Source organism: Schistocerca americana, chromosome X (genome assembly GCF_021461395.2).
Source record: "Schistocerca americana isolate TAMUIC-IGC-003095 chromosome X, iqSchAmer2.1, whole genome shotgun sequence".
NCBI lineage: Eukaryota > Metazoa > Arthropoda > Insecta > Orthoptera > Acrididae > Schistocerca > Schistocerca americana.
In genome coordinates this window covers 190,973,654-191,045,742 of record NC_060130.1, presented here as the reverse complement: position 1 = coordinate 191,045,742, position 72,089 = coordinate 190,973,654, and positions in this window count along the sequence as shown.

The following is a 72,089-nucleotide window of genomic DNA, read 5'->3' as shown; positions in this document are numbered from 1 at the left end:
ATAAATGACATAGTAGATAGTGTCGGAAGTTCCTTGTGGCTTTTTGCGGGTGATGCTGTAGTATACAGAGAAGTTGCAGCATTAGAAAAATGCAGTGAAATGCAGGAAGATCTGCAGTGGATAGGCACTTGGTGCAGGGAGTGGCAACTGACCCTTAGCATAGACAAATGTAATGTATTGTGAATACATAGAAAGAAGGATCCTTTATTGTATGATTATGTGATAGCAGAACAAACGCTGGTAGCAGTTACTTCTGTAAAATAACTGGGAGTAGGCGTATGGAACAATTTGAAGTGGAATGATCATATAAAATTAATTGATGATAAGGCGGGTGTCAAGTTGAGATTCATTGGGAGAGGCCTTAGAAAATGTAGTCCATCAACAAAGAAGGTGGCTTGCAAAACACTTGTTCGACCTATACTTGAGTATTGCTCATCAGTGTGGGATCCATACCAGGTCGGGTTGACAGAGGAGATAGAGAAGATCCAAAGAAGAGCGGCGTGTTTTGTCACAGTGTTATTTGGTAAGCGTGATAGTGTTACGGAGATGTTTAGCAAACTCAAGTGGCAGACACTGCAAGAGAGGCACATTGTATTGTGATGTAGCTTGCTGTCCAGGTTTTGAGAGGGTGTGTTTTTGAATGAGGTATCGAATATATTGCATCCCCCTACTTATACCTCCCGAGGAGATCACAAATTTAAAATTGCCGAGATCTAAGCGCCCACAGAGGCTTTCTGGCATTCGTTCTTCCCGCGAACCATACGCGACTGGAACAGGAAAGGGAGGTAATGACAGTGGCACGTAAAGTGCCCTCCGCCACACACTGTTGGGTGGCTTGCGCAGTATAAATGTAGATGTAGATCTCTGTCCATGTCAAACTAACTAATCACCAACAATACCTACTTTTTGAGCACTGTCACCCTTTACACATCAAAAAATTGTTTCCATTTAGCATGGCCACTTGTGGACAGCATATCTGCTGTGACGATGATTTGTGACATATCCATAACCTGTTGATGCACTTGGCTCCATGTATCTCAAAGTCTCAAATTTCAGGGTTTTGAAATAATATGCTGAATACCAATTCTATAAAGCATAGTGCAAAATTATGTAGACCACACAATAGTTATATTTCAAAGTGAATTCTCCTACTTTATTTGCACTATAGCATTGTTGATTGTCAGTTCAAGTTTTACATATTACAGTTTAAACAGGTGAGGAGACATGCACCTCCTCCTTCGTAAATGTATCCAGATGAGAATTAATTCAACCACTAATCAGAGTCACAATGTTTATTGAATTTCATGGTGGTATAACATGCAGTGACAGAAATATCTAGTTAACAGTGCACATTATATAACTTGCTACACAATCACCAACATGAATTATACTGTCCAGTAAATAATAGTGATTGAACATTAACACTTTGAGTTTACATATGTGACATATGTGTCATGCAGATGATGTCAAATCACAAATTTTCACATGAGATATTAGGCCTTTGATACTTAGTCTGGGACTTTCACACGGAATGATATAGCATGTTTCTGAGTGCTAGCGTGTCACAGAACTTTCTGATGCATTGACGTTGTTCGTTTGGTAGTGCACCCATGAGTCTAACTCAACTCGACATAGAGATGTTACCTGGTTGCTGACCATTCACAGACTTTCACTTTAATCGACACTAGTTGGACACAACCCAGTGATTTTGGGGGAGGGGTGGCTATTTAAAGAAAGGCACAAGAACTTTATGTGATTTATGAAATTACTTAATTTTTTAAAATTTGGCTAGGTTAGATTTTACTATTTTGTGTGGACTCAAGGACTTTACTATTATCTAGCTTATGAAAAATGTTTCAGGTTAATAAACCATAAAATCATGTGGAACATCATTATGTTTTTGTAGTCTGAAATCCCATATCTACAAGTAGGGCATCTCTCCTGAAATCCATATTCTGTGATCCTCAGTTATCCAAAATCTTAACTAATGACTGAATTAATTAGTGAGAGTTGTTATGTGATTCAGAAAAAAAATATAGCAAAAAAATAATTATACCATCACAGGCCAAAATCCCACTGACATTAAAGCAAAATAGATTATTGAAATTATGAGTGTCCAAACTTTTAATGTCACTTATCCCATATGTTAATTAATTTCAGATAATTTAAAATATGGTCACGAAAAATTGGGAATGTCTGTTTTTGAATGAGTGATAATAATACTTACTATCCTGCCCATTAGCTCAATATGTTTTCCCATTAAGTGTTGTTGCAGGAAATTTAATTAACCACAACTTTTAATTTCTGAGTATTCTAGTAAAACTACATCATTTTAATCAGGAAGATAAATACAGACAATTGAACCACAAATTTAAATAAAATTTCACATAAATAACAAAGTTACACATTCCTGTATATCTTACATATTATGTGTGTGATAGCATTAGATACAGAATGAAAAAGTGAAAGAATTTTAGTTATTCATATGAGCAGAAAACACAACAGTTGCAATATTTTACAACTTCCTATATCTGTTCACCCTCCAACTGAATTAAACAGACACTTATGACAATTAGCTTACTGGATAATTCAGTGGTCTATAAGAGTCTTACATGTATCAAAATACATAAGAAAGAAACAGTGTTATCATAATACTTTAAACTAATTTCCAAATCAGGTATCCTAACTAAATGTTACCTAACAGCCTTCCCTGGCCATCTTATGACATAAAATTTTAAAAAATTTCGAAACATACAAGTGTGTAACTACAATATTTCAAAACACATTTATGTCAGAGAACTTCATGGGTCATAACTTATTCTTCATATTTCCCAAATTTTTCACCATGTTAACACAGTTCATTACTCATCATTGGCACCACCTTCACAAAAACCACACTCATGGTTTGCTGTAGGTTCTTTCTGGGATTTCTCCTTCAAATTTTCACTCACATCCGAAGTATTGTATTGTATAGTATTGTATTGTATTGATCCAAAGTGGTGTTCGGCATTTACAAACATGAAAAGACATACAAATTTTCTAAATTGGTGCACTAATAATTCCTATCTGTATATCTCCAATAAGAATGATGACTCATTAATTGGACATTTACATGTTATAAAATAACACAGCTATCAGTATAATGTCACACAGAGAATTTACAACAAAGATATCCTCTGACTATGACTTAACTTTCTTGAAATGAAGATTGAGTTAGTGAAATTCATTGCATTTTTAATTCCTGTTAGAAAATGATATCAAATAGGTGGTGAACAGTATAGTATCATAGAAATGAACTTTGTAGCAATTTATATTCAACAAGTCATTAAATAAATTAGTACTTCACTTAGCTTCATTAAATAATTTTCAGTACTATTATCATTTTTTTTTTTTTTCATGAAAGCATCACTCTGTTTCTGAATACAGTGCTGTAATGTCCAGCAGGTTCTCAACAAGTTATGTCATATTACTTAGGCATGCCATCACAACAAAAGAATATTATTCTCTTGTGTATCATTTCACTTTCCAGTTTATCAATGCTCATTATACCACTTACTCATTCTGTTTAAGACATGTTGACTGAAGAGGTACTTTTGCAAAAGAAGCTGTTACAAAGGCAGGGTCCCTAATCATTACTGTTTCATATATACTTCAAAGCACTTAATTCAGTTTGCCACTTCATATTCACTTTCTATTTCATAAATTCATTATAATATACTTCTCAATTACATAATACATTGCTACTTCATATACTTCATTCTGTTTGGCTTTATACACAAAAAATGACTCTACTGCATAATTCTCAACAGCAACCACCCATATTAATGACAAGACATTACTCTCTACCACATAGCAGAGAAAAATGTATTCAAATAATCACTTTATTTTCCTCATGTTTGAAGAGCAAGTCTATGACACACTTTGTTCTCACTAAAATTTTGTGTATGCAACAGTTATTATTACTGCAATATTCTTTATTTTGGCCTGAAAGACTTATAATATGGCACACATGCACTGAAAAGATGAACTTTCATACAGACAACTGAACTTAATTAAATTTTACTTTGGGGCAATGACTTTCTGAATTTCATATACTTAGGAAAAGTTGGGTTAATTGATTCTCAAAGCTAATTCAACCATCACATTTATAAACAATTCAAGAGGGAAAATTGTTTTTTCATACCACAAATATATTCCCTTAGGTGGGCTGTACTGTGTGAGCTAATATGGATGTTGTCTGTTAGCTACATTTGCAGATATAGATTAAAAAAACTGAAATCCACGGGTAAGAGTAATTTATTTTTGCATTTAACAATATCTCCTACAGTTTTACTTTTTTGAGTTAGATTAATTGTTTATTGCTTTATGATACTCCATGAAATATGAACTGTGCATGGAGTCATTTTCCCTTCATGCTGAAGATTGTTGATAAAGTGAAGGTGGGGTTAACTGTACCAGTAAAATTTGTCATTAAGTGGATTGGTGCAGTTAACCCCAGACAGTTGCAAAACATCTAATAAATTACATAAATGTAAGGTTTGCACGTTCAAGTAAAAACCATTTTTCATGCAGTTTCATTTGCTTGCTGTCAGAAATTGCCTGGAAATTCAACTTTATGTTGACCTCTAAAGGCTCTGATCTCATGAGTAATTTCAAAGAAACACATTCTAGTGCCCAAGAAAAATATCATATATAACACAGCCCTTGTTGGTGTTGCATTTCCTGACATTTGGAAAGGCTTTCATGTTAGTAGTATCAAACGAATCAGTTCTCTCGTATTTTATGCCTACAATTTTTTATCGTCTTACATATTGGGCAGACCTTTCCCAATCTGACAACAAATAACAAATGATTCACTGGGAGAACATGCAAGCATATCTGCAGATGACGATGTTCAGAATCTTGGGCACCAGCCAGAAGATAAGCAAACAGAAATTACACATACATTATAAGTTTGGCCATGTACTAAAGCTGGTACAAGTAAAAAAACGAGACACAGAAGGAAAGGAAAATAAACTGTCCTTAACAGTACAGCAGTTAAACAATGGACAGAGGCAGCAGCAAAAGACAGAAGAGCAAAGCTATTGCCAAATAGGCATAAATTAAATTAAGTATGCCAAATACTGGCAGAAAGGAGCAGTAGCTCTGAAGATTCTGATCACGTCCAATACACTGATTCATCTGATGCTAACTTGTACACAAGTGTTGAAAATATTGAAACAGTGCAGAAAGGTGACTTTATTGTAGTTAAGGTACAAGGTAAAACTGTCACAAGTAGTCACAATTATTTGCTAGAGTGATTAAAATGTATGGTGATGACTGAAGTAAAAATATATAAGACAGTTGTTTATACTACAAAATTTGCAGCTACAGAAGAAGAAGATACTTTTTTTGCATTAAATGAAATAATTGCCAAACCACTCAATGCACTATGTCTCACTATGCAGGTAATTTGGTGTGACATCTCTAAGGCACTGACTTCTTAATAACAATGTCGGGTATTCACAAGAGCTACAGAAAAAGTTCGCTATTTACATTGTTCAGAGTGGTATTGAGAGTGACAGGTTCAAGTGTTCACACATTGCACAAGTTCGCCGAGCGACTCAGTCGCGGAAGCAGCAGAGCACTCGAACCGACCTCAACGTTTGAGACAACGGAGGTCTGGAGAACATGCATGAGTATGGTACTATCATGACTCCAAAGCGGGTCCGGGAGCTGATACGGCCAAGCCGGGCAGTAAGGAGCGCGATATCTGCAGCTTGACGGTGATGTGAATCGGTAAACTGGCACGGATGTCAATCCGGCCTCAACGCCCAATGTGGCAGAGGCACAGGGACACAAACACGCATCCAGGAGCTGCGACAGACGCGGGAGGCATTGTCTGGGGTTACCAGCTGAAAATGTGGTAAGCTGGAGACTAGGTCTCTACAGCAGATGGCGGCAGGTGCACGCCAGATTCTGACAGGTTTGGCAGCTCGGGCGCTTTTTTTCTGCTGTGGGTAGTGTGGCACATTGGTGATGCAGCACTGCTGTTTGAATCGGAGACGGTGGCTGGTGCGCGGGACGTAGTCCACTGGCGGCTGTGGTGGGAGCGACCGGTGCACCAGTGGTGGGCGCGGTCCGAGTGGCCGTGCCAGCTGCCTGGGCGGGGTGGTGTTAGGCACACGTGGTGGCGTGATGACAGAAGGCTGCCGCTGTGCATCACTGGCGGCTATGGGTGTGGGCTCCGTCTGGCTACTGGCAGAGGGAGTGTCGTCTGTGATCAGGTCTTCTGCTGGGTCGAAGAAAAGCGTGGCTGCTGGAGTGGGCAAGACGTAGGCTGGCTTGACGTGGTCAATTGACACTGTAGATGGCTTCCCGTTGCACTTGATGACGAGCATTTAGTCACCTCGGCGATCACTTGGTGCAGTCTGCAGTAGGGCGGCCAGAGAGATGATTGTACTGCATTGATACGCAACATGACATGCGTGCAGCACTGTAGGTCAGTGTGCACGAATAGCTTCCCGATGCCTTGCTGCATCGGTGCGTCCGTTCGGAGGCTGGCCGTGTGAGTGCACAGACGTTCTGCCAGAGTGGGTGCCACGGTGTCGTGTGGGAGTGGTACTTCTTCAATGAAATTGCCCAGGATCATCAGACGTTGACCGTAAACGAGGTCGGCAGGTGACGCACTGATCTCCTCCTTCGGCGTTACTCGCAGGCCGAGCAGCACCAGTGGGAGTGCCTCTGGTCATGAGGTGTCGTGGCAAGTTAGGGTGGCTTACAAAGTCCTGTGGAACCATTCGACCATGCCATTCAACGCCGGGTGATAGCTTGTTGTCCTGTGTAGCCGGATGCCACACATTCTGGTGACGTGCGTGAACAATGCGCAGTCAAACTGGCGGCCGCGGACAGTTATCACATGACTGGGACATCTAAAGCGTGCCACCCAGCTGTCCACGAATGTGGTGGCGATGGTCTTGGTGGTGATGTCCACGACAGGCATTGCTTCCGGCCAGCAAGTGAAGCGGTCCACCACGTTTAAGAGATACCGCTTGCCTCGAGAGACAGGAAGCGGGCCGATGAGGTCCACGTGAACATGCGCAATTCGGCGTGTCGCATCAGGGAAGGTGCTCACGCGTGCGTGCGTGTGCCTCCCGACTTTGCCGCACTGACATGCCGTGCAGGTGCGCGCCCATTCACGGCAGTCCTTCCAAAGCCCGGGCTAGATGAAACGCATGGCCACAAACATCGCAGTGGTGTTGGTGCTGGGGTGTGAACGTCTGTGGGCACAGTCGAAGGCACTGCTCCGGAAGGAACGGTCGGTGCATACCAGTTGAGATGTAACACCAAATCTTCCGTGCAGAGCCGGGGACAGGCACCAGCTCCAGTTGTAGGCCGCTGGAAGTGTCGTGCCAGAAGCGGTGCAGATCTTCATCACTCTCCTGTACTTGGGCGATGTCCTCAAAGTTCAAAGAGGGTGAGATAGCGGCACACGCTCGAGACAAATAATCGGCGACAATATTTTCTATCCCCTAAATGTGTCGAATGTATGTTGTAAATTGCGACACGAACTCTAATTGCTTGAGTTGGCGCGGTGAACACTTAGTGTGGTTGTTATGGAACTCGTGCATAATCAGTTTATTGCCGGTGAAAATGACAAATTGTCGTGCTCCTAAGGACAGTTGGAAGTATTTCACCGCCGCATACACCGCAAGCAACTCTCGGTCATAAGCGCTCCAAGCGTGTTGCGATTTGTATAGCTTCTTAGAGAAAAAACCGAGAGGCTGTCAGCTCCCGCCGACGCACTGCTCTAACGCCGCACCAGTGGCGGCCTGGCTGGAGTCCAAGACTACAGCTAAGTACGCGTCATCTACTGGGTGAGCGATCAGTGTCGCTTCTGTGAGATTCCGTTTTGAGTCCGTGTAGCTCTGCTCCATTTCGTCTGTCCAATTCACAGGGCTCTTTCCCTTTGAGGTAGGACCGTGTAACGCCTTAGTCAACGGCTCTTGCTCGGCGGCAGCGTTGTGCAGGTGTCAGCGATAAAAGTTCAACTTGCCATGGTAACGACGTAGTTTTTTGTGTGTCTGCGGTCGCGGCATGATCAGTATCGCTTGCACTTTCTCCAGTAGTGGCGTCGATCCGGTGGGGGTAATTAAATGGCCGAGGAACTCGATTTCCGTCACACCGAATTCGCATTTTGCTGCATTAATAATGAGGTCGGCTTCACTCAGGCACTGAAAGACAGTCATTAGGTGTCGGCAGTGGAGCTCGGTCGTCTTGGAATACACCAAGATGTCGTCGAGGTACGCGAAACAAAATGGCAAGCCTCACAAGACGCCATCCAGGAACCGCTGCCAAGTCTGGACAGTATTCCGAAGCCCAAAAGTCACAAATAGGCTTTCGGAAAGCCCAAAGGGCGTTACAATAGCTGTTTTTTCAATGTCTTCGAACGCCATCGGAATTTGGGTGTATGCCTTTGCGCACTCTATCTTGCTAAACACCACGCAGCCCGCCAAAGCATAACTGAAGTCTTGAAGGTGTGGGACTAGGTATCAGTCCGACACCGTTCGCAAATTAAGGGCGCAGTAGTCCCCACATGCACGCCACGAATTGCCTTTTTTGGGTACCAAATGTAACACCAATGGCCATGGGCTGCTCGATGGTCGAATGAGGCCTTGCTGCAGCATGGCTCGAACTCTGCCTTTGCTGCTGCAAGTCTATCAGGCGCGAGTCGACGTGGGCGCCACAATGTGGGTGGTCCGGGCGTGGTTATTATGTGGTGCACCATCGAATGTTTAATGTCTCTCGGTGCGTTGGCTGGGCGGGTGAGGTCGGGGAATGTTTCAAGGATGTCACCGTAAGGACTGGGGCACTTCACAGGTTTAACACTGTAGAATGTGGCCTGCCGGAGCTGTCCCACTGTCTTTAAATTTGTTGTCACGTCGATGAGCTGGCCATTTGTGATATCGGCTAGCAGCCTGTAGTGGCCGAGAAATTCCTCACCCAGAATCGGCTCATTGACACCGGCCACAGTAAAAGTCCATGATAATGTGTAGCATAGACCTAGATCTAAATTGCGGCTGTATGTGCTGTAACTTTTAATTGCTGAATTGTTTGCCGCTGTGAGGGAGAGTGCCTCGACCCGCCTGCAGTCTCGTATCATAGAACAGGGGAATATCGAAAGGTCCGAACCGGTGTCGACAAGGTACCTCACGCCTGCACCCTGTTCCACAACAAATAGACGCTTCGATATCACACTGCAGCCGGGTGTGCCTAGGTCCGATCGTAGCTGGCATTTGGGTTCGAGCAAGGAGCCTGGCACGTGATTGCTTCATTGCCGAAACGGGCATGGTACCAGCAGAAGCCGATTTGTGCGTGATCTGACATCTACAGGGTACAGTTGGAGCGGCTGTTGCTGCATTGCCAGCTGTGCCGCCTGTAGCCCGGTCTGCTGCTGCTGCGATGCGTGCTGCCCTCTTGCCGCGAGCGCGCCAACCAGTCGACTTGCGTGGAGAGAGTTGCCACCTGTGCGGCCAAGTTTTGCACTAACTTGTGCAGGTCAGCATCCAATGTGGGTGTGGGAGGCGCATGCCACCACTGAGGTGGCGGGGGCAGTGTCGTAAGCTTCCACACTGTTGTCAGCGCATCGTGCACGTGGTCGTCCAAGTTAGCGACAGTGTCCAGCTGCATCTCCATCTGTGCTGTTATCACTGCCTGCACCTCAGCTGGGTGGCTGCGCACCCAGATAGTGCATAACAGTGAATCTGGCACCATGTTGGACTGCGTGAGACTCCGTAAGTGACGCAGGAACTGCGAGGGCCTCTAGTCGCCGCGTTCGTCTTGCCGCAGCAGTTGGTGCACTCGTTGTTCTTCAGATGATGAGATCCGCCGGATCAGCTCTTCCTTGAGCCATCTGTAGGATGACTGCGTCAGCGGGGCATCTTGCACTTCGGCCGCGTAATTCTGGTCGAGCTGGCTCACTACGTGTCCAAATTTTGCCAGGTTGCAGGTTATGTGGTTGCTCATAAAGACTGCCTCCACTTGGCTGAACCACATTAGAGGATCGCGCGGCCTAAAGGGAGGCAGCCTGATCAACATCCGACCAGTGCATGTTGGCATTCCAGTGATCATAGGAGGCATCACTGAGGCAGGGATTTGCGCGCCAAAATTGTCCAGGGCTGTCTGTGGCTGTGCAGCATCCGCACGTGCAGTCCATGCTTGTAGCTCACTCTCCAGCCCCTTGTTGCATGCGAATGGGTCTTCAACAGCCTTTTGCAACTCTTCCAATGTCGCTATCTTAGCTCAGAGTCAAATCCTCACTAAAGAGTAAAGCACACAAAATAACACGACAAAGGAAATCACACAAAAAAGAAAAACATTAGACAGCTCACGAACGAAACATATGCGCACAAAAACAATACAAAAAAAGAGTTTGTACACAAAAAAAGTTTATCACTAAGGAGCACATTACTCATACCGACAAACGTTCGTCACCATGTGTTTTTAGCCTTGGATCACGTCGGGGTCACCAGTTAAGCGGGGACGTGTGGTATCACTGTCATGATGTGCAGTGAACCAGCTTTATTGCCGTGCCAACGCACTGTGTTCAAGGGAGAGGCTTGGTGACAGAAACAACTAGGGCAGTTTTTGGTCGTGACACATTTATTCTTCACTAGTTTTACAATAAGTAACAAATACCATTCATCAGTAACGTCCATCCATACAGGTGTGTTGAGCTAGCTGTACAGCTTGATCACCAATCCTTGAGGGTGTACACTCTAGTGATGAGCCTTGGCGCGACAGTGTGGACTGACTGAGACAAAACCCGTGTCACCAAAAGTTTAGCTCCTGGCACGACTGGAGGCGCCGTGATGTCTGTGAAAGGGGGAAAGGCACTGCCAATGGAAGAGTGTACACCACTAAACGGGCGACTCCATTTAGGACTGCGCACATGCATTTGCGGTGGAGTCGCTTTCACTCGATGCATGTGGTCCGCGGCATGAGAAGTCAGAGACATGTGTTGCGTCGCGTTGATCAGCTCGCACTGTCTGTCTGCTTTGTCCTGTATGATCTGGAATGGGATGCATTGATGCCAAAACTTGGTATAACAGTATAGCTGCACTCGTGAATGCCGATCGTCGCTTACTTGTGTCGTCTGTGCAATAGTTCAGCAGTTTTGAATGGTGTGGCCGCCACAAACCTATCCTCAATTCATGCCAGTGGCTCGGGGAAGTGGAGTAGCCTGCTGGCCTCGCCTGTGGGATGCAACCAGAGATGGCAAATTGCAGCATTGTTTCCTCAACCATTATCTTTGGCTCTGTGATGATCTTGGATGCAGATTTCTAGGGCTACATTATTGAGTGGAAAGTCGTAGGACCCCTGTTGGCAGGTCATGGGTGTATTACACAAAGGAAGGAGCTACTCATGTAGCAGGGGTATTCGTGGAGTGCTCAAGGTTTTTTTTAAAGGCTATGTGATACTTTGTATTCATCTCATAACATACATTTACAGATTATCCGATCATGCTGTACAGAATACACGCCAAATTTAGCCTTATGATATACATAATTACATAACAGTATTTTTGCCATTACTGGTTGATACTGGACACAGGACTATTATTAAATTGTTTTTCTTATGATGTGACGGTACATTACCTTTATATATGTGTACAATATTATACACAATTCTATAATATTAAACAGTCACACTGTAAAAATGATGGCCATAGTAATTATATAAAATTGTTTTTCTTATTATGTAACAGTACATTATCTTTATATATGTATCCAATATTATACCCAATGCTATAATATTAAACAGTCACACTATTCAAATGAAAATTTCATTGTTGATAAATTCCTCAATTGAATAGTAGCATTTTTCCAAGAGGATGTTATATAGTTTTCTCTTCAATGAACCTATCTCCATGCTCAGTACATCTCTACCCTTGAGTTTATTGTAAATTTTCATTTCCATGGACTGAGGTGTCCGTTGGTAGAGTTTTAAGTGATGTGGAAGCATGAAATTTTCTTTGTGTCTAGTGTTGTACGAATGTTTAAAATGGTTTTCTTCTGTCAGCTCAGGTTTACTATTTAAAAAGATGATAATTTAAAATCTGTACAATGCAGGGATAGGTAATATTTTTAGGTTCTTGAATAATTGGTGGCAGGATGTTCTTGGAGAGGCAGCACAGATTTTTCTAATAATTATTTTTTGAAGTAGCAGGATTCATGACATGTAGCTTGAATCCCCCTCCCCCCAGATTAAACCATATCTAATTACAGGTTCAAAGTAACTGCGGTTCACTGCTTTTCTGCAGCTTATGTCTGGTATACCACTGCAAAGGCAAGGCTGTTTAATTTTGGAGTTAAATAATCTATATGTGCTTGCCAGCTTAGATTTTTGTCCAAGTTTATTTCCAAGAATTTAATGGACAGAGCTTCAACCATAACTTGATTTTTGTGTACAATACTGAAGTCACTGACTTTTTATTGTTTGGTTCTAAATTGTGTAAAGAAGGTCTTGATTAGCATTTGCTACCTCTTTGTCAGAAAACGCCTGAGCCACTGCAGAGCATTTTGCCTGATGCCATATCTGTCTAGTTTATGAAGCAGCATGGAGTGCTTCACAGAATTGAATGCCTTTGTAAGGTCACAGTAGACATGTGACATGTTACCATAATAAACTTTATGTCCTCCTTAGCTGAAGAGCATTTCATTACCAGCTTGTGGACTGCAATATACAACTACAGAATGGACCGTGTGTTTGACGCTGTGTATGACTGTTTAAGTGTTTTAAACTCCAACAAACATAATTTACAATATGCTCCTCTGTCCTCTCCACCATCTACATCTACATCTACATCTACATCCATACTCCGCAAGCCACCTGACGCTGTGTGGCAGAGGGTACATTGAGTACCTCTATTGGTTTCCCTTCTATTCCAGTCTCGTACTGTTCGTGGAAAGAAAGATTGTTGGTGTGCCTCTGTGTGGGCTCTAATCTCTCTGATTTTATCCTCATGGTCTCTTTGTGATATATACGTAGGAGGGAGTAATATACTGCTTGACTTCTCGGTGAAGGTATGTTCTCGAAACTTCAACAAAAGCCCATACTGAGCTACTGAGCATCTCTGTTGCAGAGAGTTTATCTATCATCTCCATAACGCTTTAGCAATTACTAAATGATCCTGCAACGCAGTGCGATGCTCTCTGTTGGATCTTATCTATCTCTTCTATCAACCCTATCTGGTATGGATCCCACACCAGTGAACAGTATTCCAACTGTGGACAAACAAGTGTACTGCAACCTACTACCTTTGTTTTCGGACTGCATTTCCTTAGGATTCTTCCAATGAATCTCAGTCTGGCATCTGATTTACCAACAATTAATTTTATTTGGTCATTCCATTTTAAATCACTCCTAATGCCTACTCCCAGATAATTTATGGAATTAACTGCTTCCAGTTGCTGACCTGTTATATTGTAGCTAAATGATAAAGCATCTTTCTTTCTGTGTATTTGCAGCACATTACACTTGTCTACATTGAGATTCAATTGCCATTCCCTGCAATTCGTTGCTGCATTTCAGTACAATTTTCAGTTGTTACAACCTCTCGATATACTACAGCATCATCCGCAAAAAGCCTCGGTGTACTACCGATGTTATCCACAAGGTCATTTACATATATTGTGAATAGTAATGGTCCTACGACACTCCCCTGTGGCACACCTGAAATCACTCTTACTTCAGAAGACTTCTTTCCATTGAAAATAACATGCTGCATTCTGTTACCTAGGAACTCTTCAATCCAATCACACAATTGCTCTGATAGTCCATATTCTCTTACTTTGTTCATCAAACGCCTGTAGGGAACTGTATCAAACGCCTTGCGGAAGTCAAGAAACACGGCATCTGCCTGGGAACCCGTGTCTATGGCCCTCTGAGTCTCGTGGACAAATAGCGCGAGCTGGGTTTCACATGATCGTGTTTTTCAAAACCCATGCTGATTCCTACAGAGTAGATTTCTAGTCTCCAGAAAAGCCATTATACTCAAACATAATACGTGTTCCAGAATTCTACAACTGATCGACGTTAGAGATAAATGTCTATAGTTCTGCACATCTCTTCGACGTTCCTTCTTGAAAACGGGGATGACCTCTGCCCCTTTCCAATCTTTTGGAATGCTACGCTCTTCTAGAGACCTACGGTACACCGCTGCAAGAAGGGGGGCAAGTTCCTTTGTGTACTCTGTGTAAAATCTAACTGGTATTCTATCAGGTCCAGTGGCCTTTCCTCTTTTGAGTGATTTTAATTGCTTTTCTATCCCTCTGTCATCTATTTTGATATCTACCATTTTGTCATCTGTGCGACAATCTAGAGAAGGAACTACAGTGCAGTCTTCCTCTGTGAAACAGCTATGGAAAATGACAGTTAGTATTTCGGCCTTTAGTCTGTCATCTTCTGTTTCAGTACCATTTTGGTCACAGAGTGTCTCGACATTTTGTTTTTATCCACCTACCGCTTTGACATAAGACCAAAATTTCTTAGGATTTTCTGCCAAGTCAGTATGTAGAACTTTACTTTCGAATTCGTTGAACGCCACACGCATAGCCCTCCTCACACACATTTCGCTTCATGTAATTTTTGTTTGTCTGCAAGGCTTTGGCTATGTTTATGTTTGCTGTGAAGTTCCCTTTGCTTCCGTAGCAGTTTTCTAACTCGGTTGTTGTACCACAGTGGCTCTTTTCCATCTCTTATGATCTTGCTTGGCACATACTCATCTAAAGCATATTGTACGATGGTTTTGAACGTTGTCCACTAATCCTCAGCACTATCTGTACTTGAGATAAAACTTTTGTGTTGAGCCGTCCAGTACTCTGAAATCTGCTTTTTGTCACTTTTGCTAAACAAAAAAATCTACCTACCTTTTTTAATATTTCTATTTACGGCTGATATCACTTATGCTGTAACAGCTTTATGATCGCATGATCGCTGATTCCCTGTTCTGCGTTAACTGTTTCAAATAGTTCGGGTCTGTTTGTCACCAGAAGGTCTAATATGTTATCGCCACAAGTCGGTTCTCTGTTTAACTGCCCAAGGTAGTTTTCAGATAATGCACTTAAAAAAATTTCACTTGATTCTTTGATCCTGCCACCCATTATAAACGTTTGAGTCTCCCAGTCTATATCTGGTAAATTAAAATCTCCACCCAAAACAATAGCATGGTTGGGAAATCTACTAGAGATATTTTCCAGATTTTCCTTCAGGTGTTCTGCCACAACAGCTGCTGAGCCAGTGGACCTATAGAGACATCCAATTACCCTGTTTGAGCCTGCTTTAACCGTGACCATCACCCAAATTATTTCACATTCCAGATCTCCGTCAATTTCCTTCAATACTATTGCACTTTTTATCGCTATAAACACGCCTCCCCCTTCACTGTCCAGCCTGTCTCTGCAGTGTACAATCCAATCTGAGTTTAGAATTTCATTACTGTTTACATCTGGTTTCAGCCAACTTTCCGTTCCTCGTACCATGTGGGCATTGTGACTGTTTATTAATGAGAGCAGTTGTGGGACCTTTCTATAGATGCTCCTGCAGTTTGCTATTACCACACTAATATTGTCATTCGCTGTTGCGTTTTGCCTACTGCTACCTTGTCGCGTCCTAGGAGCCGTCTTGTTGGGCCAAGGGAGGGAATTCTCTAACCCAAAAAAACCCACATGCACACTCCACACGTACTCCACTAACTTGTAGCCGCTTCCTGGGTGTAGTGCATGCATGACCTATTCATGGGGACCCTACAATTCTCTATCCGATTGCAGAGCTCGAGAAATTTGCACCCCAGATCTCTGCAGAATCGTCTGAGCCTCTGGTTTAAGCCTCCCACTTGGCTCCAAACCAGAGGCCCGTGATCGGTTCTGGGAATGACATTCAAAATAGTTAGCTCCGTTTCCACCCTGCGATCTAGGCAGCCACCTTCACCAACTCCGCCAACCGTCTGTATGAACTGAGGATGACCTCTGAACCCAGACGGCAGGAGTCATTGGTACCAACATGAGCAACAATTTGCAGTCGGGTGCACCCAGTGCTCCCTATCGCCGCCGGCAGGGCCTCCTCCACATCTCGGATGAGACCCCATGGCAAGCAGAGTGAACACTGGCCTTCTTCCCTGACCTTTCCGCTATTTCCCTAAGGGGATCCATCACCTGCCTATTATTGGAGCTCCCAATCAGTAATAAACCCCTCCCCCCATGTGCCTGCTCGGACCTTGCTGAAGGAGCGGCCACAAGTCCACTCACAGGTTGAGCGGGTGATGCCACATGGACAGCCTGCACATTGACCCCCCGCCTCATGCGACGCGAACATCGTTGAACCCGCCACTCCCCTTGGGAAGAGGGTGGCCCAACTGTGCCCGGTACCCGCGAAGATGTCTCGACAGCAGGGACTGTGGGTGAAGCATGTAACACCTGGGGTGTACCATGGGATGCATCAGACTCCCCACTGCCCCTACACTCCGAGGCTGCAGCCTGAAGACGGCTGACTGTGGCCATCAGTATGTTCAGCTGTTCGCAAACAGTGGCCAGCTCCTCCTGCATCCGTACACAGCAGTCACACATCCTGTCCATCCCAAGGAATCAACAATTTACTGTAGAGCGTTAAGTAATCAGTTTTGTACTAGACTGCTAATTCAGTAAAGGCGGCTAATAGCTGACTAAACTGTGGTTACTAGACACTTCTTGTTGGAAACAATGAGACTAAGCACTAACTGTCTCTGGACTGTATTCGAAACAAACACAAAATCTATGGAACACTATTACTAGTGCTCGAAAATTAAAGTTTCCTAAAAGCAAAAACACACGGAAAAAGAAGTGACAAGTAAGAAAAACACAGTTAATACTTCAATTTACGTTGCTTGCTGCACAGGAGATGTGTAGCAGACGGCAGTTACCACTGACAATCATGTGGTGTCAGCTAACAGATACCTTTCAGAACATTTCCAGAATGCTTTTTAACAACATTCTGCAGTATGTCTACTGATATAATAGAGATATGTGCAAGTTCACTGCACTACTAGAAAAGAAAACCCTCTGCATCTAAATTGACATCGATCTGTGCTAAAAGATGATAAAAAGTAGGTGGATTAATCAGCTGAGAGGGGCTGTAATGAGTTATGATTTAATGGTAGACTGATGATGCATTCTAGAGACAGCGAGAAGTTGTGGCAGGTCATGTATTGCACCTTCAACCATTTTTTTCTGATGTTTTCTCATAGTGTATCAGTTGTGTGGTATAACTTTCATTCAACTCATATATAATTGTATGTTCTACATGTGATTTAGAGAGCTATGTACCTGCGATCATTAACAGGAAACCCCTCCATACCACAGCCAGCGGAGCACTTCCAACGCATGTGCGATGAGCCATGTCTACCAAACCGATGGAAAACCTATTTCAGCATCCTCCTCTAAACAAATGAAGATGTATGCAAAGTACTCCATTCCCCTGCCACATCTTGAACATAAATTGAGGCAGGGGTTTGTGAGGTACTGTAATCCCTGCGTATACATTTGCTTCACAGTTATTGTGTTTGGAAGAGATTGTGTTCTGTTCTCATAGATAGTGCAGCATTGGTGTAGTCTGACATGTCAAACACCACTGCTATGCGTTTGTCTTTTTCCTCATAAGATGTGGTAGTTTCATGAATTTTCCATTGCTGACAGTCATTTTATATGACTGATGCGAGCGTAGAATAATTTTTGAACCATATTTGGACATGAACAGTGTGTGCTGTACACCTCCAGAAAGCTATATAGTGCATGTTTCACAAAGAATCTATTTTTTCCTCTTGGTGTAGAAGGTAGTAGTTTTATCATCATAAAGCTTCTCACCATAGTAAGTAGGATAGAAATCTTAGAGGGTGAATATATGTCAGGTGTTGGACATATATTTACTCCATTGGAGTATTAATAGCATCGCATTCCATGTAACTAATATACTGGAAACCACACTGCTTTTACATTATAGCATGTTTAAGTGTTGAATCGTGTAGTCTTATGAGTGTATGTTCATGTTCTGCGACAATTTATCTTTTTCCAATACTACAGAATTGCTAGCACAAGTGATTTATGTACAATTTTTTAAACTCCTTCCTCCTGGAGTTCCATCATGCATAAACCATACGTTTCTTCTTCTTAATCATCTGTTATATCACCGCAACAGTCTCAAATGTATCAGGCTCGTATTCGCTTCACACAAGTAAAGAGCGCTAACGTCCTCAGCATGGATGCATCTAGAGAGTTCGTGTGTAATTGGATGAGTGATGTAAGATTGGTATCAAACAGTCTTCACAGAACAGCAGCTACAGTAGTGGAATGTGCATACTGGTCTGTATCGCTAGTATCAGTTGGTTGTGCAAGTTTGGAAGTCGTGTTATGCTCTTTCTGAAAGCACAATATCGAAATATATTGATTACATGGAACTCAGTTCATCCCGTTCTTTAACAAGGTATCGAATGTAGTGGGTATAGTGCGCTCATACTTCAGGTCAGTTCCAAATTAAGTCGGCGACAATGTGCGCAGGGAAGGTTGGTTAAAGGCCAAGGGACAGTTACAAGATGCATAGAGAGAGCATCTAGAGTTTTTTCTCATGATCATTAGTCGACAGGTTCAATCAAGTGGCAGCTCATTTCGATATAGAGGGCAGAGTGCTGCTATGAATATGATTCTTTTGTTGGGATGGTAGTTATCAAAGGTGATCTTTCATTCTCAGACTTTATTCTATGAATGCAAGGGACATAGGCAATTGCAATAAAATCTTACAGAATGTATGCAGTGTTTTGGCTAAGGAAAGTAGCTTTTGCACATTCTCTCTGCTAATGACTATTTCCCACATTAAAGAACAGTATTTGTCTCATGTCATGTAGGAAGTGTAACAGGGTTTGCGATATGTCCACATGTATATAGCACTCGCAAAGTAATGGAGGGTATGGTTTAGCAGTGATACAGAAAATGAGACTCATGCTGCAGTGTCATTGGCTGATAGCATAACAAGATTGACACAATGAAACTCTTTGTTGTATTGACAGGTCGTCGAGAGTGGTGGTCTGGAAGTCGAGTAATTGGGAAAATTGCCTTATGGGAAACCTGGCAAAATTACGAAAATTAATGGAAAATACGTAAAACTGAGGTAAATGCGACAGAAATGTGAAGGAATAAGGGTACTTACATGATCGCCTGGGTGTACAAAAATCATTCCATTCCTCCACCAGTGTAATTGACAACTGATTCTGCATACTATCCATGCTCTATGGGTTTAAGTCCTACAGAAAACCCCCACGTTCCACATGTGGTTATGCATTGTAAGCCATAAAAATGAAAGACTCAGTGTCCAAAGATTCAGAGATCATGATGACGACTACCGAGGCCACCAAAACAGTAACCCCACATGTGAGTGCAATAAGCACCACCAGTATGCGGAATCAATGCTTGTGGACTCTTAAAAAATGGAACACTGAGACATCTGCTACCACATCACTGTGGAACATGAGTTTAAATGCAGACGTCATCACCTTTAGATATCTGTTTGGAAATGCTCTACATTACTGCAAAATTTACCAGTTTCCATATGTTGCAGTCTCATCCACATTTTCGTCAATAAGAAACACCACCTCTGTCTTTTATTTCAACCATCCTGTGTGTTTTGGCAGCAGTTTAGTTTATGCCATGGTATGTCCAAGTTTCTGTGAGAGCTCAGGGATTGAAAAGTGTTAATGTCAGTTTAGCACCTGACACAGACCTCAAAGTCAAGGTCGAAAACCAAAATGTATGGTGGTGTTCAAAGCTGTAGCCACACACTGTTTCAATGCATTAAAAAAAATCAATGTATCAAACTGCTTATGAAACATCAACACAGGAACCCTCTATTGTGACTGATGGTCTGTAGGATATGGTGCTTCCTCCAGCACAGACGAAAAAACTTTGCACTGCTCTGTGCAAGCAACTTTAACCACTGGCCACCTGCTTCAGTGTGCCAATACCTACATATTTAATAGGATCTCCAGATATGTCAGCATGCAGAAAGTATTTGTTTTCGACATATTGGAAATGAGAGGCATGTTGAAACCTTACCACCGTTCTCTACCAGGTGGCGTTGGTGAAGTTTTAATAGTTCATTGGATATTATAAAAGCAAATTGTGTGTGTGTGTGTGTGTGTGTGTGAGAGAGAGAGAGAGAGAGAGAGAGAGAGAGAGAGAAAGAGAGAGAGAGAGAGAGAGTGAAGAATAAGAAAAAGAAGAAGAAGAGAGATTGGTTGGTTGGTTGTTTGGGGAAGGAGACCAGGCAGCGTGGTCAATGGTCTTATCGGATTAGGGAAGGATGGGGAAGGTAGTCGGCCGCGCCCTTTCAGAGGAACCATCCCGGCATTTGCCTGGAGTGATTTGGGGAAATCACGGAAAACCTAAATCAGGATGGTCGGACACGGGAGAAGAAGAGAGACTTTGCCATTAACAAAGGATCTGACGATCTGACACTATTACACTGTTGTATATCTAGCGTAGTAATCATAGGAATATGATAAAGATTAGGACATGTACAACGGGATATTTATAGACAGTCATTCGATATCGATGAATTGTAGGTGTAGTGCTTCCGAATTTCTTTGTACCGTCCATGTATACCCTGCATAGTTGAGAACTTCCTTCTGCATGTTAGTGTTCTATTTTTCTCGTTGCGATATCTCTCTGCCCAATCAGTGATGGGTGGAGGAATAGACAGTCTTCCAACTAATAGAATGGTGCTGTCAGGACGTAATGGGATTTCAAGAGAATGAACTGGGATGTGGGACTTGCCAGGGGACATCTCTTTCTCGTCGGAATCAGGTGGATACAAATGCTATACCGTGGAACCTCACTTAACGAGCACTGCTCATAATGTGCAATTCGCATAACGAGCAAAACAAATGGTAAAAAATGACTCAACTAACGAGTAATGTTATACATAATGAGTGACAATGGCTAGTGTGATGTCACCAGCCATTTGTGCATAGCAGGAGAAACGTTCAACAACATAAACACCTTTCATTGTCTGCAGCTACCATCTTAGTGCAGATTATGATCATACATTTTTCTAAATTTGTGTTCACATGGTGTTTTTCTGTGTGCAAACGTTAATAACTTTCATACAAATGTCCCTTAGATAAAGCCATTAGGAGACGACAATAAGAGAGAGAAAGTGGCCTTAGAAATGAAACATAAAATCATTGAAAAACGCAAATGTGGTGTGAGCATTGCTGATTTAGCATCCATGTATACTATGTGATCAAAAGTATTTGGACAGCTGGCTGAAAATCACTTACAAGTTTGCAATGCCCTCCATCGGTAATGCTGGTTTGCACCATGACTGATGGGGATACTTTCACGAATACCAAACCTTTATTCTTTGCAGAACACATTGAAGACAATTTTGGTGAAGTGGACTCCCTGAGAAAGATGCGGTGGGGTTCGTTGTTGATCAAAACTGCTTCAGCTGCCCGGTCTGTGGCCCTTCATGCCTGTACCCATCTTGGCACAATTCCTGTGTCCATTACCCCCAAACAGTCTCTAAACATGGTTCAAGGTGTGATTTTTCACAGGGGCCTCATCCTTCAAACTGATGAGGAGCATCGGGACAATCTTGGATGGTGGGGTGTTCACTTTGTTCGGCGGGTTCAGAAGGGTCTGAAGTACAATCGCATTGATCCTGACGTCTTTATCCTGGATTTTGAAGGGGGATTCCCTCCCTCAGAAAGTAAAGATTATGTTTTATCGATGTGATGTGATGCCGCATATCCCACCTCCTATGAGGTGTTTTAAGTCTTCCCTCTGTTCACGGGCCCCTCTCTGTGGTGACTGTGCACGTCCACTCCATGAGAGGAGTTCCTGTGTTCCCCCTCCTGTGTGTGTTAATTGTCATGCCAATCACTCTCCACGTTCACCAGATTGCCCAGTTTATAAGAAGGAAAAGAAGACACAGGAGTATAAGTCCCTTGATCGTTTAACCTACACTGAGGCTCGTAAGAGGTATGCATGTCTTCCCCTGTGTCCATGACATCTAGTTATGCTTTAGTTACATTTTCACCCCTTCCTCCCCCTTCCTTACCCCAGTCCCGGACGGCTCTTCTCCCCCCTCCCCTGCGGCTCCCACACCTTCTTCCCCAAGCGCTGCTCCCCCTCCCAAGCCACTTCTTCAGCGTCTGCCAGTCAAGGGCGCCCCTCCCGGGGTGCCCCTTCCCGGCACCTTCCAAGCCAAGGGTCTACTGCCACGCGACGACCGTGAGAACCGTGGTCTGTTGGGCCCCAGGTCACCCGATCTCTTTATGTTCCCAATCTTGTTGCAGCTGACTCCAATATGCCGCACAGCCCTCCTCGATCTCAAACAGAAAAGAAGAAGAAACATAAGTCCTGGGACAAGGAGCCTCTTGTGTCACCAGAGGTCCCATCCCCAGCTTCACAACCAGATTCTGACCTGCTGTTCATGGATGTCACCCCCTTCTTGTCGGTGATGGGTGGTGACCCGGCGGTATGACTGGCTTTAGCCTGTTCAACCCCCATTTGAATCATCATTCTGTGGTTATCCAGTGGAATTCTGATGGTTATTACCGTCACCTTACAGAGTTGAAATCAGTTATTTCGTCTTACTGTGCAGCTTGTGTAGTCCTACAGGAATCTCATTTTACTGATAATCATTCACCGACCCTCTGTGGGTTCAGTGTTTTCTGTCGATATCAGGTCTGACACCTGCGGGCTTCTGGTGGCGTTTGTACATTGATCCGTACAGATGTTGCTAGCACGTGACTTCCTCTTCAAACTACATTGGAAGCGGTTTCTGTTAGGTTCCACATGGACTCTGAGGTCACGGTTCACAATCTTTATCTCCCTCCTGACAGCACTCTTACACCTGCTGCCGTAACTACCCTTCTTCAGCAACTTCCTCCTCCCTTCCTCCTTCCCAGGGATTTTAATGCTCATCATTCCTTGTGGGACAGTGCTTTTCCATCTAGACGAGGTCTTCTCACAGACCAGTTTATTACAGAACTCGACTTCTGCCTTCTTAATGATGGCTCCCCTACTCATTTCTTGCTGGTCATGGTAACTTTTCTGCCATTGATCTTTCTCTTTCTTCTCCCACCCTCCTCCCTTCATTACACTGGTCGCCACACGACGACCTTTGTGATAGTGACCATTCCCCGTTGATTCTCTTGCTCCCTTCCCGCTCCCCAATGGACAGATTACCTCGTTGGTCTTTCCAATGCACCGATTGGCCTCTATATACTGCACAGGTCATGTTTTCTCCCTCTTTGTCGGGTTGTATTGATGACGTCTGCTAGCGTTGCTGTATTGCGCTCATCTGGACCATTTCGTCGCCGGCAAGTCCCATGGTGGAGTACGGCTATTGCCATTGCCATCCGTGATCGTTGTCGAGCTTTGCAACACCTTAAGAGACACCCATCCATTGCCAACCATATTACCTTTAAACGCCGTCGCAGTAAAGCCCGTTATTTAATCAAACGGAGCAAATGAATATGTTGGGAGCGCTTTGTTTCTTCCCTCGGTTCTACTGTCCGTATGTCACGGGTATGGGCTACACTTCACTCTCTCCAAGGTTGCCATCGGCAGTCCACCCTCCCAGGCCTTCACCTTTGTACGGACCTGTTGATTGTTGCAGAACATCTTGCGACCCATTTTGCATCAGCATCAGCCTCCTATCCAGCTTCTTTCCTTCACCGGAAACAGCTGGCCGAATCTTCCGCCTTATGTTTTACCCCTTGTCAGTCAGAATCTTAAAACAAACCTTTTACTGAATGGGAATTTCTTTCCACACTTTCTTCTTCTCATTACACGGCCTTTGTGGCCTTTGTCGGTCCTTTGGTCACTCCTGCTCTGTATGTGGATGATTTCTGCATCTGGGTTAGTTCCTTTTTGATGGCCTCTGCAGAGCGGCAGCTCCAGGGAGCTATACGGTGTGCCTCTGTATGGTCCCTCTCACACGGGTTTCAATTCTCTCCTTTAAAATCGTGGGTGGTCCACTTCTGTCACCGTACTACGATCCAGCCTGATCCAGAGCTCTATCTTGATGCACAACAATTGCCTGTGGTCCCACAGTTTCGTTTCCTGGGTCTTCTTTTCGACAACAAGCTCACTTGGCTGCCCCATATCAGACTTCTGAAGGTAGGATGTTTCCGTAAACTCAATGTTCTTCGTTTCCTTGCCCGCACCTCTTGGGGTGTGGACCGCTCCCTCCTTCTTTGCCTTTATCGTGCTTCAGTTCTGTCTCGCTTGGACTATGGTTGCCAAGTTTATGGCTCGGCTGCTCCTTCCACACTGCATGTGCTGGATCCAGTCCACCATCATGGTATCCATTTGGCAACCGGTGTCTTCCCTAGTAGTCCTGTTGATAGTCTCCTGGTTGAAGCAGGGATACCCACCCTTTCTGTTCGGCGGTCCCAGCTTCTGGTGTCTTATGCAATCGCTGTCCGTTCCTCTCCCATACTTGCTATTCTGTCCTGTTCCAAAACCATGGACGCCACCCACCTGATTCCTGCCCTTGGACAGGTTTACCGGTTGGGCTCTGCTTTGCGTCTCTTCACCGTGATTTTCAGCTTCCTTCTTTGTCCTGTCTTCCACGCTCCCTCCACCCACCTCCACCCCTGCTTGGTTAGTTCCTCAGCCCCGAATTCAGATGGATCTTCACCAAGGTCCGAAAGATTCCATTTTATGGGAGTTTCGGGATGCTGCTGTTTTTTACACCGATGGCTCTAAATCTGCTGATCATGTCGGATATGCCTTCACGTCCTCTGTTGGAATGGAAAATCATCTGCTGCCACCTACATGTGGGGTGTTTACTGCGGAATTGATGGCAATTTCCCAGGCCCTTACCTTTATTAAACAGTGCCAACAAACAGTCCCAACACAACTGCATTTTGTTATGTATGGACTCAATGAGTGCCCTTCTGTCTATTGACCCGTGATTTTCGGGCCATCCCTTGGTCTCTGCCATCCATGACCATCTCGCTGATATTCGCCGTGCTGCTTGTTCCGTTGACTTCCTTTGGGTCCCTGGCCATGTGGGTATTCCAGGTAATGAGCTTGCTGATCGTTTGGCTGGGGGAGCAATCACTTACCCCCCATTTTCTGTAACCCCTCCTGTAGCGGATTTATGGCTTCAAATCAAATCCCACTTCGCACAATAAGGGGCAATTCTTGGGAGGCTACATCCCTGTCTAATAAACTTCATGCGATTAAGGTGACACCAGGCCCATGGCATTCTTCCTTTCACCTCTCCCGAAAGGACTCGACCACACTGTGTCATCTCCGCATTGGCCATACAAGGCTGACCCACGGTTTTCTTTTGCGTGATGAGCCACCCTCACTTTGTGGTTGTGGAGCCTTCCAGTCAGTAGCCCACATTTTGGTTGAATGCCCCCTTCTTCTGGCTCTGCGTGCTAAGTACAGCCTCATCTGCACTTTACCTTTGATGTTGGCTGACGATTCCTGGATGGTCGAACTGGTTCTCGGTTTCCTCTGGGAAAGTGGTTTTTATTCTCAGTTTTAAGGTTTTTAATCTCTCTCTGGTGTTGGGGCAGGGCAGTGAGTTGGGATATCTCCCACTATAAGCTGTGTTTGGAGATTCCCGACTCCCCTCCCTGGTCGAGATCCTCTTTTCTTCCCCTTTTACTCTGTTTTTATCACTGTTTAGGATTGGTTAGTCTCCTTTTCCCATACGCACTTCTACATTCTAGCAGTTGCACACTTTTAAGTCGCAGGTGGGCTTGCCTCTATTGCTTCAGAGGTGGGATATTTCCTGTCTCTAGCATAGCGTTGGGTTTGCTCTCTTGCTGACTTGCTGTTTTTACCATTGACAACGTGACTGCACTTTTACATTTTTTAGCTTTTCCCTTTTATCGTTCTGACTTTTCTGAGATGTCACACTATCGGAATGGACTACATTTGAAACAAGGGACTGATGACCTTGCTGTTTGGTCCCTTCAACCCCAATCAACCAACCAACCATCCTCCCAGATAAATGGACACGACCTCCACAAAAATGCGGCAAGTCAGGTGTTTGGTGTCTACCTGTTTCTAATCCACCATGATTTCAGCTGTGATAGATGTGGAGTGAGGCATAGATGATAGATGTAACAGTGGTGGTGGGGTCCAGCAGAAGGTGAACACCAAACAGGGAGATCTCGAACCACAAATAAACAGAAAGTTGAAAGAAACTCAGATTTCGTGAGGTTACACCATAAGAGGTAAAACTAAATGTGCAAATTTTTCAAGTGATCAGCTGCAGAACAAAAAAATGCTTCAAATGGCTCTGAGCACTATGGGACTTAACATCTGAGGTCATCAGTACCCTAGAACTTAGAACTACTTAAACCTAACCAACCTAAGGACATCACACACATCCATGCCCAAGGAAGGATTCGAACCTGCGACCGTAGCGGTCGGGCGGTTCCAGACTGAAGTGCCTAGAACCACTCAGCCAAACCAGGCAGCGCTGCAGAGCAGCTCATGACATCATCATCCAGATAATTAATGCAAACTGGGACAGGCTTAGTCAATTCCTCTAAAAATTCTTGGAAAATAGCAGGAATGCTAGCCACACCAATAGGAGGGTGCAAATATTGATATAAACCAAAAGGAGTATTCAAAACCAGAACTCACCAAGACACTTTGTCCACAGTAACCAGCAGATATGCTTTAGACAAATCAATTTTAGAAAAGTACTGGTCACCCAATATTTTTGACAACGGTTCCTCCTTGCATGGGAGAGCATATGTATCCACAATCGACTGTGCATTGACAGTAGTACTGAAGTCGCCACAGAGGTGAAGTTTCCCTGACAGCTACTGAACTACAGTCAGCAGAGATGATCATTCACTATCTATAACACATTGCACCAACCCAAGAGATTGAATTCTATCCAATTCTGCATTCGCTTGATCTTTCAGGGCAACAGGAATAGGACGCGCATGACAAAAATGAGGCAGATACATGAATTTTAACAAAAATTGAGCAGAAAAATTCTCAGCACATGCTACACCTTCCAAAAACAAGCCTAAAAACTCCTCACACAGTTTTTCCAATAGAGAACACTGTACCTGATTGGATATAAGGTGAACTGTGCCAGTGATAGAAAACTTAAATGCTTGAAATGTGTCCATCCTGAACAAGTTCTCAACACCAGCATCATCAAACACCAAAAATTTAATGGAACTCTAGTACATTTTGTGGTGCATACTTGTATGTGGGAATGTGTTGTTTTATTAGTTTAAGTTGTATGGCAACTTGTTGATATATTATTTGTGCTACATTGTCATGTCTTCTAGGGTATTCTGTATATGCTCGTATTGTACATCCACTTGTGATGAGATCTACTGTTTCTATTTGTTGTTTGCGAAGTCTGAATTTATCTGTTGTGGTATTGGGATCTTTAATAATATGCTTGCTGTAATATCTGGTGTTTATTGTTTGATCCTGTATTGCAATCATGAATCGTTCCATCTCACTTTGTATATTGCCTTTTCTTAGCCATGTGTTGTATGCATCTTGATCAATGTGTGGCTGTGTTAGATGATACGGGTGCTTGCCATGTAGTGTTTTCTTTTTCCAATTTACTTTCTTTTTATCTGTTGATATGTGATCTAAAGGGTTGTAGAAGTGGTTATGAAATAGCAGTGGTGTAGCCGATGTATTCATATGACTGACTGCTTTGTGTATTTTGCTAGTTTCTGCTCGTTGTATAAAGAATTTTCTTAAATTATCTACCTGTCCATAATGTAAGTTTTTTATGTCGATAAATCCCCTTCCTCATTCCTTTCTGCTTAATGTGAATCTTTCTGTTGCTGAATGTATGTGATGTATTCTATATTTGTGGCATTGTGATCGTGTAAGTGTATTGAGTGCTTCTAGGTCTGTGTTACTCCATTTCGCTATTCCAAATGAGTAGGTCAATATTGGTATAGCATAAGTACTTATAGCTTTTGTCTTGTTTCTTGCTGTCAATTCTGTTTTCAGTATTTTTGTTAGTCTTTGTCTATATTTTTCTTTTAGTTCTTCTTTAATATTTGTATTATCCATTCCTATTTTTTGTCTGTATCCTAGATATTTATAGGCATCTGTTTTTTCCATTACTTCTATGCAGTTGCTGTGGTTATCCAATATGTAATCTTCTTGTACAGTGTGTTTTCCCTTGACTATGCTATTTTTTTCTTACATTTGTCTGTTCCAAAAAGCCATATTTATATCATTGCTGAATACTTCTGTTATCTTTAGTAATTGGTTGAGTTGTTGATTTGTTGCTGCCAGTAGTTTTAGATCATCCATGTACAGCAAATGTGTGATTTTGTGTTGGTATGTTCCAGTAATATTGTATCCATAACTCGTATTATTTAGCATGTTGGATAGTGGGTCCAGAGCAAGGCAGAACCAGAAAGGACTTAATGAATCTCCTTGGTATATTCCACACTTAATCTGTATTGGCTGTGATGTGACATTATTTGAATTTGTTTGGATAATAAGTGTGGTTTTCCAATTTTTCATTTCTATGTTTAGTAACTGTATCAATTTAGGATCTACTTTGTATATTTCCAATATTTGTAGTAACCATGAGTGGGGTGCACTATCAAAAGCTTTTTGGTAATCAATGTATGCGTAGTGCAGTGACCTTTGTTTAGTTTCAGCTTGATATGTCACCTCTGCATCTATTATCAGTTGCGCTTTACATCCTCGTGCTCCTTTGTAACAGTGGTGGTGGTTGATGGTATGTTTGAGGGGGACTAAACAGCGAAGGTCTTCAGTCCCCCCTTTGTAACAGTGTTTTTGTTCTTTATTATTATTATTATTTATTTATATAACATTTTTTGTCAAACCCATACCCTGTTTTAGCTAAGTAATCCTTGAATGTATAAAATGTATTGCATAACAGGTACTTTTCAGCTGTAATTTTGCAAATTCTTTAATCTCTTTTGGTAATTTATTGTACAGTTTTATTCTTGGGTAGAAAGTGCTGTTTTGAGTTTTATGTTTATTTTTTCTTGGTAAATGTAAGTTGAGTCTATCTCTTGTTGGATGGTCATGGACAGAGCTCTTTGTGCAGTAATTACAAATGTTATTTTTGATGTGTACGACTGACTGCTAAATGTATTCACATGGAGCAGTTAAAATCCCCAATGTTCTGAACAGATCTTCACAATGTGCTTGACTACTATTTTTGGTTATTATTCTTATGGTTCTTTTCTGGGGTTTGAAAATTGTGTTCATATTTTGTGCATTTGTTCCCCAATAAAGAATGTCATAGCTAAGAATTGAGTGTACATATGAATAATATGTAACTAAAAGGCACTGCATGTTACACAGTGATGATAGGATTCTAAGGCCATAACATGCTGATGACATTTTGTTTGCAAGTACCTTTGTGTGTTCACACCACTACAACTGAGAATAAATAACCATTCCTAAAAATTTTGCACTTGTTACACAGCCTATAGAGGTAAAATCTACATTTAATTTAACATGGTCTTTTCTCCTCTCCAAACTGACATTCATGACATTAGTTTTCTTCATGTTCAATGTCACCTTATTGCTTATTGACCAATCACAAACTTCCTTGAGAGTTTCATTTGCTTTCTCAGCAAGGAGTTCTCAGTGACTATAATATTGCTGTCATCAGGGAAGAGCCCCCCTGCGGGTCCGGGGTAAGAATAGGCCTGAGGAATTCCTACCTGTCGTAAGAGGCGACCAAAAGGAGTCTCAACCATTTCGGCCTTCATCGTGATGGTCCCCATTGGGGTTTGACCTCCATTTTTCAAAATTCTACAGAAGTATGAGCCTTTTGGGGAAGGACACCTTACGTGGTGTATCACCGGTCCTCAGTGCAGTAAGACCTTGACACTCATCATCATAACGGCGTCGTAACTGCACCCACTGATCATCAATTTGGGCCTAAACACCTGATGGGTTGCACAGGTTACGCCCGTAGTGTGTCCCCATCTGCACCTTCAATCGTGATGGACTTTCCATGGCACCCGAGATCCAGCACAGTAGCTAGCCCATTGTGGTGGGGTCGTCATGTACCCTCTAGGTTGTAGCCCCCTGACAACACAGGGATCGTACTGCTGGTACCTGAGTTGCACCCTCCCCACGTAAGACAAGGAGTAGATGCCCGTCTACCTGGGGCATCAGGACTCCCGGCAATGGTCATCCTGCCAGGTGGCCCTTGCTGAGGCTGGGTGGTGCCTGTGGGGAGAGCCCCTGGTCAGAGTGCATGGTATTGGGGCGGACGTTTCGCAGATGAAACGTCAACACGAATCGGGGCGCTCTGCGGCCGCGTCTTCTAAGAGGAAAGGTTCTGTCTCTGGTTCTGGTCCTTTTGCCTTTCCCCCCTTGGCCACTCCCTGGGAGGAAGGACAGGCCCGCCGGCTTGGGGCTAAATACTTCCCCCGCTATTTAGTCTGTTCTCGGACCAATGGGGGATGTTCGCCACCTCCAACCCCATGTTCTTTGTACAGCATATCAAGGATATCTTCGGAGAAATTGATGCTCTTAATAAAATTCGTTCGGGGTCCATTCTCATAAAGACCACCTCCGCTACACAATCGGCGGCGCTCCAGGCATGCGACCAACTAGGGGATATCCCAGTGTCCATTGTCCCACATCTGGAGCTCAATAGGATGCAGGGGATTATTTTCCATCGGGACCTCCTGCTGCAATCTGATGAGGAGCTCAGGGCCAACCTGGAGCACCGTGGCATGCATTTCATCTGGCGAGTCTAGCTCGGCCCCAAAGATCATTGCGTCGACACTGGGGCCTTTATTCTCACCTTCGAGGGAGATGTTGTCCAGAGAAGGTAAAGGTGATGTGCTACCAGTGCGATGTTCGACCTTACGTCCCACCTCCTATGCGATGCTTTCGATGTTTGCGCTTCAGGCACATGTTGTCCCGGTGTGAAGCTGAGCCCCTTTGTGGCGATTGTGGACATCGTCTTCACGAGGGACATACATGCACCCCACCACCTCAGTGCGTCAATTGTCCTGGCCTCCACTCGCCTAGATCTTTCAACTGCCCCGCCTATCAGAAGGAGAAGAACATACAAGAATTGAAAACCTTGGACCGTCTGTCTTACTCTGAGGCCAGGAAGAAATATGACTGCCTCCATCCCGTGATGTTGACAACGTCGTTTGCTTCAGTCGTGTCCACTCCTTCTGCAGTATCCTCACCCCTATCCTGTCCCCCCTCCACCTCCTCACCCCATCCGGGGTCTATGCCTCCGCCTCCCACATCCCTCCCTTCCAAATCCTCCTCCCTCGCGGCCCCTGCCCCCTCTGCCCCAGGGGCCTCTCTTACTCCTCATCCTCATCCTCATCCTCATCCTCATCCTCATCCTCCTCCTCATCCTCGTCGTCGTCGTCGTCGTCGTCCTGAGAAGCGATCCTCTTCTCAGGCGTCCATCGGGGAAACATTACGGACCCCAGCTTCCGAGGTCCGGCATTCAAAAAAGGACCCCGAGCGTGAGGACTTTCTTCAGGTCCAGCCCCCACAGCTCACCATCCCTGTGACTCATCAGTCTTCCAAGAAGGCCTCCAAGAAGAAGTCTTTATCCCCCTCTCCACCCCGGCACATTTCATCTGATGCTCTATTTGACAGTCGCTGCTCCCAGCCGTCTTCAGTTTCGCCGGGATGCTCGGCTGCCAGGCGCTTAGCAGGCCTGTTGCCAGCAGACAACGCTGCCCGTCCTGTGCAACCCAATAATGTGGCTGCAGCTGGCGACGACTCGATGGAACAGGATCTGCCTCCCGACGGTTGTAGTGATGTTCCCTCGAAACCTGGCCCTCTGCGGCCATCGAGGTGACCGGCTCTCCCCCGTTTCATTCCCCCTTTCTCTGACTCGCGGTGGCTCTGTTACATTGGAACATAAGAGGTATTCGATCTAATTGGGAGGAATTAAAACTGCTCCTCCGCCTGCACTGTCCACTCGTCATAGGTCTCCAGGAAATGAAGTTACGCCCAACTGACCGTATTGCTTTTACCCACTATACCTCCGAGCGATCTGACCTAACCCCTGTGGACGGTATTCCAGCTCATGGTGGGGTCATGTTGCTCGTTTGGGACGATGTCTATTACCATCCCATCCTATTGACCAACCCACTCCAAGCAATAGCTGTCCGTATTACTCTTTGTGCCTTTACTTTTTCTGTTTGTACTGTCTACACTCCATCGGCATCCGCAGTTAGTCAGGCTGACATGATGCACCTGTTTGCTCAGCTTCCTCCGCCGTTTTTATCGTTTGGTGACTTCAATGCCCATCATCCCCTTTGGGGTTCTCCTGTATTCTGTCAGAGAGGCTCCCTCTTGGTGGATGTTTTCAACCATCTCAATCTTGTCTGCCTCAATACTGGCGCTCCGACTTTCCTCTCGGACTCTACTCATACCTACTCCCACTTGGACCTCTCGATATGTTCTACCAATCTTGCCCATTGGTTCGAGTGGTATGTCCTTTCTGACAACTATTCAAGCGACCATTTCCCCTGTGTCGTTCGTCTCCTGCACCACACCCCATCCCCACTTCCCTCGAGCTGGAACATACCCTAGGGACTTTACTCCTTCCTGGCGACCTTTCCAGACCAAGATTTTCTCAGCTGTGCCAGTCAGGTCGAATACCTCACGGCTGTTATCATCAACGCTGCCAAACGTTCCATTCCTCGTACTACCTCTTCTTCACATCACGTTTCAGTCCCCTGGTGGAATGAGGCTTGCAGAGATGCTATCTGTGCTCGACGACCTGCTTTACACACTTTTTGCCGCCATCCTACATTGGCGAATTGTATTAATTACAAACGACTCTAAGCGCAATGTCGTCGAGTCATCAAAGACGGCAAAAAAGCTTGTTGGGCCTCTTTCACAAGCTCCTTTAACAGTTTCACTCCCTCTTCTGTCGTCTGGAGTGGCCTGCGCCGGCTGTGAGGCATTAAGGCCCACTCCTCGATACCTGGCCTGACTTCAGGTAATGAGGTACTTGTAGACCCTGTGGATGTCTCCAACGCCTTCGGCCGTTTTTTTTGCGGAGGTTTCAAGCTCCGCCCATTACCACCCTGCCTTCCTTCCCAGAGAAGAGGCAGAAGAAGCTCGGCGACCTTCCTTCCACTTGCTGAATCTGGAAGATTATAGTACCCCCTTTACCATGCGGTAACTCGAACGTGCACTTGCACTGTCCCAGTCCTCTGCACCAGGGCTAGATGCCATTCACGTTCAGATGCCGACACACCTTTCTCAGGTAGGCAAATGCTTTCTTCTTCGTACCTATAACTGCGTCTGGACCAAAGGTCAGGTCCCCACGCATTGGCGTGAGGCCGTCGTTCCCATACCCAAACCCGGGAAGGATAGACACCTTCCTTCTAGTTACTGCCCCATTTCTCTTACAAGCTGTGTCTGTAAGGTGATGGAGCGCATGGTTAACGCTCGGTTGGTTTGGATTCTTGAATCTCGACAACTAGTTACTAATGTTCAATGCAGCTTTCGTCAACGCCGCTCCGCTGTTGACCACCTTGTCACCTTGTTGACGTTCATCATGAACAACTTTTTGCGAAAGTGCCAAACGGTAGCTGTGTTCTTCGATTTGGAGAAGGCTTATGATACCTGTTGGAGAGGAGGTATCCTCCGCACTATGCACAGGTGGGGCCTACGTGGTCACCTGCCCCTTTTTATTGATTCATTTTTAACAGATCGAATGTTTAGGCTACGTGAGGGTTCCGTATTGTCCGTCTTCCTCCAGGAGAATGGAGTGCCTCAGGGCTCCATTTTGAGCGTAGCCCTTTTTGCCATAGCGATCAATCCCGTTATGGATTGCATTCCACCTAACGTCTCCGGCTCTCTATTCATCGATGACTTCGCGATCTACTGCAGTGCCCAGAGAACATGCCTCCTGGAGCGCTGCCTTCAGCGTTGTCTTGACAGCCTATATTCATGGAGTGCAGCTAATGGCTTCCGGTTCTCTGAAGAGAAGACGGTTTGCATCAACTTTTGGTCATATAAAGCATTCCTTCCACCATCCTTACAACTCAGTCCTGTTGTTCTCCCCTTCATGGAGTCAACAAAGGTTTTAGGTCTCACACTAGACAGGGAACTTTGTTGGTTTCCACATTTCTCTTATTTGGCTGCCCGTTGGACACATTCTCTGACTGTTTGTTTGAAGTGGGCCCGATAACAAGTCATTGCCTTCAGATATCAGATGTGCCATTTGAGGCCTTTTATTTCTGTGGTCCTGGTATTTCATCAGTTCAAGAAGTTAAACTTTGCTGGATATTTGCTTAAAATTTACCCTCCACAGTGCCCGCCAATGCTAAATTTGTGATCCTTTGATGCCTCAGAACATGTCCTACCAATTGGTCCCTCCTTCTTGTCAAGTTGTGCCACAAACTCCTCTTCTCCCCAATTCTATTCAATACCTCCTCATTAGTTATGTGATCTACCCATATAATCTTCAGCATTCTTCTGTAGCACCACATATAGAAAGCTTCTATTCTCTTCTTGTTCAAAGTATTTATCGTACATGTTTCACTTCCATACATGGCTACACTCCATACAAATACTTTCAGAAACGACTTCCTGACACTTAAATCTATACTCGATGTTAACAAAATTCTCTTCTTCAGAAACTCTTTCCTTGCCATTGCCAGTCTACATTTTATATCCTCTCTACTTCGTCCATCATTAGTTATTTTGCTCCCCAAACAGCAAAACTCCTTTACTACTTTAAGTGTCTCATTTCCTAATCTAATTCCTTCACCATCACCTGATTTAATTTGACTACATTCCATTATCCTCGTTTTGCTTTTGTTGATGTTCATCTTATATCCTTGTTTCGAGACACTGTCCATTACATTCAACTGCTCTTCCAAGTCCTTTGCTGTCTCTGACAGAATTATAATGTCATCGGTGAACCTCAAAGTTTTTATTTCTTCTACATGGATTTTAATACCTACTCTGAATTTTTCTTTTGTTTCCTTTACTGCTTGCTCAATATACAGATTGAATAACATTGGGACACTGAACTCACATTCGGGAGGACGACGGTACAATCCCACGTCCGGCCTCCTGATTTAGGCTTTCCGTGATTTCCCTAAAATCACTCCAGGCAAATGCTGGGATGGTTCCTTTGAAATGGCACGGCCGATTTCCTTCCCCATCCTTTCCTAATCTGATGAGACCGATGACCTCGCTGTTTGGTCTCTTCCCCCAAACAACCCAACCCAATAACATCAGGGAGAGGCTACAGCCCTGTCTCACTTCCTTCCCAACCACTGATTCCCCTTCATGCCCCTCGACTCTTATAATTGCCATCTGGTTTCTGTACAAATTGTAAATAGCCTATCGCTCCCTGTATTTTACCCCTGACACCTTCAGAATTTGAAAGAGAGTATTCCAGTCAACATTGTCAAAAGCTTTCTCTAAGTCTACAAATGCTAGAAACATAGGTTTGCCTTTCCTTAATCTTCCTTCTAAGATAAGTCATAAGGTCAGTATTGCCTCACGTGTTCCAATATTACTACGGAATCCGAAGTGATCTTCCCCGAGGTTGGTTTCTACCAGTTTTTACATTCGTCTGTAAAGAATTCGTGTTAGTATTTTGCAGCTGTGACTTATTAAACTGATTGTTCAGTAATTTTCACATCTGCCGACACCTGCTTTCTTTGGGGTTGGAATTATTATATTCTTCTTGAAGTCTGAGGGTATTTTGCCTGTCCCATACATCTTGCTCACCAAATGGTAGAACTTTGTCAGGACTGGCTTGTCAGGACTGGCTCTCCCAAGGCCATCAGTAGTTCTAATGGAATGTTGTCTACTTCCGGGGCCTTATTTTGACTCAGGTCTTTCAGTGCTCTGTCAAACTCTTCATGCAGTATTGTATCTCCCATTTCATCTTCATCTACATTCTCTTCCATTTCCATAATACTGTCCTCAAGTACATCACCCTTGTATAAACCCTCTATATACTCCTTCCACCTCTCTGCTTTCTTATCTGAGCTCTTCCATCTGAGCTCTTGATATTCATACAAGTGGTTCTCTTTTCTCCAAAGGTCTCTTTAATCTTCCTGTAGGCAGTATCTGTTTTACACCTAGTGAGATAAGCCTCTACATCCTTACATTTGCCCTCTAGCCATCCTTGCTTAGCCATTTTGCGCTTCCTGTTGATCTCATTTTTGCCTGCTTCATTTACTGCATTTTTATATTTTCTCCTTTCATCAATTAAATTCAAAGATTTATACTAGCCCTCATCTTTTTACCTACTTAATCCTCTGCTGCCTTCACTACTTCATCCCTCAACGCTACCCATTCATCTTCTACTGTATTTCTTTCCCCCATTCCTGTCAATTGTTCCCTTATGCTCTCACTGAAACTCTGTACAACCTCTGGTTTACTCAATTTACCCAGGTCCCATCTCCTTAAATTCCCACCTTTTTGCAGTTTCTTCAGTTTTAATCTACAGTTCATAACCAATAGATTGTGGTCAGAGTCCACATCTGCCACTGGAAATGTCTTACAATTTAAAACCTGGTTACTAAATCTCTGTCTTACCATTATATAATCTATCTGATCTCTTCTAGTATCTCCAGGATTCTTCCGTGTATACAACCTTCTTTTGTGATTCTTGAACCAAGTGTTAGCTATGATTAAGTTATGCTCTGTGCAAAATTCTACCAAGCAGCTTCCCCTTTCATTTCTTAGCCCCAATCCATATTCACCTACTATGTTTCGTTCTCTCCCTTTTCCTACTCTCGAATTCCAGTCACCCATGACCATAAAATTTTCATCTCCCTACACTACCTGAATAATTTCTTTTATTCATCATACATTTCATCAATTTCTTCATCATCTGCAGAGCTAGTTGGCATATAAACTTGTACTACTGTAGTAGGCGTGGACTTCGTGTCTATCTTGGCTACAATAATGCGTTCACTATGCTGTTTGTAGTAGCTTACCCACACTCCTATTTTCTTATTCATTATTAAACCTACTCCTGCACAACCCCTATTTGATTTTGTATTTATAACCCTGTATTCACCTGACCAAAAGTCTTGTTCCTCCTGCCACCAAACTTCACCAATTCCCACTATATCTAACTGTAACCTATCCATTTCCCTTTTTAAATTCTCTAACCTACGTGCCCGATTAAGGGATCTGACATTCCATGCTCCGATCCGTAGAATGCCAGTTTTCTTTCTCCTGATAACGACGTCCTCCTGAGTAGTCCCCGCCCAGAGATCCGAATGGGGGACTATTTTACCTCTGGAATATTTTACCCAAGAGGATGCCATCGTCATTTAACCATACAGTAAAGCTGCAGAGACATATGCAGGAATAATTTTAAAGGAGGCATATAATGGGGCCATTGCCATGTGGCTTGAAAGGATATATAGCTGCAACTGACGAAAGAAGGTACCACACTCTGAAAATGGGATATTAGTAAAACACTATTAACAATCTCTTGATACTGCCATTACTGATTTTGGCTTACAGTTAATTCATGAAGAAGGAATTCATATATGTATGTATTATCATACTGTGATTCATCAGTTAAGCACTAAGATATCACCACTAACACAACAATAATTTGTTATAATTTTGAGATGCTGAATGTATTATGTTGCATGTAAAGAGCTATTATCATTACTTGTTGGGCAATATGTGTCTGCTGGATTGACTGGGAATCAAAGGAAAGAGAAGAGAAAATGATATGGGAAGAGCCATGCTGCTACGGGATACTATATTAACACTTTGCTGGCTGCATATATCATACAAATTCATCCCAACAGTGGTAATTCAGATTACTTGGCTTGTCACTGGCCATTCTTGACATTATTAGGAGATATCATCACTAGTTCTTGTAAGTTCTCAATCCTGTTCCCCTACTTACATGAAATTTCGAAGATATACGTATGTAAATAAATACAAAATTTGTTTGTTTCAAATGTTTGTTCATTTAAACTTTTTGGAAAAATAATCAATTACGAGTTGCACTTTGAAAAGCTGGTAAGCATTATCCAGTTTATTTTGCTGTCAGAAAAGTGTAAAAATGATAATATTTGTGTGAATCGCCTGCGGGACAGCGCTTTGTCAAATATCGGTGTGTGTAGCAACGGATTCGTTGACCAATAATCATCAATCCTTGCTTTTTTTTTTTTTTTTTTTTTTTTTTTTTTACAGTTTCCGTAAGGATAGCCAGCCCAAATCACTTTCTAAGTTCGGGTCCTCTAACGTGCGTATGCGCAGACACACGCACACACACACACACACACACACACACACACACACACACACACACACTCTCTCTCTCTCTCTCTGTCTCTCTCTCTCTCTCTATTTCAATACACGAACACTATCCCAATAGCTTGAAGTGCATATAGGAATCTCTGTTATATTCCAAAGAATGATTGGTGTCAAGACAATGTCCTGCAGTGGCAGATTTACTTGGCTGTTGTAAGCGTGCATGCCATTTATGCTCAGAACATTGGCCTTTCACAGTCCTGATAATCTGACCAATATATGACATGAAACAGCTGCAAGGAATACAGTAGACAACCACCTTACGTGAACCAAGATCATCCTTTATGTTACCTAAAAGGACCCCAATTTTAAATGGTTATTAAAACACACACATCACATTGTATTTCCACAGAATATGACCAATCCTGTTTGAAATGCTTCCTGTGTAAGGCCAAAAAGCCGTAGAATTTGGTACCACCACAGTATTATCATGGCTCACACAGTGCATAGTTGGTCAAGAGTGCAACATATGTCTTATCTCTCTTTCACTACAACCATTCCGACAAAAGGTGACTTCAAGATGGACTAACTCTGCTGACAAACTCTCAGGGCCCAGGATGACATGGGCCCTGTGAACCAAGGTTTGAAGTACCCCTTCATGTTAAGCTGTATGGTGAAAACTATTAGCCTGCAGATACAAGTTAGTGTAAGGAGGCTTCCTATAATTGGCATGTCCCAACGCACAATCCATCTTCCTCCTAACCACCACATCAAAGAATGGAAGACAGCCATCCTTTTCCACCACTGTTGTGAAGTGAATATTGAGGTGGGTTGAATTCAGGTGTTCTAGAAAGTCATTCAAATTCTCACTGCCATTAGGCCAAACAACAAAAGAATCTCCTACATATCTGAAAAAAAAACATGCAGTTTTCAAAGCCGTAGACTCCAAGGTAAGTTCTTCAAAATCTTCCATAAACAAGCTGGCAATGATAAGTGACAACTCCATCTGTCCGCTCATAGTACTGCTCATTGAATAAAAAGGAAGTGAGTTAACACATGTTGAAATGGGTTCATTAATTCAGCACCAATCCTAACCTCAATCAACTGTAATGAATCGGACAGAAGTATATGAGTGAAGAGAGAGAGAGACCACATCAAAACTTACAAGAATATGTCATTCAAATGCATTCACTCTAACTGATCTACAAAATCTGCTGAGTTCTTAACATGGTGCTTACATTGACCTACTATATGACTCAACAGAGTAACAAAGTTTTTTTTCTACACAATGTCAGAGCAACAGACTTAATCACAATCTTATGAAGAGGAGCCTCTTCCCTGTGGACCTTAGGGAGGCCAAGTACCCTAGAGAGAACAGCACAATAAGAATTGAGGCTCTTGATATTCTCCTACCATAAGGAACTTTTTCCAGGAGGTTGTTAGTCTTTCTCTCGACACTTTTTGTTGGGTCAGAACCGATCCTGCGATATGTGGAATCAGACAGTAAAAACTGCATCCTTTGACGGGTCAACTCTAAGTGAATGTAAAGCAGTCCTCTCAGCTGCTGTGATATTACTCTTGGGTGTACGTCCCCCAGTCGACACACAATATGCCTTCCTCCTAGTATATTCTGCAACATAAGGAGGTAGTTTAAAAACAGTGTCTACAAAAAAACTTATAGAATCAACCACTGGCAAATGCTTTGGAGCACCGATAAAGCTGCTTCATCAAAAAGCTTTCTCCATGAGACATATCACAGAATGTTGAGATACAGTATAGATTCCAAGCCACAGAAACATTCAAACTTTGCCAAATGCCTGGCAGTTACAGAATGAAATTCCCAGTGCCATGAAGCATCATCCACCAATCCCAAGAAAAAGCTGAAATTTTGAAGCAGGCGTTAAATGAAGCTGAAAAAATTCCTTGGAAACAAAATCCAGCTGTCAGTGAGTGTAATGGATCCTCTCATAAACAATATCTAGGCTAGTGCATTGCTTGATAAGACTAGTGGCAGGAGAATTAATATGATGCACTACTTTGGCAAATGTTGGAACAATATTTTGATCACAACACTGCAGTAAAAACGACACTGCACATTGCAATCTTACTGTACTGCTGCAGAATTTATCCAACCTCCACAAGCAGTGATTAGTTCTATTGGGAGGAAATTAACAATGTGAGATTTAGTTTCTTCTGGCATATACAGTGTTCAAATAACTTAAGAGAATGCAGCTGGGTGGCATCGTTGACAACTGCAGATACTTCAACAGGAACATACCTTGCCATTTTCAATGCAAAACTGCAGAAAGTAAGCACTGTGTTGACACCCACTTACTTTTTATTCAATGACCAGTACTGTGAGCAGACAGATGGAGTTATAATGGGAAGCCCATTGTCACCCATCATTACCAATTTGTATATGGAAGATTTCGAGGAACACACCTTGGAGTCTGCAGCTGAAACTAGCATGTTTTTTCAGATACGTAGATGATAGTTCTGTTATTTGGCTTCATGGCAGTGAGAACTTGAATGACTTTCTAGAACACCTGAATTCATTCCAGGGAGGAGAGAGAGAGAGAGAGAGAGAGAGAGAGAGAGAGAGAGAGAGAGAGAGAGAGGGGGGGGGGGGAGGAGGAGGAGGAGGAGGAGGAGGAGGAGGATTGTTATTGAACTTCGCTATTTGAGCAAGTGTAGGTGGATTACCATTTACCACATGGGTACCCAACTTTACAGTGTTCAGACTGTGTGCTGCAGAATTTGCATTGTCAGTAGTGGTAGCATCATGACTTGCCATTAGCAGGAATACTAGTACAGAGACAAAGTGCTGAAACGTAAGTATCAATGGGCATTACAGCTGCAGACAGTCAATAAGGGTCTGGGCATGTGAGCAGAGCTTTACTCATAGAACTTTTTTTTATCAAAACAGCAGCACTAGTGTTGCTGCTCTTCACAAGTCTCATGCATTAAAAGTATATGAAGAGGTCCTCTTTCTACACCAGTGTTGAAGAATATGATTCAGAAGTCAGAACTAACTGACAATTTGGGAATTACTCCTGAAAAAGGCCGGTGGCCAGTTGTGTCACATGTTGTTGAAGAATGTACTGTTGCCATGGCTGAGAAAGCTGGACACAGTAACGATCTTCAAGCTGTGCCACAACTGCTGAACATTCCATTGTCCTTTGTTCAAAAGGTGCTGCAAACAATTGAGATGGTATCCAGGCTATCATGGATGCAGGAGGTCATAACATTGAGCAATATTTGTAACTTGGAATGTAAACATGGCAATTTATGTGTTGAAATTTCTCCCTACTCACTCTATATGTGACTTATTATAATTTATGCTCTGTATTTTATGCATGCCCAAGCCATAGAACAGATTTCTGTTAACTATTTTGTGTCTGTCTAAATTTTTCATGTGCAAAATCCAGATCTATCTTAACATTCTGAGAATCTTTCTTAAATACCACCTAATGTTCTCCCATTGTGTTTAATAGTGCAATAATTCTTCATCTGAGAGTATTGTATAACAATTCTCACCTAACTGATTACCTCATGAGGCTATGCCTGGAAAGTGATTTCATTACATTTCAAGTGTAACCTTCATATGCTCCTTGCAAGACTCATGAGAATTAGTCTGCACTGAAATTTAATCTCCTCCTTAACCTCAGCTTCTTAGTGTGTCATTGCATAGGATAGCTTTTGAATTGGAACACAACTTATTGATGCAGATTAAATACTGAATAAGACGTAGATACTGTACTCAAAGTATGAAGAAACAAGCTAATTTTATACAGTGTTATCATGGAAATGTGACTCTACTAAGAACCATGCACAGACTGCACAGTTCAGTGTCAAATTTTTGAGTGGTTGGAGCTAGGTTCATTTGGCAAAACTCGAAAATTTTCATTAAGGTGATAGGCACTTGATTCACTTATTGTATTAATGAAATATTCAAAATAATACCCAAGTTCTAGCTCAAATTAGATCACACCTACTGAATATTGTACCCTTATAGTGTGTAACTACTACACGGCTACATGATAAGAAAGTGCAGACTGATTGTGGGATTACTGTCCAAATCATGTAGCATGTAATACCCCGAGATGATATGCACACCATAGTATGAGGAGCAACAGAGGTGCACAGAGGTGAAGAAACAATGTTGATCAGGTCTGTTTAAAGTTTTGTGGATTTTGTAAATTTCTTCAGTTTTGAAGACATGGTTTATAGTCTTTGTATTCTCTTTGGTTTTCTTATGTAAGTGCTGAGAAACATTACAGACTCAATTATACGCTTCCTTTGTTAATTAATTAATTAATTAATTCTTAAATCTTTGCATGGAGGACATAAAGTAGGGATTTTTTTCTGTTGGCTATATAGAGGATTGAATATCTGCATTAAAAGATTGAAGTAAGAACATGTTTTAGTCCTATTTTGAGTTTCCTTAACAGATTGTTTTGGTCTCATTTCATCTATGAAAGTAGCAGTTTTATGAATTCATCTACAAGGTATATAATAACTGTCCCCAAAATAATGTCTATCATTCACATGCCATTATTCAGAGTCTTGCTGGGCACATACAAGAAAAGATAGAGCCACTGGTGGTGCCAGCTATTCTTGAACATGAAGAAATAAGTGGCTTGACAAGTCAGATAGCTAGTGGAAAGAGAGGAAGAGCTGTGTTGTCATCATGGGATTCTGAGCCTTTTTGGGTGTACAGAAGTCATTGGATGCACTCTTGCAGGAACTAAATTATATCTATAAAGTTATGGGGAACCATGGCGTTGACCCAGAACTTACTGTCCAGATATTTCAGCAGGTGAGATGACCAATTTTCTAACAGTAAGTTACATGATCCTAGACTATAAGGAAACTGCTGTATTTTGTAAATACTGAAGTCTCTAGTAGATTGCAAACCAGAAATAAAAGAAAATACCCATGACAATGTTACCATTTTAAGTGAAGTTGTGTGTTTTAATTTTGCAGGTATTCTACTTCGTCTGTGCCATTTCAATGAATAATCTACTGCTCCGAAAGGATTTGTGTCATTGGAGTAAAGGAATGCAGATAAGATATAATCTATCACATCTTGAACAGTGGTGTCGTGACATGAGACTACAGGTACATGTAGTGTTATCAGTAGTCTATTTTTTTTCCTCCTCCCTGCAAAGAACAACATTAATGAAACGTGGAGTATTCATAGGCTTTGGCTTATGGAATCACTTTTGTATTGTCAAATCGACAACAATAAGGATTTAGGGAAATCAATGCAGTCCCTTTTATCTCATTATGTTGTGGGAAAAATAATGTTGTTTTAGACTATTATGTAACTAAAAATTAAATTTGGTCTGATTAGGTCACTTACTTGGGGTATTATACAGTGTTTTGCCTTGGGACACCCTCTTTTCCTGTTACTCAACAATGACTTGTCATCAAGTGTAGCAGATGACTCCAAAGTAACTTTCAGATAACATAAGGAATAGACTGTCATCTGGAACCGCATAATGTAGCCCCACAAATAACATATCAGAGGGAAATCTGTTGATGTGTCACATATAAGAGTGTAACTCTGTTACAATAAAAATGTACTATAAGTAATTTTTATTGAATAATTCCTTTTGGATTGGTGTTATTACAGCCATCAATAATGTCCTAATCATGTAGTGTGGTACGTCAGACTTCTAGGACTGAAGACAAGTGTGGCAACTCTTGTGGAAGGCATGTACATTTCATCTGCAAATGGTGAATGTAGATAACATGCTTTACAATAATAATACCAATATCTACAGTCAGCACCTGTGGTATGCTTTAACTACTTTACTTTGAATTGTATATAATTCCTTGATGTCATGTGGGATAATATTGTGTGGTATCTCAGCACAGGTGCCTAGGATACCTTCTACTCTAAAAACATGACAGATACACTTACATTAAACTAACTTCATGAGTGATGTTTCATTGTATGGAGCAGTAGATCAGTATTGAAATAATTTACAGAAGAACCTCCCATCTCCATAGTGAACTGGATTTTATTGTACAAGGTGTACAACTTTGCTTCCGCCATTTTTCCCCAACATTTGAGGCTTTAATGAAACAAATGGTTACACGTGTTTCATTCAAAGTTTTTTCCATTGCTGGCCACTACTTTCTCCCATCTTTCAGGCAGTGTATGAATCCTGCATCAAAAAAATTGTTCATCTTTTGAAGCAATCCATGAATTGATCCAGTTTGTGGCTTCTTCATGAGATCATAAGTGTTGGTCAGCCAGGCCACGTGCCATTGATCTAAACAGGTGATAGTCAGAGGGAGCAATGTCTGGAGAGTACAGCAGGTGGGATAGGACTTCCCATTTTAATGTTTCCACGTATGTTTTGACCTCTCTTGCAACGTGCGGTTGAGCATTGTCGTGCTGCAAAATCACTATATTGTGCATCTCACTGTATTGCGGCCGTTTGTCTTCTAATGTTCCACTCAAATGCACCTAATTGCATTTGATAGCAAGCATCTGTGATTGTTTCACGTGGTTTTAACACCTCATAGTACACGATGCCAAGCTGGTCCCACCAAATGCAAAGCATTATCTTGGAGCCATGAATATTCGGTTTGGCCATCAATGTGGAAGCATGGCCAGGATATCCCCATGATTTTTTGCATTTAGGGTTATCGTAATGAACCCATTTTTCGTCCCTGGTCACAATATGATGCAGAAATCCCTTCTGTTTTTGCCTTTAAAGCAACTGTTCACAAACCCACAAATGCCATTAAACGTCTCTTGGTTTCAGCTCACATGGGACCCAACTTCCTTCTTTCTGAATCATGCCCATAGCCTTAAGAAGTTTTTAAATTGCTAGATGTGTCACTCCCACTAATTGTGGCAATTCTTCTTGAGTTTGACACGAGTCTTTACTCAGCAATGTCTCCAATTCTGCATCTTCAAAAACATTCTCTCTTCCACCATGCCAGTCAACGACATTAAAATCACTGTTCTTGATGCATTGAAACCACTCAAGACACATTCTTTCACTAATAGCATCCTTACCATCCATACTTGAGAGCATTCAATGAGACTCAACCACTGTTTTCTTCATATTGAAACAAAACAGTAACATCTCCCACAAATCATGAGAACTAGGCTCATAAAATGACATTTTCAATCAAGTACAACTTCATGATGCAGACAAAAATTGACTAATGTTTGACTGAGGTTATGTTGACTGAGGTCCAAGCTAACTGCCTGATGTCTGCGATCTGTTTGTTTCGACTGCTACTTACTATTGTCGCCACCTATTGGCAAACAGTGTAAGCAAAGTTGTACACCTTGTATTGTGACTTTAAATGTTGTAGGAATGCATTTATCTAGTGACACCATTCCATAAACACTTCACATTGCCAACATACCTGATCCAGTATTTAATTTTTCAGCTCATTGTTGCTTTCACAGGAAGAGCACTTGTTCAATTTGTTTGTAAAACACCATGTAGTTAGGACTAATAAAAGAAATCCATAGCTATGTCATTAGATGGTCTGTAGTAAGTGTTCTCAAACAGAAAATAATTCTGTTTTGCATATGTTTCAGTGGTAATTGTTGATGTGTAGCACTATGGAATTCAGCTTAGGTATGTGTAAAAGGTATCTCGATTTGTTTTTGCACTCATCAGTGGGAGTATTTGTATACAAGCTAGTGATGTTAAACGAAACTACCCTACCTGACAAAGAAAGTGAACCTGCAAGAAGGGAAAAAAATAAACTTCACAGTTTGAGAAGTTATGTGATGTTACAGCAGTGGTTACAAAACTGAATCAAATTTACAAAGAGCTTAATAGTAGGAGTCCACTTATCAGTATGATGTTGCAGCCCTCTGAGATTGATGTATGCACTTCTTTGGTTGAAAAAGGTGTCATAAGGAGTTTGTGACCTCTCCTGAGACAAGTTGGCCAACAACTTTTGTAACTAGTCCTTAATATACTGCATGCCAGCATGGGATGTTAGTTGAGATCCAAGCTGATTCCACACATGTTCCGTCAGGGGCAGTTCTGGGGATTTTGTTGGCCACCGGCAAACCTCAACATCATGCAGACAGTTCATAGATACACATCATGTGTGAATGACCATTATCCTGTTGAAAAATGGTACCATAATCTTCTTGCATGAGAGGTAACACACAGAATGCCTGTGGTGTACCATTGTTTTTCAGAGTTTTCTGCGTCAGTATAACCTGTTACCTGGAGTTACACCCAATGGCTTTACACCCCTTAATGCCAGGAGTAACACCTTGTGCCTCTACAAAACCATGAAAGAATGGGACCTCTCCCAGACTGGCATTGTACTCACCAATGATGGTTATCCAGGGTAGTACAAACTTCAGTTCATCAACAAAGACAATGTGACATCATTAATTAGCAATTTATTCTTCCTGGCCGTACCATGACTCCAAAAAAAAAATAGTCTGTATTGTGGTTTTAATGACCACCTCATGGGATGGTAATTCTCTGGTGAAACTGCTGCTGGTTTCTGACCAAAGGTATGGAATGACACAGAATGTAGCAAGAGTTCATTATTTGTTCTCAGAAGGCAGATGTAAGTCAGAAGGGGTTACAGTGTTGTTAGTGCAAACTATGACAGTCCCTCTATGTGGTGGTTAGGTGCGGTTCACTGAAACATTAACAATAAGTATATGAGCCCTCACACTCCCATACAGTCAAGCAGTCACTGTCACATACAAATGCCATCAGATCTGGATATTGCACAATATGATGAGGCAGCCAATTGAAGACCCACAATGAGGCCCCTTTCAAACTCTGTCAGGTGCTGATAACACTGTCTAAAAATAGTATGTGGCACCTCCATGTTCTTCACAGTGATCATTCAACATCTTACACTGTCCATGCTCCTTATATATCCTACCAGGCTTGGTAACAACAATTAACTCAAACAACAGTAATGGACTACCTGCAACTCTAATCATTACTTACTCAACAATCGTGCATATGTATATGAAAGTAAATTGATATCTGACCATGGCTATTAAGTGACTTTTTGACAGGCAGTGTAGTTAAAGCCAATATTGTTTGAATTTTAGCTACAAGAGCTGAGGAATTTCTGATGCCAAATATTAGTTTAAGTTTTGTTTTCTTATTGTGATGTAATCTAGTTTCTTCCATAGTAATCAACAAGAAGCAGAGAAACTGGACACTACTGGCTGTCATACGTATGTAACATAGGTAAACCAAAACATCTAGGAGCCATTGGAGTAATATTTACAAGTGTCCAGCTGCTGGTTTCTGAACCGAAATTTTTACATGATTTTATAATGTTTTGTTCCTCTTGGTTGTTAGAAGCTGCAGTTGGATCTTCATACAGATTGTGAAATTTAGAATTATTTAGGCATTTTTATTTTTTGACTTTGTTAGTGATAACATCGCTAGACACAAGTTTCCTCTTGAACTTGATAATTGTATTAATTTTACCACACAAAATAGCATCACTATTGGCAGCAGCACTTTTTAATTGTGATCTGGCAAATGTTTCATAGGAGGATCTCCCATTAACACAATTAAAGGTCTATTTATCACTTACAGAAAAACAGCTACTTCTACTGTGACCTGTGCAGGATGGTACCATCCAGTCACAAGTAAGCAGCTTTCAGTTCCTTGGTGTGTCACCTCTCACTGGTTCCATTATCCAAATCTGATTTTCAAACAATATCCATAACTTAATCATTATTTTAAATTAAAGACACAATGAAATATTTAGAGCAGATCAGTGTGTACAAAATCAACTGCAAACACATTGGAAAAGTATAAGTGGTCAGTCAAGCAGATCTGTGGCAGTTAGGTTGTCAGAACACCAGAGAAGATGGACACTATGGAAGATGGGTTCAACCTTGCACAACATCTCTTAAAAGAAAATTATGCATTAAGATGTGTGCTGCAACATTTTACATAACTTTAAGAAAAAAGGAAAATGGATAGTTTAAATCAATAAACGTATGATATAGAATACCACCTTAGTTTTGAATGACAAAACAGTTTTCACTCTCATTTCAAATTAAGGTTCATTTATGCAGATGTTAGATTAGAACATTAAAATCAATTTCATCATTATTTTTTGTCAAATATAACAGTTACCATACAATGACACTCTGTCTCATCATTTTATATATCTTCATATGTGTTTCAATAATATTGTGTAGATGCCATATCATTCTATCTACAGTTGTGATGATTGGCTGTTACCTGTCTGTTGTGCTGCCACAAAGAACAAAGTTAGTTTATCCACATACAAGTAAACAGCAAACACACAAATGGTACAATAAACAGTAGAACATAATCTGAGGATGAGCACCTGCTGTGCTGTCCTTATATGGAGGAGATCTCCAGCAGATGCACCATGTGCCATACCATATGCCCAAATTATGGGCAGCCTCTGGTGGCCATCTCGCACAGATGCCATTGGTAGAGTATGAGTGTAGTGCACTGGTAACCTGGTAACATGGATCATATCCATATGTACAGGATTATAGCACCCCTCCCCCTTACCAAAAGGGCACTCGTCTGATGACGGAATTGGGGCAAATGATGACACAACCATGACCTATGTGGTGGGCATCGGAGATGCTGGTGGCTGTGGGAGGAGATTCTGGCCTGGAACTGATGAGTAAAGGTGGAAGTGACATGGCCCCTGACATGTGCAGTGGCCACCTCTTGCAAAGTGCCATAAGTGAGGGCCGGTGAGAATGGTGTTGGTAGCATCTAGACATCTGGGTCCTCAGAGTGGCAGAACTGCACCAATGCTGAAGTCACTAACCACCTAGGCCAGGAAGAGAGCTTTACCACCTGATGGGTTGCACACTGACAGCAGGCCGTGACAAGACACACAATGTCTTCGTCAATGCCAGGCCAGAAGATGTGTCGATGGGTCAGTGACTTGGTATAATAGAGCCCTCCACTTTCCCAGCTGTAGGAACTGAAGCACACCATACTCTACAGCCATTGGAATCACAACCCTGGATGACAGCCCATCATTTGCTAAGAGAAAACCACCATTACACACTGGAAGGTGGTGACAAAGGACAGAATAGCTACATAAAAAATCAGAAGTCCTGCCCAAAGAACTGTCTGGCAAACCAAGTTGAACAACTTGGTGCAAAGTCAGGTTGACAGCAACAGCAGCTGCAATCCAGAAGCCTGCAATAGGAAACCCTTCCACTATACGTTCTGCCTCAACATCTAAATGAAACCAAAGGCACTCTTCCTGATCAAAAGTAGGGTATAGCTCTGTCAGAATCAGGGACAGTGCATTGACATTGACATGCTGTGCAGTAGGCCAAAAATGTATTTCATAGTTGTAGTGAGACAGAAACAAGGCCCCACACTGGAGGCAATCTGCTGCTTTGTCAAAGTACAAAGCAGAAGGACTAAACAACAGAACCACGGGCTTGTGGTAAGTAATGAGGTGGAACTTAGATCCATACAAGAATACATCAAACTTTTTGAGGGTATAGATGATAGCAATGCCTCCTCCTCAACTAGGCAGTAGTGCTGCTGAGTGGAATTGAGCATTTTTGACATGTCAACTATCAGACATTAAGAACCATCCTCATGACCATCAGGCCATACTTAGAGGAGCCTGTAGCCAAGACCATTTGGTGGCCAGGATGCCAGGAGAAGAATGCAGCATACATTTCAGAAGCATTAATGCATGCTGCCAGGCCGATGTTCAGTGAAAAGAAATGTCCTTGTGGTGAAATTTGTGGAGGGGATGGTCCGCTGTGGGCACAGCCAGAATGAATTTATGGTAGTAAGCAATTTTCCCTAAAAGCAGTTGGGTGTTCTTTGACATTGGAAGGGTGAGGCAAAGAGCTGTGACAGCAACATGATGACATGAAGGCTTTACAACAGGGCCAGCCACATTGTGCCAAACTTCACGCATGCAACGGGTGTGGACCGTGGGCAGGACAACGCCCAGCCTGTCACTTGGCTTTGCTCAGTCCTCCTTGGACATACAGGGAATGTTGTGACATTTCATTTACTAGTGTGGTGCAGCATTTTTCAGTTGGCACAACTTTCTGAGTTTGACAGAATTGCACTGTCAGTGCTGTTTAACCTTTGCTGTTTGTTGATGGTATGGAAGGATGTTCAAAGGTCCACTGGTTGTTTTACAAAAAGAGGCAGTCTAGCAATCTATCACTGCAATCCTTTAAAGTGAATAGGAATGACAGAAGAGAGGGATGAGAATTCTCTGTTCGCATAAGTGACAGGTACTGTATATTTGCTATGAAATGAAATTACAATACTATGCAACAAGAATTTGAAGGTTTAGTTGACAATGAAAGAGCAAAAAACTGTTATGATACATATGGGATTCATTGTTCTGTAAGTCAAATTGCATGTTATGATTGATTTGCAGGCCTGGAGTGCCTGAAGAAATTGATGGTATGACCAGTAAAATTTCTGATGTCACACACATTATTCCATTGTCAGTTGCAATAGATTTCAATAGAACTGAACAAAGGGTGCAGAGATTTCATATATTACTGAAAGTACATTCATTAAGTCAAGGGGCATGCCTGGAATGATTTCTTGACTTAAAAGTCACTATTGTTGAATTTATGAAGGAAAAAGGAGAGCAGGAATGAAAATTTGAACATCCACAATGGAGTACAGACTTTGCTTTTGAAGCAGACTCGACTGCACACTATCCACACTTCTTTCTGAATTTATGTGGATGCATTTGAAAAGAAAATTGCGGTGTAGAACGGATACATTCTGGCAAAGACAGTCCAGTTCCATAAGCTGACTAGCATTGAAGAAAATACAAGGTTTGAGGAATCCATTGTGGCCTTGCAAGAATTTCAAGGATACTTTTATAAAGATTTTGAGGACACTGTCAATTGTATATCTATTTCTTGGACCCTTTGTTTCCGTTGAAAGTGCCCCTAATCTTATACAGATGCAATTGATTGAACTGCCTTGTAATTCTAGTTTTCATTAAAAATCTTTCTGCATTAAAACTGTCCAGAACGTCTATATTTTACCAGGTAGAGTTTCAAAGTCATCATAATGAAATTACAAAAGTGCTACAATGTTTCAATCATCATATTTGTGTGAAAAACATTTTTTTTGACTATGAAACTAAATAAGTCACAATTATGTGGCAACTTGAGTGCAAAACTGTGAAATTGTCTGCATCTGTCCATATACCAACAGTTGCTACCAGATAGCACATCTTCCGGCAGAAGATATCGACGTTCACGTCAAACTGTTTACAAGGCCTTAGACGATCTGGAGATCAGAGTTGCTAACAAAGGAGCACAGGTTATTTTGCAAGGTCCATCTGTGTTTTGTGGTTGTGTTATTAATTTTACACTTACCCAATTAGACACACATCAAGCTGGTAATGGTTGGATTACTGTTGCTGTTGTTCGTTATAATGGTGATAAAGTGAAGAATGTTACTGGCTTGGAAGGTTTCAATGCAAGAGATGTCATAGCCTACCGCACTTTTCATGTTGGAGAAGTGTTTAATAGGGATTTGGGTATTTCCTATTTCACATCTAACCAAGCATTTTGGTTTAGAACAAGGAACCATCGTAAAATTAATGAACAGGAGAGTGTGTGTCTGTGGATTAAAGGTGCCGGAAGATGTGCTAAAATACAAGTTACTGGAGATGTAACACATTATTATAAAAATTAAAATAAACAATCTCTTATCCTAACCTCATTTCCTTTAAAAAAAAAAAAACATAAAAAAAATTCTTTCATTAAAAACATTGACCGGCTAGATTCTGAACGCAAGACGTACGCTACATTGACCGGAGGCCATAGAGTGAGAACAGTTTTTTTTGCTCGTACAGAGCATGACGTAAGCACTGAGTTGCGTCATATACACTGGCGCTTGCTCAAGGTCAGCCGCAGCCGCTGAATCGCGTACGCGCGCGGTCTAGAGATCCTACCGCGCGCGTACGGGATTCGCCGCCTCCGGCACCGCCAGTCGCTGCCCAGCGCAGAGCTTGTGTGCATCAGTCTAAGCCGGCTTCAGTCGGCGAGCAGCAGCGCGTGCAACCGCATGTTGTGAGATGCCTCGCTACAGCAGAAGATATCGACGTTCACGTCAAACTGTTTACAAGGCCTTAGACGATCTGGAGATCAGAGTTGCTAACAAAGGAGCACAGGTTATTTTGCAAGGTCCATCTGTGTTTTGTGGTTGTGTTATTAATTTTACACTTACCCAATTAGACACACATCAAGCTGGTAATGGTTGGATTACTGTTGCTGTTGTTCGTTATAATGGTGATAAAGTGAAGAATGTTACTGGCTTGGAAGGTTTCAATGCAAGAGATGTCATAGCCTACCGCACTTTTCATGTTGGAGAAGTGTTTAATAGGGATTTGGGTATTTCCTATTTCACATCTAACCAGGCATTTTGGTTTAGAACAAGGAACCATCGTAAAATTAATGAACAGGAGAGTGTGTGTCTGTGGATTAAAGGTGCCGGAAGATGTGCTAAAATACAAGTTACTGGAGATGTAACACATTATTATAAAAATTAAAATAAACAATCTCTTATCCTAACCTCATTTCCTTTAAAAAAAAAAAAACATAAAAAAAATTCTTTCATTAAAAATATTGACCGGCTAGATTTTGAACGCAAGACGTACGCTACATTGACCGGAGGCCATAGAGTGAGAACAGTTTTTTTTGCTCGTACAGAGCATGACGTAAGCACTGAGTTGCGTCATATACACTGGCGCTTGCTCAAGGTCAGCCGCAGCCGCTGAATCGCGTACGCGCGCGGTCTAGAGATCCTACCGCGCGCGTACGGGATTCGCCGCCTCCGGCACCGCCAGTCGCTGCCCAGCGCAGAGCTTGTGTGCATCAGTCTAAGCCGGCTTCAGTCGGCGAGCAGCAGCGCGTGCAACCGCATGTTGTGAGATGCCTCGCTACAGCAGAAGATATCGACGTTCACGTCAAACTGTTTACAAGGCCTTAGACGATCTGGAGATCAGAGTTGCTAACAAAGGAGCACAGGTTATTTTGCAAGGTCCATCTGTGTTTTGTGGTTGTGTTATTAATTTTACACTTACCCAATTAGACACACATCAAGCTGGTAATGGTTGGATTACTGTTGCTGTTGTTCGTTATAATGGTGATAAAGTGAAGAATGTTACTGGCTTGGAAGGTTTCAGTGCAAGAGATGTCATAGCCTACCGCACTTTTCATGTTGGAGAAGTGTTTAATAGGGATTTGGGTATTTCCTATTTCACATCTAACCAAGCATTTTGGTTTAGAACAAGGAACCATTGTAAAATTAATGAACAGGAGAGTGTGTGTCTGTGGATTAAAGGTGCCGGAAGATGTACTAATCATCATATTTGTGTGAAAAACATTTTTTTTGACTATGAAACTAAATAAGTCACAATTATGTGGCAACTTGAGTGCAAAACTGTGAAATTGTCTGCATCTGTCCATATACCAACAGTTGCTACCAGATAAAAATTATGTCTTCAATGAGCCAAAAATAATTAAATAATACCAAAAATTTGTTTTTTTGTTAGCTATGTTGTTGGTAAATGTGAAATATAAAACCACGTAGTATGCAGTGTGCTTGTACTGCCATTTACATAAGGTGTGTTCCATTTTCCCCTCTTCTCCCACCTTGCACTGAGACAGTGTATCATGGCAATAGCGGAAACATGAAGGGAGGCTGAGCACTTTGGCCCTTGTGTCTGGGCATGGCCTGGGAGCTGAAATCTTGATCAACCCTGCTTTATGTTATCCTGAGAGAACTCAAACCCCAAATACACAAATGATGGCTGCAGTATGTAAGGCCATGACCAAATAGCATAAGTTGCATAAATGCTCTTCCTTGGATACACCCACCATGACAATATCATCAGGATAGTTGATGCATGCCAGAACAGACATCATCAATTGTTCCAAAAATGCTGAAAAAATCACAGGTGTGCCAGCCACACCAAATGGGAGGCACTGATTTTGTTATATCCCAAAGGGCGTCCCAGTCACAAGGAGCCTTTTTGGATCCTCATCTAATGCAACCTGTAAATAGGTTTCAGATAATTCGGTTTTAGCAAATAACTAGCCTCCTACAAGTCTGACCAACAACTCATCCTGATGGGGCAAAGGGTGAGTGTCAATAATAGTGTGAGTGTTATCGGAAACTTTATAGTCACTGCAGAGGTGCTACTCACCATTTGAATTTTTAGCAGACAGTTAGGGTAGGCCACATATTTGTTGTAATAGGCTGTAAGACCCCAAAATCATCAGCCTATACAATTCCGATTTCATTTGTTTGTTCGAAGCTACAGGAATAGGGCACACATGTAAAAATGTGGGTGCACAGTAGATTTCAAGGTAATGTGGGCTGCAAAATTAGTGGCACAACCTAAAACATAAAAAAATGTGAACTCAGAATCTGCGAATCTGACTGCTGCTAAAGAGACCTCATCAGAAGCAAGGTGCACTGCATCTGCAATAAAAAACCAGAAACATGGAAAGCATCCAGACCAAATAAATTGTTGGCACCTGCATCATCCACTACCAGAAGAGTTAAGGAATGAACCACAGATTTATACACAGTCAAGCTGTAAATTGCCCCAGAGCTGGAATACGTTGTTCAGTTGTAACTCACCAGATGTTAAGTACACAGACACGATGCCAAACATACCAAATTAACATAGGTTCACAAGTTCAGCAATGTCAGAGCTGCATATGTGTGTCCACTTGTTGCCTGAACTCTTTGTCTATTACTCACACTTCAATAAACAGTTTGTTAAAAGTCATAAGCATTGGAGATACACAATTAACACCTGCAGAAGAGGGCTTGGAATGACGCATGCAAAATATTATATATAGTGCACGCAGCTTCTGCACCCTCATCGACAGTGACAAATGACAACCAACCACCTCGCCCATCTTTCCCACACTATTTCATGTAGCATGTCAAGGCTATGTGCCCTAGGCACTGGGTAACTTGCCATCTACATCTACATGGTTACTATGCAATTAACACTTAAGTGCCTGGCAGAGGGTTCATCGAATCATTTTCATACTACTTTTCTACCATTCCACTCTCAAATGGCGCGTGGGAAACAGGAACACCTAAATCTTTCTGTTCGAGCTCTGATTTCTCTTATTTTATTATGATGATCATTCCTCTCCACGTAGGTGGTTGTCAACAAAATATTTTCGCATTCAGAAGAGAAAGTTGGTGATTGAACTTTCATAAATAGATCTTGCCATAAAGAAAACTGCCTTTGTTTCAATGACTGCCACCCCAACTCACGTATCATGTCAGGTGACACTCTCACCCCTATTATGCAATAACACGAAACAAGCTGCCCTTTTCTGCACTTTTTCGATGTCCTCCGTCAATGCCACGTGGTAAAGATCCCACACTGTACAGCAATATTCCAGCAGAGGATGAACAAGTGTAATGTAGGCTGTCTCTTTAGTTGGTTTGTCGCATCTTCTAAGTATTCTGCCAACAAAGCGCAGTCTTTGTTTCGCCTTCCCCAAAATATTATCTATGTGGTCTTTCCAATTTAAGTTGCTCATACTTGTAATTCCTAGGTATTTAGTTGAATTGACAGCCTTTAGATTTGTGCGATTTATCATGTACCCAAAGTTTATCGGATTTCTTTTAGTACCCATGTGGATGACCTCACACTTTTCTTTGTTTAGTGCCAACTGCCACTTTTTCCACCATACAGAAATTCTCTCTAGATCATTTTGTAATTGGAATTGGTCGTCTGATGATTTTAATAGACAGTAAATTACAGCATCATCTGCAAACAATCTAAGGGGGCTGCTCAGATTATCACCTAGATAATTTATGTACATCACGAACAGCAGAGGGCCTATGACACTACCTTGTTGAACACCAGATATAACTTCTGTTCTACTTGATGATTTACTGTCTATTACTACGAACTGTGACCTCTTTGAGAGGAAATCACAAATCCAGTCACACCACTGAGACAATACTCCATATGCACGCAATTTGATTAATAGTCACTTGTGAGGAACAGTATCAAAAGCCTTGTGGAAATCTAGGAATATGGAATCGATCTGAGATCCCTTGTCAACAGCCCTCATTATTTCATGGGAATAAAGAGCTAGCTGCATTGCACAAAAAAGATAATTTCTGAATCCGTGTTGGTTATGTATCAATAAGTCATTTTCTTAAAGGTGATTCATAATGTTAGAGTACAGTATATGCTCCAAAATCCTACTGCAAATTGAGGTCAGTAGTATGGGTCTGTAGTTCAGTGGGTTACTCCTATTTCCTTTCTTGAATATTGGTGTGACATGTGCTTATTTCCAGTCTTTAGGAACAGACCTTTCGTCGAGTGAGTGGTTGTATACAATTGCTAAGAAAAGCGCTATTGTGCCTGCATACTCTGAAAGGAATCTGATTGGTATACTCCAACCTCCCCTCCTTCTTCCCCCAAGAACTAACTGATGTCAAACAACCAGGAACAGAAGTTGCTGTGGTGACATCATACCAAGCCTCAGTCTAATCACCAATAGCATGAGATGCCTCAAAAGATTGACTAATATTCAACACTTCAGCCAAAAATAAATTATCAGACTGTAGTCTGTATTGATGCCCCTCCTTTCCGGAGCCAATCAAATGGTGGCAACACAGACCATAGAATCAGCATGTGAATCTTGACAAGCATCAGTAACAAACTGATATTTGCAACTGAGGCCAAAAATAGATTATCAGACTGTAGTCTGTATTGATGCCCCTCCTTTCCGGAGCCAATCGAATGGTGGCAACACAGACCATAGAATCAGCATGTGAATCCTGACAAGCATCAGTAACAAACTGATATTTGCAACTGAGGCCGTAGGACTGATGGGGCTATTTATGTCAACAATAGAACTCAGCATGTGCTGCAGTTACATGCATGCACTTTTGGTGATAACTGGAGAAATTACACACTTACACATTTCATCAAATCAAAGTGATGATGGTTCCTGGAGTGGGACAAGATGGAACAACAACTGGTAAATTTGAGGGGAAATCCAAGAAGTGAACAAAGCCTTAAGCATGATTGCACTGGTGACACCAAAAACAAAGTGGTGTTACCTAAGCCACTTCTCATAAACCAATTGTCTTCAGACCCAACACAATAATTCGAAAGGGTAGTGGTTATGCTGACAACATAGAAGCCTACCTACACAGTCAGTGTGGCTGACAAATTTGTGGTAGCAACTGAAAGGGCCTCTTTTTCCTAAAGGAGAGATTTCAGCACTGCTTGCATGGACATGAGAACTGACAGAAAAATCAAATACACTGAGCATGATGAAGTGAACACCACACTCAACACCAATTGTGTCATAATATTAGACATAAACAATAGTGCGGCCCAAAGAACAATGTTTGTTTATTCATGTACAAGTAAACAGCAAACATAGAAATGGGGAGAATTTTGGGAGAACAGAAGAGGCTCTCTCCTGGAACTCCAGAGTATGCAGTAGGAACATTTTGATTGGAGAACAGGAAAGGAAAATCTGTGCCCTTCAGACACAGTCGGAGGGAGCAAGGAAGGAATTCATAAGGATCAAGGGAGATAGGGGGAGGAGGGTGGCTGGGAAGTGGCAGCTGGTAGGAGGATAGGAAGAAAGAGAACATTATCTGACAGTTTTATCGTCAACAGCAAAAACAGGCATCTACCAGTACCAGTGTTACATGGAGAAGTGCCTCAGGTAGAATGAGGAGCAGGAAATATGCAGCACACTTTAACCATGGCCAAGAAGCCTAGGAATGTACAAAGTGTTAGGAAGAAGAAAGTGCTGCTGCTAGGTAGTAGCCATGGTTGAGGTGTAGGTCCTCAGTTAAAGGAAAGTTTAGGGGCAGCGTACCAGGCCACCAGTATATTCAAGCCAAATGCAGGGCTAAATCATTTGATAGAGGACCTAGGGTCTTTATGTAAGGACTTCACAGAAGAGGACCATGTAGTGATAGTGGGTGGGATGGGAAACAGTTTGGACAGAGATGGGGAATATGACATAGGTGGTGACACAGACAAGATAGCTTCCCTGACTCATGGCACCAACGTACACTTTGTTGAGCTGTTCCTGCTTCATGATCAACCACACCTTGATGGAGCTGTGAGGTGAATCAATGTGGGGTTAAGGATGGCTCTGAGGACAACCAACTTTGCTCATGTTTCTCTGCTGCCCATCAGGATTATCAACAGATGGGGTTTCACTAGGCATGGCTTGTACCTAAACAGGACTGGGAAGGGAAGATTGATACAGCTGATTCATGAAAGTATAGGGAGTGGATCTTGGGCCACACATGGTCAAATAACTGTTGTCATAGGGAGGAAAAGTAGGTCTTTTTTAGGATATATCCAGACACCAGGTTCCCCTAATAGAGATTATCTCAAGCAGTTTAAAAAATACTGAAACAATCACTCACAAGACATATTTTAACACTTCAAATTTCACACGTACCAGATGTCGCAAAGAAAAACAAACCATCGGAAAGAGTAACATGGGGCATTTCACAGACTTAACAATCCTCCATCAAAACATGCCATCAATAAAAATTAAAATACAACTATTAGAAGTTGAGCTCCAATCTTTGAACTGCACAGTAGTTTGTATTACTGAGCACTGGTGTAGAGACATAGAAATCGAATATGTAGTATTATCATTGTATGGAATGGCAACTATTTCAAGGGGTGGAGGATCATGTATTTATATTAGAAAAGGAATACAGTTCAAATGAAGACATGACCTCAGTACAGTAAGTGAAGTTAAACACTTTGAAATATCAGCTACTGAATTAACAGGGCTTGATATAACCAAGAAATTAATCCTTTTGTGCGAGTATAGATCTCCCAGTAGTAGTGTGGACATTTTTTTCAATAAATTAACAGAAGTTCTAGAAGTAGTCTGAAGTGCAAAGGTCAACGTAATTCTGTGTGGGGATATTAACATCAACAGTAATATCATAGATGAATCCAGCAGCACCTTCATAAACATCCTTCAGAGTTTTGGCATGTCCCTATTGGTCAATAGTGCAACAAGGGTTACTACAATGACTGCATCAGTAATTGACCCTGTGGTCACAAATATGGACAGGGAAAAATGTGATTTAGCTCTAAAAGATCTCAAACTATCAGACAATCTCTGTCAAATAACAGTAGTAAAATCAGGCATCGAATCATTCCCTAAACTCCAAGTCTACAAATGACATCTATCAGAAGGAAACCAATGTGAATATGAAATTCTCTAAATTCTCCACATTGTTTGAATTTAACTTTGAAAAGGCATTTCCAAAAGTATGCATGTCTGTATGAACATCTCACAAAAACAGATGGATAACAGCAGGTATTAAGAAGTCCTCCCAAACACTTAAACAACTCAGTTCCAACAAAAAGATTTGCAATGATCCAGAATTCTTAAATTTCTATCACAGATACAAAAAGGTCCTACAAGAATGTGCTGATTTCTGCAGAAAAGTCATTTAATGATAAAATAATATATAATGCAGAGAATAAAAGCTAAACAGTCTTTGATGTTATTAAAAAAGGAAATGGAGAGAGGCAAACAAATGCAGAATAACATACTGCGAAGGGAGTGGGATAAGGTAATAAATGATCCACAACACTTAGCAAACTATATAAATGAGCATTTTTCAAGTATTGCCAACAAGTTACAGCAAAAATTCCCCAAAACAAATATAACACCTGCAAATAATGTTGCACTAAATACAATGATGTTACTTCCAACCACAGAGAATGAAGTTAATAAAACTGTTCAGTAACTAAAAAATAAATTGTCAGCAGGCTTAAATAAAGTACCAGTGTTTGTACTGAAACAATGCATAGGGATTATACAAGGCCCCTTAACAAATATAATAAATGAATCCTTCACATCAGGGATATTTCCAGAGCAGTTAAAGCAGGCAAGAGTTGTACCTCTGCTTAAGGAATACAGTATAATGCAGAAGACACAGAAAATTACCAGCCCATTTCCCTGCTGTCAGCATTCTCAAAAATAATAGAAACAATTATGAAAGACAGATTAATGAATTACCTGAATAAATACAATCTTTTAAGCGAATCACAGTTTGGTTTAGAAAGTGGCAAAAATACGAAGTCAGCAATAGTAGAATTCACAAAAGTTGTACTTGATGCTCTTGATAAAGATGAGTATGTCACAGGCATATTTTTGGATCTTTCTAAGGCGTTTGATACAGTCAACCACAAGCTTCTATTAAATAAATTAGAAGCATTAGGAATAAGAGGAGTAGCTAATGACTGGTTTCCATCATATGAAGCAGATAGGGCACAAAGAATAGAGAACACATACTTCAAATAGAACTAAACATTTAGTAAAACTCTTATCAGAACCAAAATACATTAATATAGTGGTTCCACATGGTAGCACATCAATGACTTTCCCACTTGTGTTACTCGTGGTGAAAAAATTGTCTTTGCTGATGACAGCAATATTATAGTCGTGGAGAAAACAAGAGAACTCCTTGCCAAGAAAGCAAATGAAACTCTCAAGGAAGTTTATGATTGGTCAATAAGCAATAAAGTGACATTTAACATGAAGAAAACTAATGCCATGAATTTCAGTTTGAAGAGGAAAAATGACCATGTTAAATTAAATGTAGATTTTACCTCTATAGACTGTGTAATAAATGCAAAATTTTTAGGAATGACTATTGATTCTCAGTTGAAGTGGTGCGAACACACAAAGGTACTTGCAAACAGAATGTCATCAGCCCTTAGAATCCTATCATCAGTGTGTAACATGCAGTGTCATTTAGTTACATATTATTCATATGTACACTCAATGATTAGCTATGGCGTTCTTTTTTGGGGAACAAATGCACAAAATGTGAACATAATTTTCAAACTTGTAATGTTCTGTTCAGAATACTGGGGATTTTAACTGCTCCTTGTGAATTCATTTACCAGTCAATTGTACACATCAAAAATAACATTGGTAATTACTGCACAAACAGCTCTGTCCATGGCCATGCAACAAGAGATAGATAGACTCAACTTACATTTACCAAGAAAAAAAAAACATAAAACTCAAAACAGCACTTTCTACCAAGGAATAAAACTGTACAATAAATTACCAAAAGAGATTAAAGAAATTACAGATATACACTTCTTTAAAAAGACAGCTAAAAGTGCCTGTTATACAATATATTTTATACATTGAAGGATTACTTAGCTAAAACAGAGTAGGGGTTTGATAAAAAAAAGTTATACAAATAAATAAATAAATAAATGATGATGATGATGATGATGATGATGATGATGATGCTGATGATGATGATAAAACATACAACATTCCACATTCCACATAACTCCTTCACTTAGTTTTTTTCCTTCTCTTTTCCTTTCTAGAAATACTTACCCCCAAGCTATGCATGGCACAATAGTATCATCTCTTCCTCTTTCTGAGCTCAACATCTCACTCTTTATGGAGGAATGCTGATTCAGTTTTTCAGGATAGCAAATGGGAAGTTGCGGTACAGAAAATGGCCCATATGCAGTGACTGATAGTGAGATGTGACTGAACAGTGTGGCATTACATTATTTAACAAATTATTTGTTAAAAAAAGTATTCTATACCAGGAGTAAATCTAATGGTTGTCTCTAACTAGAAGTCTAGAAATGTGTGTGTCTACTAATTAGCTTATTTTAAATTGTTCTAAACTTGTAAATACTTTTACATGTCCAATATCCTTGTAATAAGAGATCTACGGATGAATAAATCTGCTGCTGCTGCTGCTGCTGCTGCTGCTACTACTACTACTACTACCACTACTACTAATACTACTACTACTACTACAAATGGCAGTTATTATGACTTGAAACCTAAGTTGGTTAGCTCTTTGTGTGCTACTGTTCTCAGTATCCATGGAAAGTGGTTGAAGGGCAGTGAAAGTATGAGTAGGTGACATGTTGGACAGCTGCACCCCACCAAAGGACATGGAGATTGAAAGTTTGTCTGCTCTGTAACACAGATTAAGAAAGATCCAACAACATAGTACAACACTGATGCAAGCACAAATGTTTCAGAGCACACCATGCTTTGCACATTGATATTTACTGGTCATTTTATGAATGTAACAATCTCTAATCTTCTTTATTATGTGTCATATCAATCTGGTATTGACAGTACTTAATGAGTCTTCATTTTACAGAGTCCCTCTAACAGGGATACCTGAAAAACAGTGATTATTTAATTCAGTATCCAGTAAAAATGTGTATCAAATATAATTATGAAAGGCCAGTATAGTGAGAAAAATATCAGTGGTACAGTAGCAATGTATGAATATCAGTATTGTTTTGGCAGTTTATTGATATTTCTAACATATTGGTGGTCTATCACTGTCATCTGTAGCCATTCATTTCAGTGAGTAGGAATAACTGCACCAGCCATCCCAGTTTCCCATTTGTGACTGAGTTAAGTGATTTAATAATGCAGTGAAGTGGATCTGTGTACTCCTGCAGGGAATAGAGTTTTATAGGAGAAAAGCTATCATTTGTAGGAACCCCACTCTACATTTGTGTTGTAGAGTGCTCCCCTTTTTTGTGAATAATAATCAAAGATGTCCATGTGACACTAAAATCATTCATCTGTGTTTGTTCATGGAATTTCATACAGGACCAGTCCTAAATTTTCTACTCCTCACCACTGATTTCTTTTTTGACCCTTTCACATTATCACAAGTGTTCCTCCCTTTCCTGGCTGTACTATCAACAGAGCATTAAAATTTGAAAGGAAATGGGAATCTACATAGATCTTTTTTATCAGTATTCCACTAGTTTTTACATAAAATGGTACTTCAGATGATCACCAGCAGAAGTCCACTTATGACACATAACTTGATTATATCAGTGCCCACATTTGGTAAACTGAAGAACTGAGATTTCTCTTGTGGATGTCTATTCAATTCTGCTGTTCAATACAGACCAAAACATAGTACTTGGTGTTCTCTTAATTATTTTAAATGCAGCAAAATTCAGTGTTTCAAATGGTTAATTATCGCATTTGTTCCAGTATACTGATGTGCCAACCACATTACAGCCCATAATTCAGGCTGCCCACTTGCTACAGGCTCGTAAGCTGGATGAAGATGTTCAGCATGTATGCAATATGTGTGATAAACTTTCAATGTTGCAGGTATGTATTCAAAATTAACTGTATCATTGTTTCAAATTGGTGTCAGTTATAACTGATTTATTAAATTTTGCACATGGTTAGATTGCTCACTGTGATGGTTCTTACATAGTAATGCATCCACTCATGTTAAAGACTGGTTTATATACCATATGGGTTAGGAAGAAACATATTTATAAAGACTTGTGAGCTACAGTTGTTTTTTCATTAAAGTAATTAGCATTTCTTGGTGCTTCATATGTATATTATACAGCAACTGATGATGTAATTCTCTGCAGCTAGAACAGGTTGTTCCAACTTATGTGCTTGTAATAATTTGTGGATTGCTCCAACCAGTGTTGGTGTCAGTGAGGAATTGAATTAGCCTGCACAGCAGCACCTTGTAATCTGACAACTATAAATGGTGCACATTATGTTATTGCCAACAACAAATTTGGAATGTTACATTAACTAAAAAATGCAGGAAACAAAGGTAGTAAATAATAAGGAACTCTATTAATAGTATGTAATATGTTCATTAGGCTTCTGAAGTTTGACGTTTTTCCATATTAAGAGGAAATATTGAGAATCAAAGTGTTTGCAGTGTTACTGTGGAAGATTCATTGTAACCTCGTAACGAAAACTCCCTTCTTTGCTTTTTACTCTTGCTATGGACAAAAAAAGTGATAACATTAGTATATATATACCCAAACATGCACATGATCATGACCATATTTTTGTATAGGTTGTGAAACATTTTTGCTGTAATGAAAAATCCCACTAGGACAAAGTCAGTGTGCTGTGGTATCTTTCTTCCATTGAAGTTAGAAATACAAGATTCACATATTTTAACTTTGGTAGTGGTGATAGATTACGGAATGAAACCAGGAAAGGATTGTTGAATAATTTAATTTCCATTTCCAAAATATTGAGCTCCTGCAGTCCCTTTTTAAAGACATGCTTAACTGGTTTATCTTGACTTGGTAATCAGTAAAACTAGTAATCTTAAAGAAGCCAGGTGACCCAAAAATGTTAAATTACAGTTTCTCATTTGTGTCTCAAACATAGCTTTTCCAAGAACACTCAGATTTTGTTTTGCACATCAACCATTTAATTCTCCATCCATTGCAGTAACATTTTAAATTGTCAGATATATTTTCATGTCTGCCAGGAATGCTAGCTCTGATAAACATTTTAAATCTTTCAGATATTACACTTCTTTCCCTATCATTTTCGCAAATGGAAAAGCTTGCTCACAAATGTGAAAGTAATTAACAAGAAATTACCAATCAAGCTAACTGTGGTGTGGTTAGGTATGTCCTCATACTTTGCATCCATATCTTTCTCCTGCCATGGTTGCCATGTCCAAGTTCCAGCGAGTTGCAATTTGTTGGGAAGGGAAACTCCTTAAAATCTCTGTAACTCCTTTCGAGACAAATATTATGCATCTGCTACCAGACTTATTGCTACAATAAACTTTTTTTTTCAGATGTAACCCTCTTGATATTTTGCTTTTAAGTCTGTTAGATCTCTGAGTATTTTGCCCACTATCTGCTCCTAATGCCCTGCGTGGGAACATGTACAAGGGTGTGCTGAAAATTTATGCCTCCAAGTTTTTTATACATAAATTCTTAATGCATTTTAAATAAAGCACATGTTATTAACATTCTACATCTTTATTCTTCATTTATATATATATTTACAGCCCTCTGCCATGAGAGGTCTCTGAAGTGTAGCATGTAACATGGTGGTGAGTAATGTAACTATGTCAGTGGATTAGAAACAGCATGCTAAAATCAGATTCTGGGTTAGAAGAGTTTGTCCACACATGCTGCTCCTTTAGTATGACAAAGGTAGATCACAAATTAGCATTGTGACATCTGCAACAATCATCCACCTTTGTTTCACTGTCATCGATCATCCTCCATACAATTCCAACTTGGCACAATCAAATTTTCATTTTTCCAAAACTTAAAGAACACCTTCAAATATGTTACTTTGACAATGAAAAAGAGGTGCAAGCCGAGGTGAGGTTCTGGGTCCATCAAGCAGGTCAAATATTCTGCAATGAATGTACCAAGAAATTGTCGTCTCAGGGAGAAATGTGTTACCAGGATTACTATACTGAGAATAGAGATACAGACTGCTAAGAATATTTGTTTTATTTAGGAATCTTAGAGTTTTCGTGTAGAAAATTCAGAGGCATTGCTTTTCAGGATGTCTTCGTACAGTCATGTTGTATGGTATACATATTGGCAAAATTAAATACTTCGTGGCATACACAACACTGCAGGCATCCATCTATATAAGTAAATGGAATTGTCTCCTCCTGCAACAAAGGCATGGGGCTTTCATGGCTAACGATATCTGCCATTGTCAGTGTGAGAACACAAATGTGTTGGCATTCATTATATCAGATATGGTGACATGATACTTGCAGACAGAATATCATCAGAATTTTATGTGTTTGAAGTCTTAATGAGTATCAGCTGTTGTCTCTGAATTATGTACTATTTGTATGTACAATTAATTCTTCCTTCTGAAATTCTTCTTTGAGGAACAGTTTTGTCTGTCTCCACTTTATCAGATACTGAAGTTAGGAGAAAGTTGACATCCTTACAAATGTAATGTTGCAGCAGTAGTAGTAGTACAGCTATTAATTTAATGAATATTTCTGCTGTTGTTATTACTGTATTTTATTTTGTATGGTTCTAACTGCTACACATGTTTTTCAGATAATCAAAATACTCAATCTGTATACAACCATTGATGAATCTGAAGAATGTGTTCCTGTCAGCTTTATTTGTAGAATACAGGCCAAGCTCCTGGAAAGAAGTGAACCTCAGAAACAGGTATGGAGAAATGAGAGCAAATTGCTGCTCTTGCAATGTTTCATAACTACTGAACCTTTTAGAGAAATTGTTAGACGTCTATAAACCATGTAATGTGTTGCATTTTCTACACTGACAAAGGTACCACAATTAGCCTTCTTCATTTTAATTCCTCTCAGCAGTATGATGTTTTTGTAGTCCAATGAAAAATTAATTAGTCCTGGAGAGCTCTTTGAGAGTAGTGTTCCATTTTCTGACTGACCACCTCGATAGCTTTGACAGTGACATCTCCCACAGTTTCTCCCTGACCTATACTATTACTCACTATCTAGTATTTTGTGTGTGATATCACTGATAAGCAAGATGGTTGAATGATACGACATCCAATCAATTCCCTAAGGATGACAGCTGAAATTTTGTTAGCTACATGGGTTTAGACTATTTTTTGTTTATTATATACTTAGTTGTGAATGCCATATATCCATATTAAATCCCATCTAACTGTTTACCCTTTGCAGATGGTAAGTACCTAATAAATATTCAAGATTTAGAAAGAGTGATATGGTGTCTAACAGTCTCTGCAGTACCATAGCTGTTAAATTGCAGTGCTAGTTTATCGTTACCAAAAGACAAAAAAAAGTTTTGCAGCACCTTAGTACCTATAGATATGTATGGGTAAGAATTCTACAGAAGCAGGGAGGGGAAGAATAAGCCTTCAGGAAGAAAAAATATTGACCATGAAACAAAGCAATCAGCAAAATAAAAGCAGTCTGAAAATGCATATCCGTATAACCAAAAACTGCTGCTGGGTAACACTGAAGACTGTATTCTTGAAGTCTGTCTCCTCTTCAGTGGCAGCCCTCCTGTGGTCCAGAGTGGTTTCTCCTTCTGTAGTTAAAAACTTGCCTTCACAGGTGTTGCAGCAGGAATCTTGGAAGATCATAGGAAACTAGTCCTGTACTTCAGCTATTGAGTACGAGGGGTATGCCCCCACAATGGTTACATGATCTGCCCAACTCTCCCCCTCCCCCTCTCCCTACCCCATTCCCTCGCCCTCCCCCTCCCCCTTTCTCTCGCCCTCCCCCTCCCCCTCCCCCTGCCCCTTTCTCTCGCCCTACCACCATCTACCCCACCCCTTTACCCCTTTTTGTGTAGAAAGGATGGCACTATTCCAGCTGGGTAATAAAATTTATTGCATTGAGTCAGCCTAAAGGTTTCATTGTGCCCTGTACCCATTGCTCTTTCACACTAGAGAGGCATATTCCACGGCAGAAAAATAATGTCACTGTAGTTGCACAGATTGTTGTACAGTGTGCAGCAGCTCGACTCTTGTCCCGGGAACAATTGGTCCCTGCAAGCAGCAGCCACTTGGGCGTGGTCACTCATTGGCTACCTCTGCAAGATTCCTGTTCGCCTTCATTCACCACTGACACCTGTTGTTTGTGGCTCTTGTGACAGTCATATGCCAAGCACCAACTGCAGGTGTCAGCATAGCTGTGTGTGAGTGGGTTGCAGCCAGCTGGCCAATTGCTTGCTGTCATCCTGCTGACCACCTGCCCTCTTCCCATGAAGTGAGGGCATGGTCGCCTCCTTGCACTGATGCAGTGCTAACGTAATAGTGCGAAATAAAGTATTAATTTTGGCAGCCACCTCTTTCTGAACCTTCACCAGCCTGCTACCTTGCCTCAACCATTTGCTGTCTGCCATCCTTACATTGTAGTAGCCCCTCCATCTCAGGCTTGGCCATAATTGGCACCAGAATTGGTGGCGTCTCCAGTAGGCACCAGATGGTGCATTGTCCAAGCAGCACGATGTCTGGACCACTGCCTACAGTGTCAGCACAGTAGGGGGAGTGAGAGAACTATTGGTTATCTTTGTTGTGTGTGACAGACATGGGATCTAGCAGTAACTATCACCATAACTTGAAGTTATTTGGTTTAGGTCAGAGCAACTGGATAATGTGTCTGAGTTTCAGGACAATGGTAAGGCTCAGTATATGGAGCATGTTAGATATTCACAAAGTAATCTGCTCGAGAATTCTGAAGTGTGGGCTGAGTGAGTATATGTAACTTGCTTTACGTCCTACAATATGGCCATGTTGCAAGGCTGTATATGGAGTGTAGTGTTAATGATAAGGTCTAGTTTGTAATTTATTTATTTTTTCAGGTTGTGAACTGTTGCATATTTATACTTTGTGTATTGTGTGTGGATGATGAGTAAAGGTGTTGCAATGGCAGTCACACATGGTGCAGTTTGGAGCTTAAGGCAGTTCATTTTTTGAAAGAAAAGATAGTACAGTTGTCAGCAGATAAAACAGTAATGGGGGCAAACTGCAGTTAAGGATGAGGAAATGGCATTGCTCCAGGCACCAGACCAAGTAATAGATCAGCTGCTGCACGCCCCCCCCCCTCCTCCTTTTCCTCGAAGGTCATCTGAGGACGTGGTGGTATTTGTTGAGAACCCAATGATGTCAGCAGGTATTGGTGATTAGTCCAATGTTCAGTTGTTGTTGGTGTCAAAATTACATCTAGTGGAAGAACTGAAAACTGCTGTGGGATATACAAAGGCACTAAGAAATCATAAATGTTTGAGCAGATAAACTAGGGGCTTCTCAAGAGGTACAAGAAGCAGAGCTGTGCAATGTTCTTTCAGGAATGATTGAGTACTGTTACAAGGAGGCATTGACAAGCCATAGCGGATTATGCCAACAGAATATGCAAGGTGAATATGTACATACATATGAGCTGGGACAGAAGAATGAAGCAAATATTCAATACAATGGAAAAACAGACAAGGCTGAAAATTTCACTTTCATTTACTCATTGACAAGTTTTGGCTTGGGATACATTTTCAAATTATTCAGATAGTCAAAATGGTATTTCCCAAAATATAAGACCCATATCAAGATAACAAACATGTATACCCCCCCCCCCCCCCCCCTGCAGGTATGGGGGTTAGAATAGGTCTGAGGTATTCCTGCCTGGCATATGAAGTGACTAAAAAGAGTTTCACACATTTCGGCCTTTATGTGATGGTCCCCTGTATGGTTTGACCTCCATTCTCAAAAATTTTCCTGAAGAGCGAGCCAATTGGTGAAGGGTGTCTTACAAGGTACATCGTGTCCATCATGCATTGAGATCTTTAGCCCACTTTCTTGTTGTCGCATTGCAGTCCTGCCCATTCTCCATCTCTTGGGTGAGGACAAATTCCTGGGTGTGAGTTCCACCATGCACTATGCAGTGTCAATGTCTGCGTTGACTTCTTGGCACCTGATATCCAGCACAGTAGCCAGTCCGTTATGGTGGGGCTGCCATGTACCCTGTTGGTTGTAGCCCCTGACCACACAGGGACCGCTCTGCTGATGCCTGTGCCATTAACTCCACATGTATGCCAAGTGGTAGATGCCCATCCTCCTGGGGCATCAGGTCTCCCAGCAATGGCCATCCTGCCAGGTGGCCTTTACTGCAGCTGGGTGGCACCCGTGGGGAGGGTCCCTAGTCGGAGTTGGTGGCATCTGGGTGAATGACAAGCGATGAAGCGTAGTCCATCATCTCTTGCTGGTGGTGAAACACTAGCAGCCTCTAAGCGATCACAAGCTCAATTCAACGCACAGAATTATGAATAAGAATCGTTATCCTCCCTGGCCACACCATGGGAGAAACGTCAGGCTAAGGATGGCGACGGATCTTATTCACCCCAGTACCTTGAATGTTCGAGAGCTGATGGGGAATCTTTCATGACGATGAATCCTCACTTTTTTGTTGAGCATTTAGAGGACAAGTTCATGGAGGTGGAGGGCTTGTCCAAAATGAGATCTGGGTCAGTCTTGATCAAAACCGCATCCTCTGTCCAATCACAGGAGTTACTTGCTTGTGACAAGCTGGGGGATGTTTCTGCAACCATCATGCCCCACAAGAGCTTACATATGGTCCAGGGTATCATATATCACAGATACCTTCTTGTGCAGTCCGACAGTGAGCTGCGTGCCAATTTAGAGCGGCGAGCTGTACATTTCATCCAGTGTGTCCACTGGGGTCCGAAGGATAATCAGGTTGCCACCGGTGCCTCCATCTTGCCCTTTGACGGTGATACCTTGCCCAAGAAGGCCAAGGTGATGGTCTAATGGTGTGATGTAAAGCCCTATATCACTCCGCCGATGTGGTGCTTTAAGTGCTGGAAGTTCGGCCATATGTCTTCCCGCTGTATTTCCAGCGTCACGTGCTGAGATTGCAGACGCCCATTACATCCCAATACTCCGTGTGCCCCACCTCCCATCTGTGTCAACTGTGGAGAGCACCATTCACCTTGCTCGCCTGACTGCAGGATTCTCCAGAAAAAAAGGAAAATCATGGAGTACAAGACCCTGGACAGACTGACCTACACTGAGGCTAAGAGAAAATTTGAACGCTTGCATGCTGCGTGTATGACATCGTCTTACACCACCGCTACAACAGTTCTGGCACCATCAGCTCCTCCAACCCCAGTCACCTCTCAGAGCCAGAAGACTACACCTGCCCCGTTGATGGTGGGGGCGTTTCCCTCCCTGTTGCTCCTGCACCACCTACTTTGGGAGCAACACTCCACCAACCATCGGGAACGTCCGTCCCCACTTCTAAGCCAGAGAAGCATAAGTCTTCTTCAGCTTCTCTGGCTAGGAAGGGGTCCCTTGGGTCACTCCCTTCCCAGGTTTCTTCTAGTGGGAAAGATGATGCCCGCCAGTGGCTGAAGAGCCCAAAAGCAGCTGGTTGTAGGGCTTCACGCTCATCATCAGTCCCAGAGACTGAGCCAATGAAGTCCTCCCAGCCAGGGAAACCCAAGGAGCAGCGAGAGAAATCCAAAAAGAAAACCCCTAAGACGAAGGAAATTTCAGTGGCACCCACACCACTGCTACCTACAAGCTCTGCCTCTGACGATGAGGTGGAGATTCTGGCGTCTGCTGAGGACCTAGATCTCACCAGACCCTCAGACACAATGGATATAGACTGCTCAGGCAATAAATCAGAGGCAGCAGGTGACTCTGAGGCGTAAACTGCCTCAGTGAATGTTCCATGTCTTCCCAGTCTCACGATGTCATCCTCAAGTTGAACTACGGCTTGTTTTTCCACCGCCTGGCTGAGCTACGGCAACTGTTAAGCTTTACACCTGCTATCTGCATTACCCTCCAGGAAACCTGGTTCCCAGCAATGTGAACCCCTGCCCTCTGCAGCTATAAGGGACATTACAGGAACCATAGCAACGATAATAGTGTGTCAGGTGGAGTTTGCGTTTATGTCCTAAATTCAGTCTGTAGTGAACATGTGCTCCTTCAAACCCCTCTTGAAGCTGTGGTTGTCAGAATAAGGACGACGCACGAAATAACTGTCTGCAATGTATATCTTCTTCTGGATGGTGCAGTGCCCCTGAATGTATTAGCTGCACTAATTGATCATCTCCCTAAACCTTTCCTATTTCTGGGAGATTTAATTTACTGGCTGAGGCAGAGATGTCGAAACTTTACTGTCGCAATTCGACATCTGCCTCTTAAATAATGGGGCCGCCACACATTTCAATGTGCCTCATGGTAGTTACTCGGCCATTGATTTATCAATTTGCACCACAGGACTTCTCCTATCTATCCACTGAATAGCACATGACGACCTGTGTGATAATGACCACTTCCCCAGCGTCAGGCACAAGGACGCCTGCCCAGATGGGCTTTGAAAAAGGTGGACTGGCGAACTTTCAGCTCTGCCGTCACCGCTGAAGCTCCCCCACATGGTAACATCGATGGGATGGTTGAGCAGGTGACTAGCACAATTG